Source organism: Myxine glutinosa, chromosome 1 (assembly GCF_964187855.1).
Source record: "Myxine glutinosa chromosome 1, kmMyxGlut1.1, whole genome shotgun sequence".
NCBI lineage: Eukaryota > Metazoa > Chordata > Myxini > Myxiniformes > Myxinidae > Myxine > Myxine glutinosa.
Window position 1 is genome coordinate 297,344,742 of NC_136261.1, and position 72,089 is coordinate 297,416,830.

Here is a 72,089-nt window from a genome sequence, read left to right on the forward strand (position 1 = left end):
GTATTTAACGCAGTGTGTTATAATCTCACAAAAAGAAACTCAATTCGACAACAACTCAGGTAATCAAATCTAGAGATGCGGTGCATGCACCGTAAAAGTGAATTAAAAACTCAGTGGGATGGCTGAAATTGCATTTTAGCTATCAATTGGAGTATCCGTGGTTGAGTCACAGTCAGGGCACAACAGAGGTGATCTTCCACGTGGAGCCGATTACGCTGTTTCGATTTGATATTCAACAGCGTGGAAAACTCCACTTCACAGAGATAGGTCGACGAGAATGGCAGAAGCACCCAGATAGCTATCTGGCTGATATTAGGGTAGCGACCCATTCCCACCCAAAACTCCATCAAGCTCTTCTCTTCGAATGTGTCTTTGGCAAATGAATCATTTCGGAGATCCAGGAATTCATCTTGCATTGCCTCCGGCATGCTCTCCACGCAAAGGTTGACAGAAAAAGGATTCCTCACAATTTTTGCCTCATTGTCGTCTAAATCAGGAAAATACTTATGACATTCTAGCTCCAGTGACTGCAGATGTTCAAGAATGTCATTTTACAGTACGGGATCAAGCTCTTTTCCCATGCTGTCTTGCAATTCAGACATTCTTTCGAACATAGCAATGTATCCTGTGTTCACTTTCCTGCGCCAGTTTTGGAGCTTGGCAACAAATCCTCTGAGATGATCGTGGAAAAGAATAATTTTAGTCGCTCTTCCTTGGAGCTTGAGGTTCAGCTGGTTCTGCTGCTCGAAAATGTCAGCAAGATAAGCAAGTCGTTCGTTCCACAATTCTTCGTCGTAATGGTGCAGGAGTTCATGTTTCCCTTGAAGATTCAAGAAATGTTTGACTTCCGCACGAAGTTCAAAGACGCGGTTCAGAACATTCCCTTTTGAAAGCCAGCGTACAGCAGTATAGTACACCAACGTTTCATGTTCCGCTTTCATGTCTTTGCACAGCTCTTTGAACATTTGGGTGTTGGGAGCCCCTGCCTTGATGTAGTTAACAATCTTGATTAAGACTTCAAGAACTTTCTTCATTGAGAGAGGGAGAGTCTTACAAGCCAGGGCGTAGCGATGAATCATACAGTGGGTTCCTTTCACTTGTGGTGCCAGCATCTTCGCTTTTGCTTGGAATCCGGATTTGGAACCAAGCATGGCAGGAGCACCGTCAGTACAGACGCCACATACATTCTCGCACTGAATTCCTCCCGCATCGAAGAACAACTTCATTTTTTCCATGATGTTGTTAGCTTTTGTCGTTGTTTCCAGGGCACTGCAGAACAAGAATTCTTCCTTGATATCATCTCCCTTGACATAGCGAACGAATGCCAGTAGCTGGGAGCAGGAACGAACATCGGTCGATTCATCAAGTTGAAAAGAAAACAAGCCGAAAGGCGCCGCCTTAATCTCATTGATGATCTGTTGTTTCACATCTTCCGACATGTCACGGATATGACGCTGCACTGTGTTAATAATAATAATAATACATTTATTTTATATAGCGCTTTTCAAGAAGCCCAAAGACGCTTTGACAGAGTACAAAAAAAACAAGTGCAAAAAGACAAAAATCAACAGGTAAATAATCAAAGAAAAAGGAAGGAGAAGGAGAATAGACAGTCAGGGGTTAAATGCTGTGGGTTAAATGTTGAATGCAGTGTTGAACAGGTGGGTCTTGAGTGATGTTTTGAATGTGGTGAGTGAGGAGGAGTCTCTGATGGTGTGAGGTAGTGAGTTCCAGAGGGTGGGAGCAGCGATGGAGAAGGCCCTGTCCCCCCAGGATCTGAATTTGGTCCGGATGGGGGGGGTCAGGAGGTTGGTACCAGCAGAGCGGAGATTGCGGGTGGGAGTGTGTCTGGAGAGGAGGTCAGCCAGGTAGGATGGGGCCAGGTTATGGAGGGCTTTTTAGGTCAAGAGGAGGATTTTGTACTGGATTCTCTGGGAGATGGGGAGCCAGTGAAGCTTGTAAAGGACGGGGGTGATGTGGTCACGGGTCCGGGAATGGGTGAGTAGACGGGCAGCGGAGTTCTGAATGTATTGGAGTTTATTGGTGATTGTTGAGGGTGAACCATAGAGGAGGCTATTGCAGTAGTCCAGACGAGAGGTGATGAAGGCGTGGATGAGGGTTTCTGCAGCCGTGGAGGAGAGGGATGAGCGGAGACGGGCGATGTTTTTCAGGTGAAAGAAGGCTGTCTTTGTGATCTGTTTAGTGTATTTGTCGAAGGAGAGGGTTTGGTCAAAGATGACGCCAAGATTCCGGATGAGAGGGGAGGTGGATACTGGGATACCGTCGATGTTGAGGGCAAAGTTATGGGTGGATTTTGTGAGCGTTTTTGGGCCAATGATGATTATTTCAGATTTATCACAGTTAAGTTTGAGGAAGTTGATTTGAAGCCAGGATTTTATTTCAGAGATGCAGTTTGTCAGGATAGAGTGGGTGTCGGTGGAGACAGACTTGGTGGAGATGAAAAGCTGGATGTCATCGGCGAAGCAGTGGAATTGGAGACCATGACGGCGGATCAAGTGACCGAGGGGGGACAGGTAAAGGATGAAGAGGAGGGGGCCAAGAACTGAACCTTGGGGGACACCTTGGGGGAGGGCAGCAGTGGAGGATTTGCAGTTATTGATGGAGATGAACTGGCATCTGTCAGAGAGGTATGATTTAATCCAAGAGACGTTAAAGGTGGATTCAAGTCGGGTGAGGAGGATGGTGTGATCGATGGTGTCAAAGGCAGCGCTGAGGTCGAGGAGGACGAGAATGTTGAGGTTGCCAGCGTCAGAGGAGAGGAGAAGGTCGTTGGTGATTTTGAGGAGAGCAGTTTCAGTACTGTGGTTGGAGCGGAATCCGGATTGGAATGTTTCATACAGGTTATTGGCAGAGAGGTGATGTTTGAGTTGAGTGGCTACAGCGCGTTCCAAAACTTTCGACAGAAAGGGTAGGTTGGAGATGGGTCTGAAGTTGTTTAGGGTGTCAGGGTTTAGACCAGGTTTTTTTAGAATGGGGGTAACAGCAGCAATTTTGAGGGATGGTGGGACGATGCCTGTAGACAGGGAGGAGTTTATTGTTGCAATGATAAGTGGAGAGAGAGCAGGAAGGGAGGCCTTGACAAAGCTGGAGGGGATGGGGTCAAGAGTGCAGGTGGCAGTTTTCATTCCTATGAGGAATTCAGAGAGGTCAGTAGGGGAGACTGGGGAGAATTGAGACAGGGGAAGGCAGGATAAGGGGGGGCAGGTGGTTGGAGGGGGAGCGGGTGCGGCGGTGGTCAAGCTGTTGTAGATGTTGTCAATTTTGCGTTGGAAGAAAGAAAGGAAGGAGATGCAGTTGTCTACTGTGAATGACTGGGTGGTGGTGTCCAGGGGGCGGAGGAGTTTGTTTATTGTCGAGAAGAGTGCTTTTGGGTTTCCGGAGCCAGAGTAGATAATTTGAGAGTAGTAGGCGGAGCGGGCGCGGGAGAGGGCATCTTTGTAGTGTTGTAGGTGGTCCTTGTAGGCTTGGGAGTGAATTGTGAGACCTGTTTTATTGCGGAGTCTTTCAAGTTGGCGAGCATGAGTTTTCATCAGGCGGTTATTTTCATTTTTCATCTTTTTATCATCTTTCATCTTTCATCTTTCATTTCATCATTTCATCATCTTTCATTTCATCATCATCATCTTTCATCTTTCATTTCATCATTTCATCATTTTCATCATTTCATTTCATCATATCCTGACCTTTCATCAGGTGTTATTCGATAAAGACACCTGTTCAACTTTGCGAGCCTTTGCCTTGCCGAGAACCCGTTCGACAATGAGGAGGGTACAAGGCTTGATGAGTGTCTCCCCAATCGAGTGGGGTTTTTTCTTCTTTGCAATTTCAAGAGAAACTTCATAAGAAGCCTGGACAGCTGCTACATTTTGTTGTTGAAAAGCTCCTCCCTCATCCAACTTCTGTCGCTTTAAATTTCTTCATGCCGCTTGAAAAATTCGGGATCCTGCTTTGCATGTTGTGTGTGATTCGTCTCGAGGTGCAACTTCAACTTGGATGGCCTCATGGATTCAGTACTCAAAACCTTGTGACACAGCACACATTGTGGTTTCTCTTGGCCAGACATGGTAATGGACGTGAATCCAAGCTTTATGTATTTGTCAAGATACTTTCTTTTTTTTACTCCCAGAAGCCATAACGTCAAATCTGCAATAGGAAAAATATATATATATATAAAAGTGTTACGTGCTCCTCCCCAAACCCCGGTCACAGTGTACCTCCAAGCCCCGAAAGGAGTCACGGCAGAAAGATGTGTTATTCTGTGTGTCAATGACCAATGGTGAAACCACACCAATTGTTACCAAAAAACAAGTATTGTATTAAGGTCACACAAGAATAACAGCACAAGAACAATATTAATCAATTGTACAACAAATATTATATCATTCCTATGATGGTACCATCAGTTTCTTACAATATAACTCACTGTGCTCCAAGTGAGCGAAAAGAACATTCCCACAGTCTCTGTCCCGGCACTAAGCCAAAGTCGATCCACGCTCCGGTGATCGCAAGAAAAATGTCGTATCGAGACCAGAATCCAGTTCGGCTGACAGTCACGCTGCCAAAGAGGCGCAAAGGTGCCCTCAAAAGGCGACTGGGAAATCACACCTACGGGTATGAACGTTCAACGGCTCCCAAACGGAGAACCACAAATTCCCAATCGAAATCCACGTTACACATGCAAACCAGGCCAACGGCTGGGTGCGGTGAAATGGCTGGAGCAAGGTGAAAAGGCTGGAGCGATGCGAAATGGCGGGAGCGAGGCAAAATGGCCGACGGGCCCCTACTGGAGGCGTACCTGCACTCCAACAACGATTCTCTTCGGAATCAACCGCAAAACCTGTCACACAGGTTTATCTGTCACAACGATCACAACTCTGTCGCAGGAAGCCCTTTCCCAGGAAACCCAAAGTTCGCTCGTGACCCCCGTTCGCCAGCGTCTCCTCGAGACCTCAAAGCAGCTCGGCTTTTCTTCCCGACCTCACTTGCTGCACTTTTTTCTTGCTCTTCTTCTTCTTCTTCCAGTTCCTCCCGATCCGGTTTCCGGTTTCTTTTAAAACACTAATTTTTTTTTACCTTTTGAAAACCGTTATCTCCATTTCACTTAAACGATAACAATAATAGTACATGGAACAGAAAATGCTTACAGTGGGTGAAAACCACAACGACGGAAGTGACAAATCCATAACAAAAGTAAAAACAATATCAAAAAAAACAAAAAACAATATTTAATTTTTAGTATGGTTCAAATTACCCCATGGCCCCCTGAGAAATACACCATGCCCCCCCGCCCCCCAGGGGGCCATAGCCCCCAGGTTGGGAACCCCGGTGTGAGAGTAAGATTGCAAAAGTGCTTAAGTGCTGAGGTGGATAAGTGTTTTTGACTGTGTGGTTTCTTTGATTATGATTGTTTGACTGTTCCTTTTCCTTGTATTGATTATTGTTTTGTAAATGTGTTTCTCTTTGAGTTCATTGGTGAACAGTTGTTTCCAACCTGCACGTTTTGTCCTTTTTTCATATTGACTTGATTAAGTTGTAATAGTGGATAGCTGGGAGGTTTCACCCCAACAATTGGCTCCATGATTTAGCCAATATGTATTTGACAGTTCCGCTCGACTGTACCTGATTAAGTAGATAGACAAATACGTATTGAAGGTGTGAGCCAATTGACATTGCCAAACCATCGGAAAGATAACAGGTTATTTTTGACGGGCGCCAGGACGGGCGCCCCCCCGGGGGCCCCATATTGGCGAAATACTAAATGTCCACCACCCGTTGCGAGGCGAGGACCCTGCCAGGTGTGACAGTATCAATCGGCGTTCATGGTTAACTAGCTACGAGCTGGGCACGGAGTTATTCCTGGCCAGTGGCCTCAGGACCGGGAGTTCAGGAGGAATCTTGAGACGTTCCCATCATGGTCAACCCCAAACCCTGGATCCGAAACATTTGGTGTCAGGAGTGGGATATTGGAATCCTCCAGACACTGTAACATCTGGTGTCTGGGGTGAGATTGGATCTGGGCGAGATTGGATCTAGCGTGTCTCAAAATTGTGAGGAGTGAGAGAGGGAGAATTTTTAAGTGATATCTCTTTTTGGTTGTACAACATTGTCGAGCCAAGCCAGGCAGGACCAGATGGATTTGGATATGGTAGAAGAACCCATGATCCATGAACGTAACATAGAAGAGGAAGGACGAATAGGGGGCACAGTGGAGGCCTTGCTGTAGGCCTTACTCTGTGAAAGTGTTACTTAAAAAAAAAACAGTAAATTAATGTTCCAAGGCTTTGGTGGAGTAATGGTGATGGCATCTGCTCTGAGTCTGAGAAGTTAGCGTGAACCCTGGCTGAGTCATACCAAAAACTTTGAAAATGGTACATGCTGCTTCTTGCTTGATGCTCAGCATTTAAAACGGATAGAGCGCACACTTTGATGACCCGCCTGTTTGTGAAACACCGGGATGACATTTGTAGCTGGTCCAAGATTCGTACCCAGGCTAGATAGCTTATGGGCGAATGTGCGTACCTCTAGGTCCTCCTGCCACCCCTCTTCATCAAATTTCATTTCTGTTAATATCTGGTGCTAGAAAAAAATCACTTGTACTTGGCTGTGAAGCTCCATGTTGGATTCTTTCGTTTGAACCTCTGCTTAAAATGAATGAAATGAAACATTTTGAAAACCTCGAATTATTCCCACTCATATTTCATCACTGCCTTAGCGGTTAGGGTGCCGGCTTGGGATTCCTAGGATGCCTAGGATCCTGGGTTCGAATCCCGGTCGATCGCTGAAATTAACACCAGGGGGGTCGACTCAGCCTGTTCATCCTTCCGAGGTCGGCAAATTGAGTACCAGCTTGCTGGGATGAATGATCCCGGTGTGTACCCCGATTTCGAATAGGTACACAGTATCCCTGCGCATCGTAAGAGGCGACTAAGGGTTGGCGCTCAGGAAGGGCATCCGGCCATAAAAACGTTGCCTCAAACATGGAACCATGATTGTCATGGGGCCCGCAAGGCTAACCCCTGCTCTAGTGGGGAAATGGCCTTAAAACGATCATTCATTCATTCATTCATTCATTCATCGATTTCATCACCGCAATGCATATTGTTAAGTTGTTTGTACTTTCTTCATCGGTTTTTCTTCAGTCACATTGACTATAATGAGAATAAAGTCAGAATGATTTGTTACACTGTAGTAGTAGCTATAACATTGCCTTTGGATTCGTAATGCTGTATGTGCATCGGATTTAACTTTGGTTGGATGGGGTTTCCCAGCAGGGGTTTTGAGAGCTTTTACCATTGCAGTTTCATGAAGAATTGACTCGGTATCCAAACGTCTCAGACGTCTTTTCTTCCATGCTAAAACATTACTTATTTGCACATCTGCTGTTTAAATTAAAAACACACCATGAAATACATATATCTGACCTTTGAATTGCCATTGAAATTGATATAGCCAGCATCACCTTCGTCAACCATTCTTCAACCATCCTGACCCATCAACCAACAATCCTTGCCACATCAACCAACCATCTGTATATGACATAAGCAAAAATCACTTCCGCTTTGCTGCGAAGATCAGTGTTGGATTCTTTGGTTTAAAATGAGTCAAATATGTAACGTATTAAGGGAAGACACAACACAAGTCGGAGCTCCACTTTTCACCCCTCAGCCCAAATTGGGCTAAGGGGTATTGTCGTCGACGCCGTCCGGGCATCCGTCAACTTTTGGTTTCCGTCAATTTCAAGGAGAACGGCATGTCAGATTAAATCCATTTTTGCAGTGTGTGTTGGCGTTGGGTAGAGGAAGGTTCCTTTCGAAAATGGGCGTGCTGCGATTTTCAATATGGCCGCCACGGTAGCCATCTTGAAATTGGTTTCCATCAATTTCGAGCAGAACTGCTTGTCCGATTAAATTCATTTTTGCAGTGTGTGTTGGGGTTGAGTAGAGGAAGGTTCCTTTCGAAAATGGACGCGCTGCGATTTTCAATATGGCCGCCACGGCAGCCATCTTGAAAGTGGTTTCCATCAATTTTGAGCAGAATGGCTTGTCCCAATAAATTCATTTTTGCAGTGTGTGTTGGGGTTGAGTAGAGGAAGGTGCCTTTCTAAAATGGGTGCGCTGTGATTTTCAATATGGCCGCCACGGCAGCCATCTTGAAATTGGTTTCCGTCAATTTCGAGCAGAATGGCTTGTCCAATTAAATCCATTTTTGCAATGTGTGTTGGGGTTGGGTAGAGAAAGGTTCCTTTCGAAAATGAGCGCGCTGCGATTTTCACTCTGGCGCCACGGCAGCCATCTTGAAATTGGTTTCCATCAATTTCGAGCAGAATGGCTTGTCCGATTAAATCCATTTTTGCAGTGTGTGTTGGGGTTGGGTAGAGGAAGGTTCCTTTCAAAAATGGGCGCGCTGCGATTTTCGATATGGCCACCACGGTAGCCATCTTGAAATTGGTTTCCGTCAATTTTGAGGAGAACGGCTTGTCCGATTAAATCCATGTTTGCAGTGTGTGTTGGGGTTGAGTAGAGGAAGGTGCCTTTCGAAAATGGGTGCGCTGTGATTTTCAATATGGCCGCCACGGCAGCCATCTTGAAATTGGTTTCCGTCAATTTTGAGCAGAACAGCTTGTCCGATTAAATCCATTTTTGCAGTGTGTGTTGGGGTTGAGTTGAGGAAGGTTCATGGGCGCGCTCCGATTTTCAATATGGCCGCCACGGCAGCCATCTTGAAATTGGTTTTCGTCAATTTCAAGCAGAATGGCTTGTCCGATTAAATCCATTTTTGCAGTGTGTGTTGGGGTTGAGTAGAGGAAGGTTCCTTTCGAAAATGGGCGCGCTGCGATTTTCAATAGGGCCGCCATGGCAGCCATCTTGAAATTGGTTTCCGTCAATTTTGAGCAGAATGGCTTGTCCGATTAAATCCATTTTTGCAGTGTGTGCTGGGGTTGATTAGAGGAAGGTTCCTTTCGAAAATGGACGCGCTGCGATTTTCAATATGGTCGCCACGGCAGCCATCTTGAAATTGGTTTCCACCATGCATGAGCTGAGGGGTTACGCCCGCTTTGCGGTGCTATTTATTATTCCAAGGGGTCCTATTTTGCATATGCGCATCACGGTAACTTTCACAGAACATGTCAACATTCCCCCAAAAACGATACAACAATTCAAGGTGAAGTACAATCATTACCAGTTCAACCACTCAGGTGCCTTACACATGTGAGCACAGCATCACCAAAGGGGTGACTGTTCTTGTGGAGTGCTGATAGCAAGAGACTCAGGAGGAGCTGAAGAAGGGGATTGAGGAGGAGAATGAGGAAGACAAACAGGTTACACAACTCTACGATTGGGTTAAGACACATTGAGTTCTGGCACTTGGATCACAACTGGAATACATACCAGGGGTTCACTTTCAATGGGGTCCCAGCTAACACAACACCGTTGGGCCAACGTTAGAGCAACGTCAGCACTTTCGTTGGTTCAACATGGTTTGGAGGATTGCGGTCACTACGCCTTAGGTGGAGCTGATAAATATGTTTACGTATTGTATGTCTATTGGTCAGTTCCACAACAAATAAAGAGTTGCCAATTCGATTGATTACATGACGAGTGAGCCATTTAGATCCATGGTCGGGATTCAGCAAGAAAACCCGTGGAACTGAGGTCCTGTCATGGTACCACTTTTGTTTAACTGTGGTCAGTAACTCTGGACAAATCATGAGGATGGATCAGATCTAAGCATTGTTTTAGCACTCGACCAAACATCATTTCTGTGGGTGTGTCCAGTGGTTGTGTGTCCTATATGTAAATAAAATGCGTGACAACCTGGTCTGCAGAGAAGGGCTGTCATTTGCCTTTTTGAGACCCTCTTTATCACCTGGACAGCTCTCTCAGCCTCACCATTCACAGCAGGTTTGAAGGGAGCACTGTGATAGGGCTTGATATCATTCTGTTTCAAGAAATCCTGAAACACAGCGATGGTGAAACATGAGCCATTATCACTAACTACACAATCAGGTAAACCATGAACTGTCAACCATGATTTCGCCAGTACAGGATATTCGATCCACTTTGAATGAGCTTCATTTACAATCAAAAACATCTTGCCGAAGAATGGACCAGCATAATCGATGTGAAGTCGAGACTATGCTCTAGATCTAGAAGGCCAGGACCACATATGAAGCGGTTTCTCGGGTTGGTTTCGGGCAATATCCTGACACATTAAACAATGAAAAACGTGGCTCTCGAGGTTTTCATCTGTACTCAGCCACCAAACGTGATCCTGGATTTAGTTAGTTGCCTAGTTTCACCAGAAGGGCATTGAGGGTGGACCATGTGAGCCCTGCAGAAACGGGGGGTGGGGAGGAGTAGGGGGGACGGGGGGAACAAAGCATGGATAGGGAAGAAGGTGCAAGACCAGAACGGAGACGGTAGAAGACAGAGGGACCACCGACCTCTCTGCGATGGCGAAGTGATAGACCCATAGATTCAGCTTCACCATGGGAGGTTCCAATAATCGTAAAAGCCTTGGTTGATATTGAGGGCCTCCATCCATTGTTGGGTGAGTCTAAATAGCATATCCAAGGTGGAATGACCTGGTCTGAAACCAACTTGTTGATCTGAGATGGGGTTGTTGGAGAAAAGGAAGGATTTCATATCAACTGCGATGATGGATTCCATGACCTTGCTAATGATTGGAAGTAAACTGATAGGTCTGTAGTTAAGGGGATCAGTTTTTGCACCTTTTTACCTCCGCCACCGGATGGCTATGTTTTCACCCCTGTCTGTTGTCTGTCTGTTACTTGTGAAAATCGAAGATTGTTCAAGTGTATTGGTTGGTCTTATGTGTTATTAGCCACCGTTGGACTTAGTCTGAAACAGGGGCTTATGGATTGTGTCTCGTCCGTCCGTCCGTCCGTCTGCAACCATATATCAGAGATGTATGGACTGATTTTGTTCATACTTAGCAAAAAGACAATACATGATGGTATACATATGTACATCATTTTGTTTCATGATGCGATCAAAGATGGTCGACTGGCCGCCATTTTAATTCTAAAAAACCCGATGTTTAACAGGTCCTCAACCATTTCTCGGACATGCATTTACCGAAGTTGTTCAAACTTCGATGGTCTCGCGAGATCTCGGAGACGGTGGGAGGGATTTTCGAAGCTCCACACGGTCTCCACGTTTTTCGAAGTTAAGTCTGTTCACAATTGTATTTTGTCGAAACTGTATTTATCTTTCGGGGTGTGAAGTTATTGTGTGCAACTTTGGTTGTTTCTCGGTGTTTATCTTTCATAAATTGATCGTCTGTTTGCCGTGTCGTGTCTTGAGGCCTTGTACAGTGTGCACTGTACAACCTTGAGGCTTTGTTTTTCTCTCAGCGGTCCGTCGTTTGTGATCCAATAACTTTCGTTCTCTGTATTCCCAGGCTTTTCACCCATAGCCTACTTCCTTGTGTAAATCTCAACTCAAAAAAAAAAAAATAAAAAAAAAAAATATATATTTCCTTCTCTGTTCTCATTCGTTTATTCATTCTTATTCGTTCGTTCGTTCTTCGACCACGTGTTTCTACCCCATTTCCCCAGATAGTTTTCACTCATTAACCTTCAATGTTTACACTTTCCCCTCAAGTTATGTATTCCGTCATATTTTATAACACCTTTTTCTTCTTCTTCTTTAAAAGGCTGCTTTCGACTTGCTCACCAAATCAATTCATCCCAAAAAAAATATCCATCTCCTATAGTGCCTTTTTTCTACATTCCCTAAACTCTCCTGCACTCCATCCTCCATCCAGCGTCCTTAAACGTATTTTTAACTCGAAGGTCACAAGAAACTCATTTTGCAATAAATGTTCGTTTCCCATAAATCGTACACTTTCAAAAATCCAATCTCACCCCTCCCCTCCAAATCTTCCCCATAACCCCTCCCCTCCAAATCTTCCCCATCACCCCTCCCCTCCAAATCTTCCCCATCACCCATCCCTTTCAAATCTCCCCCCTTGCCCCCTCCCTCCTAAACTACCCCCTCACCCCTCCCCGCCAAGACGCCCCCTCGCCCCTCCCCTCCTAGACTCCTGCCTCACCCCTCCCCTCCAAATCTCCCCCATATCCCATCCCTTTCAAATCCCTCCTCTTGTCCCTTCCCTCCCAAACTCCCCCCTCACCCCTCCCCTTCAAATCTCCCCACCCTCATTGCTTCTCAATTTCCCCCCTCTCACTCCCCCTCCTCAAAGCGTCCTCCCCGTTTCTTCCCCCTTCAAACTCTCACCTCCATCTCCCCCAACCTTCTGCCTCGCTCTTCCCCCTCCTCAAATAACACCTCATTGTGGCTCACCCAATCACCATCAAACCTTTTGTCCGCCCCATCCTTCCCTTTCTCCGAGCTATTCTGAAATCTCTGACACACCTTCAACAGCTCTCCCTACCTCTTCCACCTCTTCCACATCTTACCCTACCCCTCCTCCCCCCTGTTCTGTATCTGATGCTCCCCCTTCCTCTTCATTAACGGTATGGACCTCAAACATCCGGGGCCTTCGTTCAAACTTAACTGATCTCTCCATACAGGTTGCTTCTGTCAAACCAGACGTGATCTGCTTAACAGAAACTTTCCTCCTTTATGATGTCTCTGATTCCATAGTATCTCTCCCGGGCTACTCCCTCCTCCGGTATGATAGACCTGAGCCTCGTCCTGGAGGCGGGGTTGCTATCTTTATCAAAAACTCTCTTCCTCACTCGCCCTGCACTGCACTCTCTCCACCTCACCCCCAGGAATACCTCTGGCTACGGCTTCCCCTTCGCTCCCACCTCTTGTTCATATGTGTGTTGTACCGTCCACCAAACAGTGATGACTCCATCTACATCTCGCTGTCTGATGATATGGACCAACTTCTATCTACTCATCCCAACTCTCTCTTCCTCATATGTGGTGATTTCAACTGTCATCATGCCAGTTGGCTGGGTGTGGGTACCTCTCTCACCAGCCATGGCTCCTCAGCAAAGGACTTCTGCGACTCACTGGGACTGACACAATCTGTCAATTTCCCGACCCGGATCTCAGTCAACGGAACATCTTCTCTTCTGGACTTGGTTATGACTAACTTCCCTGAAAATGTCTGCTGCTCTTCTTCTGCTCCGATCGGATCATCTGATCATGTCCTTGTTAAAGTGGACATCTCTCTGACCATCCTCAGGGAGCCTGCTCAGCGTCGACGAGTCTGGCATTTCACTCAGGCCAACTGGCACGGTCTTCAAGCAGCCATCAATCATCTGGACTGGTCTCCCATCTCTACCACCTCTGACATCAACTCATCCTGGGAATTCTTCCAAAGTAAATTGCTCTCTCTCATGCACAGATTTATCCCATCTCGTCTTCAGTTGTCATACCCTTCCTCCCGTCCATGGTACACGGAATCTTGTGGTGAGGCTGTTGCCCAGAAACAACTTGCCTTCGTCTCCTGGAAAGCAAATCCAACGGAAGGAAATCTCATTTCCTTTCACAAAGCCCGAAACAAGTGTGTGTCCACCCTCAGGAGAGCCAGGAAACAATATCTCTCCGTTCTCAAGACCGAACTCTCTTATCTGTCTCCCTCTTCCAAATCCTGGTGGCGTCTGGTCAAATCCGTTTCTGGTGTTTGTTCCCCGTCCATCCCCTCCCTTACCTCAAACGGCTACACAGCTGACTCCGCACGTGAAAAAGCTGAATGCCTCAACTCTGTGTTTGCCTCTAAATCTTGTGTCCCAAACCCATCCCTCTCTGTACCCACCATACCCAGTCGTACCCTGCTGCTCCTGGACTCCGTGTCCTTTCCTCCTGACAAGGTGGAAAAGTTTCTGTCAACCCTCGACTCTGATTCTGCAACTGGACCCGACGGCATCAGCCCACGGGTCCTAAAATCCTGCTCTGCTGCGCTATCTCACCCTCTCTCTGTTCTCTTCACCCTCTCTTTTGCTCAAGGTCAACTGCCATCTGCTTGGAAATCAGCCAACATCACCGCTTTGCACAAAAAAGGTGCAAAAACAGATCCTAGCAACTACAGACCAATCAGCCTTCTCCCAATTATCAGCAAAGTCATGGAATCCATCATTGCTTCGGATATGAAATCTTTCCTCTTCTCCAATGGCTTGATCTCTGATCATCAATTTGGTTTCAGACCAGGTCACTCTACTCTGGACATGCTGCTTCTGCTGTCTCAACAATGGATGGAGGTCCTCAATGCCAAACAGGAAATTAGAGCTGTCTCCCTCGACATATCACGTGCCTTCGACACGGTCTGGCACCCCGCTCTGCTCACCAAACTCTCCTCCTTTGGTATCCATGGAAATCTCCACGCATGGCTGGCGGACTTCCTCTCTAGTCGTCGTCAACGTGTGGCCCTGAATGGGTTTCTCTCATCTCCTCTTCCTGTTCAGGCTGGAGTTCCCCAAGGCAGTGTTCTGGGCCCCGTGCTTTTTCTGGTCTTCATCAACGATCTCTCTGACTCTCTCGAAAATCCTCTCTATCTCTTTGCTGATGACTCCACTCTCTGCCGCTCCATTCCTCTTCCCTCAGATCGGCAGTCTGCTGCCTCCTCACTCTCTGAAGACCTGGACAAAATCACAGACTGGTCAAACAAGTGGAACATGTCTTTCAATCCTGACAAATCTCACACTCTTACTATGTCTCTCCGAAAAGATCGACTGGACAACCCTCCCATCTACTTTCTCAACAATCCTCTCCAAGAAGTTCTGTCGCTCAAGATTTTGGGTCTCACTATTTGCCATGATCTTTCTTGGGAAAACCACATTTCCAAGCTGGCCTCCAAAGCCAGTCGCCGACTGGGCATCCTCCGTCGTGCGAAGTCCTTCCTCGGCACACCTGAGCTCCTCACCACATACAAGGCTTTCATCCGCAGCTCAATGGAATACTGTTCTCCCCTATGGGCCGGTGCTCCTGCCTCACACCTAGCTCGGCTTCACGCTGTTGAAACCAAAGCTTTCAGAATTATTGGAATCTCCCGCGATGAAGCTATCTCTGAGGGCCTTTCACTCACTCACCGCAGGCAGGTAGGTGGTCTTTCTGTCTTCTACCGACTCCTCTCCGGCCTTGCACCCCCAGCTCTCTCTGTGCTCTGTCCCCCAAATATTCCTACAGGTCGCACAAGATCTGCCAGCAACCCTCTGATGGTTAAACTGCCGAAATCTCGGCTCTCTGCTCACCTTCACTCTTTCATTCCTCTTTTCTCCCGCCTCTGGAACAAACTCCCTCACTCCCTTCAATCCCACTCCTCCCTCCAGGTCTTTAAAACAGCTGTTCACCACCATCTCTTATCTTCCCCCATCCAAAACCTTGATCTTTTCTACCCCCGCTAATTCACCCCAGATCCACCTTGTTTGAAATTCCAACTTCTTTCCTGGAAGTCCTGGCAGCGTCCATATGTTTTATACCTCTCCCACCGTCCCCTTCCCATGCCCCCCCCCCCCAAAGCCCTCGTCCTCTCTCAGATCTCTCGATGTCTCCATGTCTCTCGGTCCCTGCTCTCAAATGTTGTGTTTGTGTCCTTCCCCCTCTCTCCCCATCTTGTCTACCGCTCCCGATGTTATATGTTTTATGTGTCGGTTTGTCTTTCTGTGTGATTAATGTTCGCTCTTTCACGAGCCTCGATCTTGTATACAAAAAAAAACAAAAAAAACAAACAAAAAAAAACTTGGCACACAAATAAGGAATGATGGCCTACATATGCACTTCATTTTATTTTGAGATCAGATCCAAGATGGCCGACTGATGGACATTTTGTTACATAAACGTGTCCCCAAACATTTCTCGGACATGCATGGACCAATTCTGTTCAAACGTGGCACAAAGACAATACATGAGAGTATACATAAGCAAAAGATTTTGTTTTGTAATTCGACTAAAGATGACCGACTGGCAGCTTTTAACTCCGTGCAGCAAAATTACTAAAACCATGTTGGGGGCTATGACATTTTATGTCTTTTTCTGCTTGTTTTGCAAAAATGGCAGATGAGGCCAGATCATTTAAGAAAGAGAAGCTTTCTTTTTGTTTTTTGGCATATAGACTACCGCAAGATCAGAGAAACGTTCCTGTGATTCATCAACTGCTCATCTTCCAAAAAGGCATTTAGGCAGAAGGCATTGATACTACCATTAAGAAAGCTTTGGAGACAAATGGATGGCAGAATGTGCCGATAGCTGCCCAAGTTATGATGGTGCTGTATTCAGGACAGTTTATAGCTGGGCTGAGATTCAAACCGAGGCAAGACAGTTAGAGGCGAGTGTGCATACCTCTAGGTCATCCTGTCAGCCAACATTAATAAATGAACAGTATTTATATTAAGACAGCGATGGTGAAAAAGCAAAAAGGGTTGGCGTCAGGAAGGGCATCCGGCCGTAAAACATTGCTTCAAAAAGGGGACCGAAAAACAACAACAACCACGGTCCCCGAAAAAGGCCAACCCCCGCTTTGCAGGGAAAAATGGCCTCTAAAGGTGGTTTTATTTATATTAAGACAATGTTTATGTATGAGTAACATCTGGACGGCATCATTTATTTATTTATTTTTTGTATACAAGATCGAAGCTCGTGTAAGAGGTAAAATAACATTCATAAAGTTCTAATCATTCATAAAGTGCTTGATTTTGTTTACTGTCTTTTTAATTTTGCTTACTTTGACCTTCTCGGCCTAACTTCGGTGGGCAAAGTGCTGCTACACAGTCTTGGAATTGCAAATAAATTTTATTGATTACAACATCATACACCATATCATAAGATAAAGGATGATGTTTTGTAATTCCGGCTATCACCAAAGGTGGCGATATTTCCGCAACATGTCAATTTTGGAATTTCGTTGACATTCACGTTTGTTCCATTAGAGTAAAACTCAATAACATTTTGTTATGCCAATGGTTGCACCTATTAAACATGTCAAATAATCAAGTGTAAACAGAAAACAAGGGTAATTAAATAATGAACATAAACTGCATTTGTCATTTCAAGTACACTAACACTGTAACTATGCTAACAAGCAGCAAATTCGGAAGTCAGACCAAGTTCTTAACTTATTAATATTAAGCCCCTGCCCCTCTCCCACAAATAGAGAAGTCAAACTACGCCCATGCTCTGCACCACGGGTACACCGGGTGTGTGTGTATGATGTCATATGAAAAAGGAATCAAACCCTATCTGTTGTGGAAGATAAAGAATCCAAATATCACTTCCTTTTCCAATTGTCATGCTTCTCTTTTTTTTCTTTATATTCTTTTTGTTGATGGGTTTACAGCAAAAACTTTAGTCATCTGAAGTATATAGATGAAAAGTTTGTTGTTTTGAAAACAAGAAATAAATTCGCCGCTTTATAGATTATATTGTCATATACAGATGGATGGGCCGTCGATAGAAATCTTTCATGACAGGCAGTTAAATGACGTCACAATGGTAAGTCGTTTGTTCTAGCAGCCAAAAGCTTGTTGCTAGAGGGCAAGTGCTTTTTCACCCGGTGGAGAAAGCCAAAAATTTGCGAACATTGACTACTTGTTTGTGAAGGTCTGCCCGACCTCAGGCATAATTTGATGAACGATACTAACCGACATTGTGCTGTGCAGGAAAATAATATGCCTCACTCATTACATAGATTGATGAAGTAGGTAGACGGCGCAATAATCCCATCTGACTTGCAATGCAGACTGGAAAGGACATCGGCTAAGCACCAAATACGCACACTGTCCTGCAAGGATGGCTTACTGAGCAGTGTTGCTCCTTATTTGTAACATTCCCAAAACAAGTGGACAGCCCAAGATATATGACATATGAATAGCCAGAGCTGAACACCATTGCCCTGGGATATCAAGAACAGGCCAATTTATTTACTACTAGCCGGAGTACCCGGCATTGCCCTGTGATGTTCTAATCGTGTTGACATTTTGAAGAAATCAATTTCGGGGTTTTTTTCTATTTATTTTGTAGATGCCTAAAACACTCCCTTACCTACACGCAATAAGGAAGATTCCCCAAAAAGTTTTTAATTTTTGTAAATGCGTCTTCACCATTGAGTGATACCATGGTATTTCAGAAAGTTGTGGATGAGTTATGACAAAACTCGGTGGATGAGTTGGTTATATGACAAGAACAAGCCGATTACATTTTGTTTCCGGTCTGGATCCAGATCTGGTCTATCAGTGGGATACCAAACGTAAACGTTTGTGATACCTTCTGCATGGCCGGGTAGTCGGCGACTAAACCGACTACCCTCACTGGCTGCCAGTGGGGAGGGTGACTGTGACACCCTGCAGGACTAAAAACGATACCTGTTAAAGGGCGGATGAGCTCCCTTCGGGAGTCAACGGCCATCCAGTAAGAGGATGGTGTCTCCTAAAAAATACCCAGCTGGTTAGACCAGTTTTTTAAGTAGTAGTTTGTAGAGAGCAACCGCCCAGGGTAGTACTACCGTTCGGACTTAGGAGAGTCAAAGTGATGCCCGGAACCGTCTTACACTCTCCGTGTCAGGATTGCTGGTCTTACTTTCTGTCTCACTCAAACTACAGCTACCTAGCTTCAATCTCTCTTTCTTGCAAAAACCCATCACACACTTTTCTTCATACACTTTTTCTTCTCTTTTATTTAAGGCCTGGCCTCAATGAGGATTTAAGGCCTGGCCTATTTCATGACTGGAGCCTTCAACATAAAATAAAACTGTTCAGCCTGGTGAGGTATGCTCTCTACTGACTGCCGTTCTAGTTTATTTGATGTGTGTTAAAAATACTGGGACTGCACTGGATTGGCAAATGAGAAAGTTAGCAAGCATAAAATTATGTTAGTGAGAATAAGTAACAAAAAGAAAAATTCACAAGGATCCACACCCTATTCTCCTTCTCTGCCTTTTCGACATTTCCCATCCTGCCCTTTCCCATTTAACCCTTCCCCATGCAGTCTCATCTTCCATTTAGCCCCGTAAGGATGCAAGCTCTCATCCAACAACCCATATGCTGTTACCCTCCCGAGTGATGTTATTGTTCACCTTCAACCTTTTTGTCTTCAAAGTGAAACAGAAAACCAAATACGACATTGGAGTCATCAGAAGGAACCAAAAAAATAATAAAATAAAAGGTAGAGAGCAAAGATGGAATCATCAGGAAGAACCAGAAGAAGTAAAGAGCAAAGATGAAGGAACCATCATCAGGAGGTTCATCAGGAGGAACCTGGATAGGATTCGTGTTTCAGCCGCTACTCCTCTACCATCAAACCCATCCAGGGGCAGCCAAGTGAGCCTTCCATAAAAAAAACAATTATGCATGAATTAACTTCTCCGAAGACAGATAGATAAAGAAAGAGAAATAAAGAAGAAGCAAGAATTAGAATGAATAAAGACAAATATGAAAAAGTATAAAACATGTGAAAGAAACAGAGATCCCTAACTCCTAGCCTTAGCTCCTTCCCTTAACTCCTAGCCCTAACTCCTAGCACCAACTCCTAGCACCAACTCCTAGCCCTAACTCCTAGCCTTAACTCCTAGCCCTAACTCCTAACCCTAACTCCTAGCCCTAACTCCTAGCTGCTAGACCAAACTCCTGACCCTAACTCCTAGCCCTAACTCGTAGCCCTAACTCCTAGCTGCTAGACCAAACTCCTGACCCTAACTCCTAGCCCTAACTCGTAGCCCTAACTCCTAGCCTTAACTCCTAGCCCTAACTCCTAACCCTAACTCCTAGCCCTAACTCCTAGCTGCTAGACCAAACTCCTCACCCTAACTCCTAGCCCTAGAAAGATGTTGGAAAAAACCCAGATGGATAGATTTCAGCAGTTCTTCCTCAGGCAAAAACGCAACAACAGTTACAAGCTACCAGAGGTCCATCAGCGGGGAAGCAGAATCCACACAGCATCAGGATATGGTACAGTCATAATGAAACAGAAAACCAAATACTACATTGGAGGAAAACCATCATACGGAACCCAAAAAAAAATTAAGTAGTATTATAGCTTGCCTTTGAGCAGTCTAATATGGGTTATATTCCAAGGATGGGTTCAAGCAGTCCAGTATGGGTGCTTTGCAGACCCGGTGTTGCACCAATGAGCGTGCTGTCTTTCACATGGAACATCAATCTACCTTCACATTGTCATGCCCTATAGTATATCTTCACATCTTCATGTCTTCACGTTGTCATGCCCTATAGTATTTGCTGGTGGATAGTTGAAGATCCCAAGGCATCATTCACAAAAAGCAGGTGATTGGTGCTGGCACCATGGACGAATTTTCTAATTCCTGCCCTAAAGTGCAGGTCATGCATCAGCAATACAGCCAATATGCCTCAATAATGATGCTCATGAGAGAACAACAAACAACAACAGGCATTTTAAGGCCATTTTCCCTGCTAGAGTGGGGGTTAGCCTTGCGGTCCCCATGACAATCTTCTCCATTTTGCCCTATTTTCTGCATCTCCCCTTGTTAACCCCCTTGCCCGCATTTCTTCTTCCACCACCTTTAGCCAAGTCTTTCTTGGTCTTCCCCGTCTTCTACTTCCTTCTACATTCATTTCCATCACTCTTCTCAAACAGTCACTTTCATCCTTCCTCAACACATGACCAAACCATCTCAACCTGTTCCTCTTCAAAGCATCAATCACAGGCTCTATTCCCATCATCTTTCGCAATTCATCTTCCCAATTTTTTTTTTTTTTTGTATACTGAATCGAGGCTCGTGAAAGAGCTAACATTTACTTCACAAACAAATCAACCAGACAAACAAAACACACAAAAAGCGGGAGCGGAAAACAAGATGGGGAGAGATGGTGAAGCACACAAACACAACATTTGAGAGCAGGGAGATGTGTGGAAGGGAGAGGGCTTGGGGGGAGGAGGCATGGGAAAGGGGGGGGGGGGGGGTGCTGGGAGAAGTATAAAACACAAGGACACCAATGACTTCCAGGACAGAAGTTGGTATTTCAAAAAAGTGGAATTGGGGTGAAATTAGCGGGGGTAGAAAAGATCAAGGTTTTGGATGGGGGAAGATAAGAGATGGTGGTGAACAGCTGTTTTAAAGACCTGGAGGGTGGAGTGGGATTGAAGAGAGTGAGGGAGTTTGTTCCAGAGGCGGGAGAAAAGAGGAATGAAGGAGTGAAGGTGAGCAGAGAGTCTTGATTTTGGCAGTTTGACCATAAGAGGGTTGCAGGCAGATCTTGTGCAACCTGTAGGAATATTTGCGGGACAGAGCCCAGAGAGAGCTGGGGGGGTAAGGCCAGAGAGGAGTCGGTAGAAGATGGAAAGACCACCAACCTGCCTGCGGTGAGTGAGTGAGAGGCCCTTGGAGTTAGCTTCATCGCGGGAGATTCCAATGATTCTGAATGCTTTGGTTTCAACAGCGTGAAGACGAGCTAGGTGTGAGGCAGGAGCACCAGCCCAGAGGGGAGAGCAGTATTCCATTGAGCTGCGGATGAAAGCCTTGTATGTCGTGAGGAGCTCAGGTGTGCCAAGGAAGGACTTCGCACGACGGAGGATGCCCAGTCGGCGACTGGCTTTGGAGGCCAGATTTGAAATGTGGTTTTCCCAGGAAAGATCATGGCAGATAGAGAGACCCAAAAGCTTGAGTGACAGAACTTCTTGGAGAGGATTATTCAGAAAGTGGATGGGAGGGTTGTCCAGTCGGCCTTTTCGGAAAGACATCGTAAGAGTGTGAGATTTGTCAGGATTGAAAGACATGTTCCACTTGTTTGCCCAGTCTGTGATTTTGTCCAGGTCTGCAGAGAGTGAGGAGGCAGCAGACTGCCGATCTGAGGGATGAAGAATGGAGCGACAGAGAGTAGAGTCATCAGCAAAGAGATACAGAGGATTTTCAAGAGAGTCAGAGAGATCATTGATGAAGACCAGAAAAAGCACAGGGCCTAGAACACTGCCTTGTGGAACTCCAGCCTGAACAGGAAGAGGAGATGAGAGAAACCCATTCAGGGCCACACGTTGACTACGACTAGAGAGGAAGTCCGCCAGCCATGCGTGGAGATTTCCATGGATACCAAAAGAGGAGAGTTTGGTGAGCAGAGCGGCGTGCCAGACCGTATCGAAGGCACGTGATATGTCAAGGGAGAATGCTCTAATTTCCTGTTTGGCATTGAGGACCTCCATCCATTGTTGAGAAAGCAGAAGCAGCATGTCCAGAGTAGAGTGTCCAGGTCTGAAACCAAATTGATGATCAGAGATCAAGCCATTGGAGAAGAGGAAAGATTTCATATCTGAAGCAATGATGGATTCCATGACTTTGCTGATAATTGGGAGAAGGCTGATTGGTCTGTAGTTGCTGGGATCTGTTTTTGCACCTTTTTTGTGCAAAGCGGTGATGTTGGCAGATTTCCAAGTAGATGGAAGATGACCTTGAGCAAAAGAGAGGGTGAAGAGAACAGAGAGAGGGAGTGAAACAGCGGAAGAACAGGATTTTAGGACCCGTGGGCTGATGCCGTCAGGTCCAGTTGCAGAAACCGAGTCGAGGGTTGACAGAAACTTTTCCACCTTGTCAGGAGGAAAGGACACAGAGTCCAGGAGCAGCTGGGTACGACTGGGTACGGTGGGTACAGAGAGGGATGGGTTTGGGACACAAGATTTAGAGGCAAACACAGAGTTGAGGCATTCAGCTTTTTCACGTTCGGAGTCAGCCGTGTGGCCATTTGAGGTGAGGGAGGGGATGGAGGGGGAACAAACACCAGAAACAGATTTGACCAGACGCCACCAGGATTTGGAAGAGGGAGACAGATAAGAGAGTTCGGTCCTGAGAACGGAGAGATATTTTTTCCTGGCTCTCCTGAGGGTGGACACACACTTGTTTCGGGCTTTGTGAAATGAAATGAGATTTCCTTCCGTTGGATTTGCTTTCCAGGAGACGAAAGCAAGTTGTTTCTGGGCAATAGCCTCACCACAAGATTCTGTGTACCATGGACGGGAGGAAGGGTATGACAACAGAAGACGAGATGGGATAAATCTGTGCATGAGAGAGAGCAGTTTGCTTTGGAAGAATTCCCAGGAAGAATTTATGTCAGAGGCAGTAGAGATGGGAGACCAGTCCAGATGATTGATGGCTGCTTGAAGACCGTGCCAGTTGGCCTGAGTGAAATGCCAGACTCGTCGACGCTGAGGAGGCTCTCTGAGAATGGTCAGAGAGATGTCCACTTTAACAAGCACATGATCAGAAGAGCCGATTGGAGCAGAAGAAGAGCAGCAGACATTTTCAGGGAAGTTAGTCATAACCAAGTCCAGAAGAGAAGATGCTCCGTTGACTGAAATCCGGGTCGGGAAATTGACAGTTTGTGTCAGTCCCAGTGAGTCACAGAAGTCCTTTGCTGAAGAGCCATGGCTGGTGAGAGAGGTACCCACACCCAGCCAACTGGCATGGTGACAGTTGAAATCACCACATATGAGGAAGAGAGAGTTGGGATGGGTAGATAGAAGTTGGTCCATATTCTCAGACAGCGAGATGTAGATGGAGTCATCACTGTTTGGTGGACGGTACAACACACATATGAACAAAAGGTGGGAGCGAAGGGGAAGCCGTAGCCAAAGGTATTCCTGGGGGTGAGGTGGACAGAGGGCAGTGCAGGGCGAGTGAGGAAGAGAGTTTTTTATAAAGATAGCAACCCCACCTCCAGGACGAGGCTCAGGTCTATCATACCGGAGGAGGGAGTAACCTGGGAGAGATACCAAGGAATCAGAGACATCATGAAGGAGGAAAGTTTCTGTTAAGCAGATCACGTCTGGTTTGTCAGAAGCAACCTGTATGGAGAGATCAGACATGTTTGAGCGAAGGCCCCGGATGTTTGAGGTCCATACTGTTAAGGAAGAGGAAGGGGGAGCATCGGATACAGAACAGGGGGGGGGGGGGGAGCAGTAGGGTAAGATGTGGAAGAGGAGGAAGAGGTAGGGAGAGCTGTTGAAGGTGTGTCAGAGATTACAGAATAGCTCGGAGAAAGGGAAGGATGGGGCAGACAAAAGGTTTGATGGTGATTGGGAGAGGCGCAGTGAGGTGTTATTTGACGAGGGGGAAGAGCGAGGCAGAAGGTTGAGGGAGATGAAGGTGAAAGTTGGAAGGGGGAAGAAGCGGGGAGGACGCTTTGAGGGGGAGGGGTGAGAGGGGAGTCTAGGAGGGGAGGAGCGAGGGAGAGTCTCGGAGGGGAGGGGTGTGGGGGGAGATTTGAAAGGAATGGGTGATTGGGAAGATTTGGAGGGGAGGGGCAAGGGGGAAGATTTGAAAGAGATGGGTGATGGGGATGATTTGGAGGGCATGGGCAAGGGGGTAGATTTAGAGGGGAGGGGTGATGGGAAATGGAATTTTGGGGTGATGGGATTTTGAAAAATGTACGATTAATGGGAAACGAACATTTATTGCAAAATGAGTTTCTTGAATCATTCGAGTCAAAAATACGTTTGAGGACGCTGGAGGGAGGATGGAGTGCTGGAGAGTTTAGGGAATGAATGAAAGATGCACTATAAGAGATGGAATTTTTTTTTTGGAATGAATGGATTTGGTGAGCAAGTCGAAAGCATCCTTTTATAGAAGAAGAAGAAAAAGGTGTTATAGAATATGACAGAATACAGGTCTTCAGGGTTCAGATGAGACATTTTTTAACAACGTGATCACAAACAGCGTGGTCGAAGAATGAACGAACGAACAACTAAGAACGAATAAACGAATAAAAACGGAAGGAAATGTTTTTGGGTTTTTTTTTTTTTTTTTTTAGATTTTAAAACAAGGAAGTATGGGATGAAAAGACCGTGAAAAACAGAGACCGGAAAAAAATTGCAGCGCGATCGGAGAACCGCTGAGACAAAAACAAAGCCTAAAGCCAAGGTTGGACACAGTAGCCTAGTTCTACACTTAGGCCTCAGAATACGCGATGAGAAAGACCGACGATTCTGTACACAGGTATGAAAAACCAACGCCAAGAATACTATTAAAGACACCCCAATAGGTACATACAAGATCAGTTTCGACAAAAACACAATTGTGAAAAGTTACTTAACTTCGAAAGCGAGCGTGCATGGACAGCTTTGAAGAGACGAGACCTCCAATCTTGCGCATCCGCAGAAAAGCCCATTTTCGTGTGGAACCCTATTGAATGCTCTCTCCAGATCAACAAACCCAAGAAACAACTTCTTCCTCTTCTCCATGTACTTCTCCTGCAACTGCCTTACAATAAAAAGCACGTCTGTCGTTCCTCTTCCTGGCATAAATCCAAACTGCATTTCGTCGATCTTAACTTTCTTCCTTATCCTCCTCCAATAATTTTATCGCTCGATACGAGCCACAGTCCAGAGGGTCACCTTTCCCCTTGTATAGAGGGATGAGGGTACTCAGTTCCCAATCCACTGGAATGCGGCCTTCTTTCACCACCAGATTACAGATCTCTGTCATTCTCTTCACATCCCAACTTCCCGCTGCCTTAAACATATCTCCCACAACTCCCGTCGGCCCCCCACTTTTCTACTCTTCATTGCTTTTATCGCTTCCTCAACTTCCTTCTCAGTTATCTTCTCTGCCGATCCTAAAACTGGGTTACTCTCTATGTTGCCATCCCATTCATTCTCTGCATTCAACAGCATTTCCATATATCTTTCCATCTTCCCTTAATTCCATCTGGGTCCACAACGATTTGTCCCACTTCATCCTTCAAGCAACTCACCCCCATCACATCACAGTGATCACACCTCTCTTTCGCTATCTGCTTTGCAATCCTGAATACCGCTCTCTGACCCTCTTCCGAATCCAAGCGTTCACCGAACATTTTCCTACATGCCTCTTGCGCCTTTGCTACCTCTTTCTTTGCAGCCTTCTTGGCTGCCTTATAACTTTCATGTTCTGCCTTTTCTGCCCCCGTACCCTTCGTCTTCTGCCACTCCTTGAACTTCTTCCACTTCTCGTCAATCCTCTTTCCAACTGCGTCATCCCACCACCATAATGAAACGCGTGATTATGGGATGTTCATGAGAGAATGGAATAAAATTCAGTTCCATCCTCCTTGTTATATCACTTGGTGGCTGTTGCTGTCATCTTGATTTATTTTCAGCTCATGCATTGAAGCAAGAAACACGTGATTATGGGATTTCATGACAAACACTACAACGATAAATTCCCCCAAAAACTCATAATAATCTGCATATTTACTTTGGCAAGCGCTCTACAACAAACTTGGTAACTAACTGAACCACTGATCTCTATACTAACTGGACAGGAGGGAAGCTCTTTTATTTTGAAGCCATTTGACCGCCATCTTTGCTCTCCCATGAGCTCCCGCATGCTGGATCGCTGGACGCTAATAGCTTACCAATGAAAGGTGATTCCTCTTCTCCTTTGACCATGACCGTCGGCGTGGTTTTTGCAACCATAAGCAGCACACTATGGTATTTCATAAATAATATAACAATGCTTTTTTCAACCTGGGAATGGACTAAAACCAAGTGGAAGTGGATTAAAATCAAGTAGAAAAGGAGAAAAATCAAGTAGGAAGGTGGAATTTTCATAGGAAATATGCACCTTGAAGAAAGTAGGGCCTATTTGTATTGACGCAAACTGGATTTTCTGTGTTGTGGAAGAAGCAATATGGCGGATGCTGCGCTTCCAGTGGTTTCAGGACCGCCTAACCAATTAGCGCTCGGCATCCTATCCAGTTGGTATAGAGATCAGTGAACTGAGCACCCTGGGTGTGTTCCATTACCAAGCAGCTTTCAGGTCACTCGCCAAGTGGCTTAAGTAATTTTAAGATACAATATAGGTGAGTCTGGTGAGACTCATTTTATTGACATACCTAAAGGTAATTGTGCATATAAAATCTATTCCCGAATCTATATTATAAAAGGAGTGGTGTCTGTCTGTCTGTCTGTCTGTCATGTTATAACTTGAGAACGGATTAACGGATTTCAATAAATCCAACTACGGTGGATTCAGGGAACTCGCGGGAAGGTTTGTGATGCAAAATAAATTCCAAATGAATACATGGGCACACGTGTCGAAACTGCAAATGCCAAGTCGCCAACTTCGACGCTGGCAATCCCCGCACAGAGGGCAGGATCTCCCAGAAGTCCTTTTTTGTTCTTGCCCCATAGATTAGCCATCGCAGTTATGTCGAGGAAATGGAAGGCCCCGTTTTTTAAAGCATTTACGCTAAGGCAGAGACGTGGAGACCTCAGAGTGTGTTTTCTGCATGACCCGTGCCTCCTATGTACCCCAGACGGTTTGATAAAAAGAAAGGAGAGCCTTTCCCATCCCCCTCCAATGCCCAGTATCTATATCCATAGCTAGGCCAGTATCTATACACAATAGCTAGGCCAGTATCTATACATTCCCCCATTAGCAAAATCTCTTTTTTTTTTTTGCAATTATATGAAGATTGATATTGATACTTGATTGATACTTGAGGTTAAGATGTTCACAGATCACAAAATATACCACCATCCCTTATTCAACTCAATATATTTGTCTTTTATTTTTCACCTGACTATTTAGCTAAAAGGGAGATATTGTCCTCAATAGTGATGAATGTAAGCTTGTGACATTCTACCGAGTGAAGTGACAGTTTCCTATTTATACACCGTGTTAGCTCTTGTAGTCCACTTCCTGTACTTGAGGATGTGCAGAATCTCCATTCTCCATGGCTTTCACCTTGCAAAGTCATCAATGACACCATTCATATCTAAGTCCACACCATAGTGAATGTGCGTTTGTAGCAGTCCATTCGTCCGATCTTCACACATTGTTGTGCACATGTAAGTCTTAAGATGTCTCAGTTCGCTAATGGACCGCTCACACTCGCATGATGTTCTGGGCATCGTGCAGAAGAGGCGCATGCATCAGGCGGTGGATGTTGGGGGAAAATGATCTGTCTGTTTGAGGGTTTTTGGTCCTGTATTTGGGACCTCTGATTGTCTTGCCTTTCCACTTTATCTGCCAGCTATGCATCTTTGTATCAACTTATTGGTGATGGCAGGTCATATTGGTAGAGATCCACCAGTTCACTGTGTCTACTGTCCCAAACAAGCAGATCACAGCCGGGATGATGTACAGTGGCTTCGTAGCCCGTCTTGTGTGCTGATCTTAAGTCAGTGGGTCTGTAGTTTGAGCAGATCCTAAGTCATTGGCCAGAGCCAGCAGCGGCAGATGCATCATTGGAGAAGAGGCACCAGATGTGGAGTCGCACGATGGTGCCGGGGGCAACTCAGTTTCCAGGGCCGGGAAAGATGATAGTTGGAACTCTGAAGAAAAAGAAAAGGTGAGGATTTCAGAATGCTTGGGACAGATCTTCATAACAACGATGTAAATAAACAAAATATTTCCGATACAGATCAACAAAAATATTGAACAGATATGCACAAAATGTGGTGAAAATAACCCGAGCACTAAACCTAAACTTGCCATTACGGATCATCAGATTGTCATAATAACGGACAATGTACTCATCAACCTACTTTTTTCACAATTTGTCCACAACTTTTTGAGATATCATGCTATTATATATCGGTTTTAGCCCTGTCATTCAATGGTGAAGAATCACTTTCAAATTCTCTGATCTGGATTCAAATCTTCACAAAGATTGAATCAATTCTTCCTTGTCACACACCAACCTGCCCACCAAGTTTTGTCCGAATCCGTCCACCACTTTTTGAGCTATTCTGCACACAAACTGACAGGGCTGAAAACAACCTACATCCATCGCAGAGGTAACTAGAACGGCACTCAGTAGAGAGCATACCTGCGCCTGGTTGGCCATATCACTCAATGGTGAAGATTCACTTAAAAAATATTCTATTAGCTGGATCCGGATCTGGATTTTCACCAAAATTGAATCGATTCTTCCTTGTCACACACACAACCTGTACTGTCCAACAGGTTTCGTCCAAATCCATCCATAACTTTTTGAGATATCCTGTTCACAAACAAACGGACAAACAAGTACACATACATTCAAAGTACACCGCCCCATGCCAAATAATTAAATATGCTGCAGCGCGGCATTGCCGGGGCGCCTCCGGCGCCCGGCAATACCGCAGTGCAGCTCATTGAGGCTGCATTGGGAGGGAGAGGTGTACACTAATTGATTGATTAATTGTATAATTAAAATCAATAAAAGATTATCACAAAATATTTTCATAATCAATTGGCTAATCGCATAACTAAACCAGTAGTGCTTCATCCGAAGATGTATCTTTTAGAAATTTAATTAAATAAGTCATTTATAAAAAATTAAATAATTAATTGATTACTCAATAAATAATTAATCGATTAATCAATAAATACTTAATAGATGAAATGATTAATCAATAAATCAAAAATATCCTTGATAGCCACATCACTTGGTCACTCATGTCCAAATATTAGCTTCCCAGCTCAAAAGGTGCCTGAGATATTGGCCAAATGAGAAAGAAAATAAATAAATGATTAATAATGAAAATAAATAAATAATAATCATAAAAAAATTAAATTATTAATCAATTTGGTCAGAGAACACATAAACTACCACTATTTCATCAGAATCTGTAACTTAAAAAAAAAAAATTTTTTTGTCATTAATCGAATAATTAAATAATTAATCGATTAATTGATTAATTAATAAATCAAAAATATCCTTTGCAGCCAAATCACCTGGTCATTGGCATGTCCAAATATCAGCTTCCTAACTCAAAAGGTGCCTGAGTTAATAATGGTCAGAAGATAAATGAAATTTAATTAATTAAATAAGTACTTAATTAAACGCTAATAATTAAATAACTCCTCAATTAATTGATTATTCAAAAAACAAAAAATACCGTATTTGACAAAGGACTTGCTCACTACTGTGCCGAAATTTCAGCTTCCTAGCTCAAAGGATGGCTGAGATATCGTCCGGACAACCAAGAAAACAAACAAACAACCAGAGTGAAAACTGAGTACTCTCTTTCAGCGTGCGTCACTGCCGAGCCCCCTTTGGTGCCCGGCAATGACGATTTGCAATGCCTGGAGATGGCATAGGAAAGGAGCGGTGTACAACAAATGGACAACAGACAGGGGTGAAAACATAACCTCCATCCACCTTTGCGTTGGTAACGGAGGTAAAAATGGTGGGGAAGGAGTTGGTTACAAACAATTTTAAATGAAAAAACTTAACACAACACGATTATAATAAAGGTTACAAATTACAAATAAATAAATTATAATAGATTATGTTGATTTAATGCAAAAGGAATAAATTATGTTGTACAGTATATGTTAGCCACGATAGCTTAGTACGCCGCAGTATGAGAATTGTTTATTGTTGGTTTCGCCGTAAAGACTATTAGAACAAGCCTTCTCTGTTTTATAGTGTTCGTTATTTCTTTACATATATGATTATCACATGAAAACGACTGTAAATCTAAAATTGGAGTAAACACGGGAGCACCAATAACATCAGACGATATTTCGCCGACACGTTGTACACCCAGCCAGTAGCGCGTGACGTCATATCGTAAACAAATTCATCTATTGCGAGGGGAGTTGTGGAGGTTTGTCCAAGATAGGCCAGACGAGGTGTTTGTGAGATTAACGAGGCCTTGGCGGCATATAGTTATTCAAGATGTTAGCTCTTATCAACAGGCTCTTAGATTGGTTCAGGTCACTCTTCTGGAAGGAAGAGATGGAGTTGACGCTCGTGGGGTTGCAGTTCTCCGGGAAAACGACATTTGTAAACGTCATAGCGGTGAGTACAACTACAAGGTGCTCGCAATGACCAAGCTCAAATCCAGTGTATCGCGTCTCTGAAGGATTTCTTATGTTGCCTAAGATTGGGATGAGAAGGGTTTGGCAGGGCCTGGATTTGGGTCGGGAAGGGATCTGTTGGAATTGGAATTGGGTTGGGAAGGGTTCCGTTGACCTGGAATTGCGGAAATGGTTTGGCTGGACCCGGAATTGGATCGGGCAGGGTTCGCCTTGACCTGGAATTGAGTCGAAAAGGATTCGTCTTGACCTGGAATTGGGTTGGGAAGGGTTTTGCTGGAATTGGGTTTGGAAGGGTTTTGCTGGAATTGGGTTGGGAAGGGTTTTGCTGGAATTGGGTTGGGAAGGGTTTTGCTTTTGCTGGGCCTGGAATTGGGATGGGAAGGGTTTTGCTGGACCTGGAATTGGGTTGGGAAGGGTTTTGCTGGGCCTGGAATTTGGATGGGAAGGGTTTTGCTGGACCTGGAATTGGGTTGGACACAAATGCCTCTCTCTATCACTAGTATCAGTACATAGCACTTGTCTGATCGGCTGTTTGTAGAAAACATCATTACTTTAAGTTCAATAGGACATTTAATTCGAACAAGTTGCATCATCAGGATGGAAGGTTGACAGGATTGCCAAGACCTAGAGGTACACACACTCACCTATAAGCTGTCTAGCCTGGGTTTGAATCCTCACCCAACTATAAACTGCCATCCTGGTGTTTCACAGGCGGGGTGATTCATCAGTGTGTGTGTCGTCCTTCGGATGGACGTTAAAATGGGGGTTCCGTCTGCCAGCAAGGGTTGGTGGACATTAATGATCCCATGGTGTCCTTTGCAAAGAGTAGGTGAGTATCGCTGGCTCAATTCCAAATTCCTGCCCTAACTAGTCAAATGTCAAGCCTGGCCAGCCGGTTCATGATTCGGGCCAAGTTTTCCTCGGCCGACCCCACAAGGTGGGATAATAATGGCTGTTAAAGAGCAACAAATACAAGGGCCACCACTGTGCAACGGTGAGGTTGTTCAACGTGATGATATCACACATGATGCAATAGCCCAGTTTCTCGAAGGCAAGACATGTCAGCCCTCTTGAAGCATTTTGGGTCTTTCAGAATACCCTCTTCATGGTCACGACACACCGTGAAGGTCCATAACGCGGGTGATGTATTGTCAAACTTCGGACATGAAGTTAATTGGCAAGCATGTGACCGATTTCCTCTGGTGTGACATCAGCATCCCAAACTGTGGGAATAATCCGTGCAGCTGCTTGGACCAAACGTGTAGCTCTGAGTAAACTACTTCCCATTAAGTAAAGTGTTGATGATTGTTATTACAACCCACCTTTGTCCACATTAATTACAGCTAGTCGTTTTACTCATTGCAGGGTCTATAACATGAAGTTAACAGGGCAGAGCCTGGCTGGACCATTGCACTTCAGCCTGACTGTCACCCTACAAAAACATCCATCTTCCAGCTGGAGTGAAGTACTGGATGTATTGCAATGGATGAGGTTTTTCTTTTACTTGGCAATTGATTTGTTTTCTCTCCCCCACCCCATCCACCACCCCTTTGTCTCTCCCAGTCTGGTCAATTCAATGAAGACATGATTCCCACCGTTGGTTTCAACATGAGGAAGGTTACGAAAGGACACGTAACCATCAAGGTCAGTCTGGTGTAAATTTCTGTAGTTATAGCACTTCTTTTAATTATTTTTGCCCCATTCCCTCGAGTCTAAGGATCACGGAGGAGCTTGCACGTGTATCACATTTTTGACAAGGTCACCAGAAGATATAATTGTACGTTTTTCATTAATAACAAGGTCGTTAAGAGACAATGGGCATTAACCTGGTGATGTATGGATTTAAACCTGAGATCTCGGAGTCATAATCAAAGTGTCGAGATGGGGATACCAAAGCTCAGACAACTCAAAACCCCCTTTGCTTTGTACAATGATAAAGCCATGGAAAAAAGTTCTTTGTTTTTTATTTACCTGAGAAATCCTCTTTTGCGTATTATTTACTGAGCAGTCTCTTTCAACAAAGTTGGTTGTCAGAAAATAGCAAAATCCCCTTGAGTGTATACAGTATCATTCAAATATCGTGTGCATTACTAACTTGCTTTCTATAGTGACTACACTGGACAAATTTCCATCGGATGAAGCAACTGATGTGGGTGGGGAGAGATGTCAGAAGAACTGAAAGGCAAAAGAAGATTGCGACTATTCACAGAGCAACTCTGGCTAATCTCAGAGAGCTGCCTCAACACCGGCGAGTCCAGCAGATTGGCAGGGACTGCAAGCAGCCATCTCTCTTCTGGACTGGCTGCTCTCCCATATCTACTGCCCTTGATGTTAACTCAGCCTGGGAATTCTTCCACAGAATCCTGCTCGTTCTCGTGTACACGGTCATCCCATCTCGCCTTCAATTACCCGACACTTCTTTCCCACCCATGGTACACTGAATCTTGTGGTGTGCGACTTGCTCTGAAACAACTTGCCTTTTCTTCCTGGAAGGCAAATTCGACCAAAGACGATCTCAGTGCATTATAAAAAGTCCGCAACAAGTGTGTGTCCGCTCTCAAGATAGCCAGAAAACAGCATCTGCCCAACCTCAAAAATGAACTTTCAAACTTGTCTCCCTCCTCTAAAACCTGGTGGCACCTTGTTAACTCTGTCTCTGGTGTATGCTCCCCTCCACCCCTTCCCTTTCTTCAAATGGCACCACAGCTGATTCAAGGCTGGCTGAATACCTCAATTCTGGGTTTTCCTCCAAATATTTTGTCCCCAACCCTTCACTCTCTGTACCCACCCTACCCAGTCGTACCGAACTGCTCTTGCTCTCTTTTTCACCTGAGAAGGTGGGGAGGTTTCTGACAACTGATTCTGCAACTCAACCTGACAGCATCAGATCACATGTCCTGAAATTCTGTCTGCTGCTCTTCTTACATATCTTCTCTCTGCTATTTTCACCCAATCATTTGCTTAGGTCATCTTCCATCTGCTTGGAAATCAGCCAACATCACAGCATTACATAAACAAGGTGAAAAAACCGATAAGCTTAACTACAAATTCATCGGCTTACTTCCAATTATCAGGAATGTCATGGAATACTTTTCTGTCTCATCTCAGATCACCAATTTGGATCCAGAAAGGGTCACTCTACGTTGGACATGCTGTTTCTACTCTGTCAACAATGGATGGAGGTCCTCAATGTCAGACATGATATCGAGACTGTCTCTAGACACATCTCGAGCTTTCGATAGTCTGGCATCCTGCATAACACCTTGCTCGCCATACTCTCTGCATGTACATATCAGAGGCGAACTCCACTCTTGGGTTACCGACTGCTCTACTCTTGGAGCCAATGTGTGGGTCTCAAAGGAATCCTTTCATCTCCTCTCTCTCAGTCAAGACTAGAGTGCCCAAGGCTGTTTTGAGCCCAGTCCTATTCCTGATCTTCATCAATGATCTTACTGACTTTCTGAAAAGTCCTCTTTATAATATATTTGCTGATGATTCCACCCTCTGCCATGACATCCTTCAGACAAGCAGGCTGCATCCTGTTCCCTCTCTTCAGACCTTGCCAAAATCACAAGCTGGTCAAACACTTGGAATATGTCTTTCAATCCTGACAGATCTCACTCTCTCTCTCCCTCTCTCCCTCTCTCCCACTCTCCCACTCCATCCGAAAGGACTGTATGGCAAACCTTCCTATCTACTTTCTTAACAATTCTCCTCGAGGAAGCTCAGTCGCTCAAACTCCTGTGTCTTACTATCAGCAATGGCCTTTCTTGGGCAAAACATTTCAAAGTTGGCCTCCAAAGCCAGGCACTGACTGGGCATCCTCCAACGTGCAAAGTCCTTGGCACACCTGAACTCTTATCCACCTACAAAACCTTCATCCGTAGCTTGATGGAGTACTGCTCTCCCCTCTGGCGCCCAGCCTTAAACCTTGATCAGCTTGATGCCTGGAAAGGTTATTGGAATCTCTTGCGATGAAACTGAGTATATATGAGCCTATCACTTTCACATTTATGACAGGCCAGTAGTCTCTGTCTTCTCCCGCCTCCTTTCTGGTCTTGCACTCTCTGCTCATTCTGTGTTTTGTCCCCGCCAGGTTTCTGCAGGGCACGCATGACGGTCCACCAGCAACCCCCCTTCTGGTAAAATTCACAAAAGCACTCTTTCCCCAACCCCCCCCCCCCCTTCCCCCCACCTGTGGAACTAACTTTCACAATCTCTTCAATGTCATTTTTCCCTCCAGATCTTCGACAGCTGTTCACCACCACCTCAGATCATTCTTCATCCAAAACTACAGAATGGCCACAAAGTCCCTGCATGCAGTTAGAATTTAGTTAGAATTTATCTGTATGCTCCCTTCCATTGAATGAATGAATTTGAATTCATTTGAATGAATGAATTTTTGAATTTTTTTGAATGAATTTTGAATGAAATAACCCTAACCCTAAATTTTGAATTTTGAATGAATTTTTGAAAATTTTGAATTTGAACATTTGAATGAATGAAAACGAATTCATTCATTCATTCTCCTCTTCCATTCTCCGCACAAATTTGAAATTTTCTCCATGTTCTTTCTCCATGTTCTTCACATGATTGGTTGGATGTAAGCCCTCTCGAAGCTGATTACAGCGATACATGTTTACAGGTCATGTTTTTACAGGTTACTGGTCATGTTTTTGGCTGAGGGCATGGCTGTGCTGCTGAAGCAACGCCCCCTGTAGATTAGGGCAATAATTTTTAACGGTTTAGGCCTGATTTCAACCCGTTAATGAACGCATATTTTGATGCATCCAATACACCTTCGTTAGGCATCAGATATGAAGATTGTGGTCATGTTTCATCAAAATCGTGTGTTTGGTTCAAGTGATAATAATTGAAGTGTTCAGACTCTTACCTACACATACTGCTGACTGACACCTACGGACACTGCTCAATCGCATAAGCTCACCGGACTAAGGTCCAGGTGATCTAATAATTCATGAAACTGCACAGATGGGTGGATAAGAGTGAGAGGTGTAAGACCTGTAAACATGAGATAAAAGATCAAGACAACTATACCCTTATAGTGGTGAGAATGCAACAAGCCCCTTTCCTCACATTTCTGTTCATTGCTTTGCATATGCCATATGTGGGTGCTGATTGCATCGATGCTGGGTGTGTGCTTGTGTCAGTGCCCTCAGCTCCCCACCCCCCCCCTCCCCTACCCCCATAGGTTAAAGCAGGAATTTGGAATTTGTTTAGAGTGCTGGTGATAGTTTTCCTACTCTTCACGAAAGACACTATGGGATATTTAACATCCATCAACTAATATCAGCAGACAGGATTCCCAGTTTAACATCCATCCGAGGGATGGCACATGCACTGATATCTCGTCATGCCTGTGCAACACCAGGATGACGGTTTATAGCTGGGTGGATATTCGAACCCAGGCTATACGACTCGTATAGCCTAGATTTCTGTTGATCGATGCTGTTTATGCCTCGGACCGTAGACTTGACTGCATCCATGAGTGAGACATTGAGTGCAAGAGCCCCGGCCCACAATATAGAGCCATATTTGATGGCACTGTACACGTTTTGAATATCGTGATGACTTTTGAGCTACTCGGTAAAAATGACTTTTCTCAACAGTTGACCTGCATAGCATCTGCATTATGAGCTCATCTTGGGAGCATTATAACAGAATTAGTTAAGGTCACCTAAGGCAATGCAACAATTGCCAGAACATTATTAACAGCTCATTGTTTCTCTTATCACAAGGTTTGGCCCAGTATGTATTTAATGTGAATGTGCACCTCTCGATAAACCTGCTAAATCCCTCAAAGACTAGTGTACGATGCCATGCAATATCTGCTTTTATCGTTCCTATCTGTTTGGTCTCGTTCCTTTTTCTGTTTATTATACACAAGTATTCATTCATTCATTCATTCATTCATTCATACACTGAACAGTAACGTTCTTATCTTGCTCTGCTGTCATTTATTATTATGATATAATATCCATGTATTTTGTATGTAAGAAAATTATTTGATTTGAATGAGTGTTCCAGATTGAGAGGACGGTGAGGAAGCTTTCCGAGAGGCTTGTCAATCTTGAGGCTTTTCATGCACATGTTTGTATGGGAACTTGTAGATTTTTCCACTCCTGCTTTCCTCTGACATTCCTGCATTTCTATGAGCGAAAGATACGTTTGTACTCATGATTTGGCATTGAGACATATGATTACCTCCACCACCTTGTGTTTTTACCCCTGTCTGTTTGTTTGTTTGTCTGTTTGTTTGTGAACAGGATATCTCAAAAAGTTATGGACGGATTCGAAATACATTTTTTGGACCGGTTGCATGTTTGACAAGGACTAATCAATTTTATTTTGGTGAGGATCCGAATCCTGATATGAACGTTTTAATTTTTTTTAATGATTCTTCAACATTAAGAGTTGGGGCCAACAATGATATATAGCACGATATTTCAAAAAGTTGTGGAGGAGTTGTGACAAAAATCGGTGGATGAGTTGGTTTGGTGACAACAAGCCGATTCGATTTTGGTTCAGTTCCAGATGCAGATCCGGCTGATCAATGGTATAGAAAACGTAAACTGTTCAGCATGGAGGAGGTATGCGCACTCTACCGAATGCCCGTTCTAGTTTATTTTCAAGTCTTGAGCTGTTGCCTAACTCGACAGATCCATGTTGTTTACAAAGCTTTTCAAATGAGTATCGAGGCTCGTGGAGGAGTGGAATATCAGGGGTAAAGCGTTTCAACTGGTACAAAACTGGGCGAAGGGGAAACACAAGGAAAGGACAGAGGCAGCACAGAAGTGAGCTATATTCCATGGCACTTTGGGTAAGACCCTTAAGTGTTTTCTGTGGAGGTGTAGATAACGAAATCAGTCTTGATATGAGCAGTGTGCATCATAACTCCATCTTTCAAGAGTCGAGGAGTGGATAAGATGCATGTACCAGATACAGACCTGATCATCTGCCATCAAGTGTTTGTGGATGGTGAGAAACCTGTGAATTCAGACTGGAGGTTATTCTGATGTTAAGCTCCAAAATGTCTGTGGACAAACAAAATGGTTGAGCCTTGTGGAGAGAGAGAGAGAGAGAGAGAGAGAGAGAGAGAGAGAGAGAGAGAGAGACCACAAGTTTCCATTGGTGGGGTTGGCTTTGTAGGAAGAAAAAGCAAACTGATTTTTGGTGATTACTTGACCGCATGAATCATTGTACCAGGAACAAGATGTTGGGCAGGATAGCTGGAGATTGTGTAAGTATCAACTGATGAGAGAGTCTTGTTATGCCCAATTGAAACTGTCTGACATGGCCATGCAATGCTGGTTTCCTGAAAGACTTCCAGAGGGAGGCACTTTCAAGAGGACATTATCTGATGACCTAAGGGAGCTGAGTATTGCCAAAAAGGTTGGGAGGAGAAGTACAGGATGAAAAGTGGGAACCAATAGGGAAAATTGTGAGTTGGGAATCCATCAGCTTGGGTAAGACCTGATAGCTGTAATACACAGAGTGGTATGAGGGCAGATGCCAAGACATTGTAAACGGTAGCAGTTGTGTTTATCGCATACAATGAAAGATAGTTGAGATGCGATTGCGATAATTGAAGGGAGACTTGATTGGCTGATAGACCCTCAAACACAGTCATCACTGTTGGTAGGGTGGTAGACCATGCATAAAAGAAAGACATTGCTGTGGAGAGGGACAATAATTTAAAGATGTTCCATAGGCATTTGGGTGGAGGGAAGAGGGGGAGTGATAACAGGGTGGTGCGGGTGAGGGGAAAAGGGGGCAGGGGAGGGAGGGAGAGTGACAAAGCGAGCTGCTGATGTAGCTGATAACACCACCACCTGCACAAGCTCTCGAAGTGGGACAGGGAATACAGTATGCAGGAAGGGAGACGGGTGAGTCTAGAATATCCCATCGATTAGACAGATGAGGATGAGTTGATGACCTTGCTTTGCTTTTGCTGTTCTTAAAAAAAAAAACACCTTTAGAGGCCATTTTTCCCCGCAAAGCGGGGGTTGGCCTTTTTCGGGAACCGTGGTTGTTGTTGTTTTTCGGTCCCCTTTTTGAAGCAATGTTTTACGGCCGGATGCCCTTCCTGACGCCAACCCTTTTTGCCGCCTTTAACGACAAACAGGGAATTACCAGTGAACTGGTACTCAATTAGCCGACCTCGGAAGGATGACAGGCTGAGTCAACCCCCCTGGCGTTAATTCAGCAATCGACCGGGATTCGAACCCAGGATCCTAGGATCCTAAGCCGGCACCCTAGCCACTAGCCCAACACCAGGGCTGTTCTTAATTATGCAAATATCATCAATGCAGTTTGAATTATGACTTCTGAAACTCTATTGATATAATTATTTATACTATTGCCTCCCACCCAAATTACACTATGCTCCACAGATCTGGGACATTGGTGGGCAGCCTCGCTTCCGCAGCATGTGGGAACGTTATTGCAGAGGAGTGAACGCTATAGTGTAAGTGCTGTTCTGACACTAATTTTATTTGTAAAATAGGTGTTGATTACCAGATCTGCCGCCACCGTTGCTGTGTTTTCAGTTTTCCTTGTGTTGTTCTCAGTAGGGTCCGCTTAACCATGCCATTGTAATGCACGTCGGAGACGGGAGGTGTCATTGAGCAGAATAGAGAGGCCAAGTGATGATGAGATCTTGGCCAACAATGTTGAGATCTTAACCTTCATAAATTTCCTCACGGCAGCTACATGGTGGACGCCGCCGACTTTGAAAAGGTAGAAGCTTCACGAAATGAGCTTCACAACCTTCTGGAGAAACCTCAACTACATGGCATCCCCGTAAGTTTGTTGGTCTTGGGGCTAGCATTTACACCTGTCTTTCTTTGCACCACAAGAAAAAGCAAACGTTCAAACTGCATCTTCTAATTTACCATACTGTACCACAAAGTGGCATTTGGAGAAACGTTCAATGTAGTTTGTTATGTTAACTTTGTTACTCTGCCATTTCCAGATTCATTCTCCCTTTTAATTGTTTTTATTTTTTGGTGAAATGCCTCGTATTGTTGTTGTTGTTGCTGCTGTTGGTTTGCCCTTTGTAGCCGAAGATGACCATTCACACATGAGCACCTGGTTGTGTGAATTGGTTTATAGTGTAGGAGCTACATCCCAGGCAACTACACTCTTAACATCACAAGCATAGAGTCAGTGATTTTCTGCGATCATGGAAAACATGGGATTCACGGATCAGCGACTTGAAACTGTAAACTGTATCTGAATATGGAATGTAGTGAATTGCAGAAAAAAGGGCAAGGTTACGTTTAAAAACAAATATATTATTCACTATATTTTGTGTGTGCGATTCTCCACAGACTTGATTCCCACAGCGTAATTACAAAAAGTAGTAAAAATAAATAAATACTGCAATTTGATGCACAAGGAACACCGTCTACACCCGGAGCCCAAGCCCAGCCAATGAATGCTCTGCTCACGTCGGTCACAGCTGCTTCGGACGAGTGTCGATGTGAATCTGAATCACGATTGCTGGCATTAAATACTGAATGAAATTCCATCCAACAATGGAGAGCCCAGTCAAGGTGACATTTGATTTGAAAGTCAACCCACTTTGCTGAAAATTTGGTAAAAATATTTCCTGAAAATATGATCGCCGGCTAAAACAAAATGTCTGTCATTCCAAGCGCATCTGTGCAACTTTGGAGAAACTTTGTGTGTTTTTTTTGTTTTTTTTTTACGATGGAAAAATTGTCGAAATACAGATGAGATTGGCAAAATTTTGTTTTTTCGAAAATGACAAAAGAAACATCTGAAACACAAAATGAAGACTCTTATGATGAAGCCCCTTCGTAAAAAAAAAAAAAAAAAGATCTGTGGCAATTACTTGAAAAGTGTTTACTTGACCAATCAAAGGTGATTGTCTTCAACCACTCATGATAGAAAACGTATTGAAACGTGCATGGGAAGCTATGGAAACCCCTCCTCCCCTTGGTGTATTTACCTTGATGTAATACTACCAGGTCTGCATACGTCATTTGTAGAGAAGCATCCATGGATATTGTAATCAAGATTCATGAAGTTTAGATTTCCACGTTTTCCCCCCACCAGCCATTTATAATTTTATTTCAACTTTATTATTCACTGCATTGGTGGTGGAGAAAATGTTTCTGCAAAAATATCCATTTGAAACGCTTGATACAACTGCTGAACATTCACCACATTGCTTGTTGTTATTTAAGTTGCCTTTTCTGGCATTTCAGTAACAAGTTGTTAAATATATATATATATATATATATACAGTGGGGAGAACAAGTATTTGATACACTGCCGATTTTGCAGGTTTTCCCACTTACAAAGCACGTAAAGGTCTGTAATTTTTATCATAGGTACACTTCAACTGTGGAAGACGGAATCTAAAACAAAAATCCTGAAAATCACATTGTATGATTTTTAAGTAATTAATTTGCATTTTATTGCATGAAATAAGTATTTGATCACCTACCAACCAGTAAGAATTCCGGCTCTCACAGACCTGTTAGTTTTTTCTTTAAGAAGCCCTCCCATTCTCCACTCATTACCTGTATTAACTGCACCTGTTTGAACTCGTTATCTGCATAAAAGACGTCTCCAGACCGTCTCCGACCACAAAGACCGCAAAGACCGACCGCAAAGCCGTCTCCAGACCTGTCCACACTCAATCAGACTCCAACCTCTCCACAATGGGCAAGACCAGAGAGCTGTCTAAGGACATCAGGGACAAATTTGTAGACTTGCACAAGGCTGGGATGGGCTACAGGACAATAGGCAAGCAGCTTGGTGAGAAGGCAACAACTGTTGGCGCAATTATTAGAAAATGGAAGAAGTTCAAGATGACAGTCAATCTCCCTCGGTCTGGGGCTCCATGCAAGATCTCACCTCGTGGAGCCTCAATGATCATGAGAAAGGTGAGGGATCAGCCCAGAACTACACGGCAGGACCTGGTCAATGACCTGAAGAGAGCTGGGACCACAGTATCAAAGAAAACCATAAGTAACACACTACGCCGTCATGGATTAAAATCCTGCAGCGCACGCAAGGTCCCTCTGCTCAAGCCAGCGCATGTCCAGGCCCGTCTGAAGTTTGCCAATGACCATCTGGATGATCCAGAGGAGGAATGGGAGAAGGTCATGTGGTCTGATGAGACCAAAATAGAGCTTTTTGGTTTAAACTCCACTCGCCGTGTTTGGAGGAAGAAGAAGGATGAGTACAACCCCAAGAACACCATCCCAACCGTGAAGCACGGAGGTGGAAACATCATTCTTTGGGGATGCTTTTCTGCAAAGGCGACAGGACGACTGCACCGTATTGAGGGGAGGATGGATGGGGCCATGTATCGCGAGATCTTGGCCAACAATCTCCTTCCCTCAATAAGAGCATTGAAGATGGGGCGTGGCTGGGTCTTCCAGCATGACAACGACCCGAAACACACAGCCAGGGCAACTAAGGAGTGGCTCCGTACGAAGCATCTCAAGGTCCTGGAGTGGCCTAGCCAGTCTCCAGACCTGAACCCAATAGAAAATCTTTGGAGGGAGCTGAAAGTCTGTGTTGCGCAGCGACAGCCCCGAAACCTGAAGGATCTGGTGAAGATCTGTATGGAGGAGTGGGCCAAAATCCCTGCTGCAGTGTGTGCAAACCTGGTTAAGAACTACAGGAACCGTCTGATCTCTGTAATTGCAAACAAAGGTTTCGGTACCAAATATTAAGTTCTGTTTTTCTGATGTATCAAATACTTATTTCATGCAATAAAATGCAAATTAATTACTTAAAAATCATACAATGTGATTTTCAGGATTTTTGTTTTAGATTCCGTCTTCCACAGTTGAAGTGTACCTATGATAAAAATTACAGACCTTGTCGTGCTTTGTAAGTGGGAAAACCTGCAAAATCGGCAGTGTATCAAATACTTGTTCTCCCCACTGTATATATATATAATTCGGGGGATTATCAGCTTCTGTTTTGCCTTTGGATTGTCGGTGAGATTAAGGTAATGCAGCTCGATGAATTAATATTTTATCGAAAGATGTCATCAGCCTGCCGAGGTAAGATTGTAATTGAATGGTTTTTATGAGCTTTGTCATGCCTGTGGTAAATCTGTGGTTTAAACCTCAAATGTAGGTTTCTGGCATGATAGTGACACCCGATGGGTGTAACTTGTTTATTGCAAACCTTACCTCTCCCTCCACAGGTGTTGGTGTTGGGAAATAAAAGAGACCTTCCGAATGCTCTGGATGAGAAACAGCTCATTGAGAAGATGTAAGATGCATGGCCATGATGCCCTGGAATCGATTGTTTGCTTCATTATGGCCTGAATTAAGGGCCCTGTGCCTTTCTATATCGGGCTAACAGCCATTAACCTTCCCTACCAAAATGGTGGAGTTCGTTCATTGGGGAGCAATTTGCTTATTGGAGCTAGAACGGTATTCAGTAGAGCGCATACCTCCGCCAGGCGAAACAGATTATGTTTTTCATCCCATTGATAAGCCGGATCATCGTTTTGCGATATTATACTATGTATCGTTTTTGGCCGTTTCTCTCAATGGTGAAGATTCACTTTAAAAATCCTAGCAGCCAGATCTGGATCTGGATCTTCACCAAAATCTAATCAATTCATCCTTATCACCACCCAACCTGTCCACCAAATTTTGTCCAAGCAGACAGACAGGGGTGAAAACATAACCTCCACTAGCGAACTCATTTTGATGACATCACTCCTACGTTCCCTCCCCCTTTCCTTCCTTTTTTATTTCCTCCATTTTATTTCTTAATTTGGGTGTGTGAATGTGAAATGTTCAAAATAGCACAAGCATTGACTTTGTATCATTTATTAGTCCCCTACCGGTGTACACCGGCGGGGACTATAGGTTTGCACTCCGTCCCTCCGTCTGTCAGTCTCCGTCTGTCAGTCCGTCTGTCAGTCCGTCACGCAAAGAACAGTTTTCCGGACTTTTTTTCTAAACTTTTAATGCTAATGATTTCAAACTTGGTACATGGTTTCCTCATGATAAGTTACAGATCAAGTTCGAACTTCACGACGTTTCGATCATTTTTGACAAAGTTATGGCACTTTGAACTTTGGTAATTTCCCCAACAGTTTTCCGGACGACAGACTGCCGATAGTGGACATGTATTGCAGCGCATTACTCAGAATGGTTGTTATATTTATATAATTGTCTCGTTATACCTTTTGGCGTTTCTTTGACTGCCGTGAGTATCTTGTTCGTGGAACGTTTTGAACGCAGGTGCTTACACTGTGGGTTTATTCTGATTGGGAATTCCCGAGGTTGTTGTACTAATTTTCCAACATTTCAAGCTGTTTGTTTCTCTCTTCTCCACCTCCACCCCTTCCTATTAATGGACAGGAACTTATCTGCAATTCAGGATAGAGAGATCTGCTGCTATTCCATCTCTTGCAAAGAAAAGGATAACATCGGTAAGAATTTGCTGGCTACACATTTCGGCCTTTGAATGAGAGTTACAAATCTCCCTCCATCATTCTCCCTACTGCCCACTTAATGCTATGTATTCAATATTGTTGAAAAGTTGCATATTCCACTAAACAGTTGTATCTTTTGTATAAATAGCTATGTATTAGTCCTTCCATTAAGATACAATGTCTTCAAAAGGTATTCACACCCCTTGACTTTTTCACATTTTGTTGTTACAGCCTGAATGTAAAAAGGATTAAATTGAGAATGTTTGTCACTGATCTACACATAATACCCCATAATGTCAGTGGAATATATTTTTTAGAAATCTTACAAATTAATTAAGACATTTCAGCTTTTAATTTTTGAGTCAATAAGTATTCAACCCCTTTGCCATGACACCTCAAATTTAGCTCAGGTGCATCTAATTTCCTTTGATCATCCTTGAGATGTCTCTACAACTTGAGTGGAGTCCACCTGTGCCCGAATAAATTGATTTGACATTATTTAGAAAGAAACACACCTTTCTATATATGGTCCTATAGTTAACGGTGCATGTCAGAGCAGAAACTCTACCATGAAGTCCAAGGAACTATCCGTATAATTCCGAGATAGAATTATGAGGAGGCATAGATCTGCAGAAAGATATATACCAAATCTCTGTGTGGAAAGTTCCAAAGAGCACAGTGAGCTCCATCATTAGGAAATGGAAAGAATATGGAACTTCCTAAAGCTGGCTGACTGAGCAACCAGGCAAGAAGGACCTTGGTCAGGGAGGTGACCAAAAACCTAATGACCACTCTGACAGAATTACAGAGTTCCTTGGCTGAGATGGAACAACCTGCTAGAAGGACAACAGTCTGCAGCACTTCACAAATCTAGGCTTTTTAGGAGAGTGGCCAGAGGGAGCCACTCCTGAGAAAAAAAGCACAAGACAGCACATGGAGTTTTCAAAAAGGCACATGAAAGACTCAGAGCATGAGGCAAAATATTCTGTGGTCTGATGAGACGAAAATTGAACTCTTCGGCCTGAATGCAAACTTCCATGTCTGGCGGAAACCAAGTACAGCTCAACACCCATCTAACACCATCCCTACCGTGAATCGTGGTATATGGCAACATCATGCTATAGGAATGCTTTTCAGCGGCAGGGACTAGGAGACTTGTAAAGATAGACAGGACAATGAATGGAGCCAACTATCGGCAAATCCTTTAGGAGAACCTGCTTCAGAGTGCAAAAGACCTCAGACTGTGGTGATTTGCGTTATAACATTACATTGACCCCAAACACACAGCCAAAGCAACACTGGAATAACTTCACAACAAGTATGTCCAAACCAAACTTAAATCCCATTGAGAATCTGTTGAAAGACTTGAAGATTGCAATTCACTGACGCTCCCCATCCAACTTGACAGAGCTTGAGCAAATCTGCAATGAAGAATGGGAGAAACTCCCCAAATCTAGATGTGCCAAGCTGATAGACATACCCAAGAAGACTCGAAGCTGTAAACGCTGCCAAAGGCACTTTTTTTTTTTAAATATTGACGGGGTTGAATACTATTACGTTTGTGGGGGTAGGGATATTTTAATCCAGGTAGATTTGTATAGGTAGGTGCTCCGAATGTCGTGTGGAAACCTTGATGTAATAAGTACTTGTTTAGACCGTGTGTTCGGATTAAGCTTGTATATTTGTCTCCATCATGGGGGGTTGGGGGGAGGGGGGGTGGGGCATGTTAATTAGCTCAGGGATTATGTTGATGGAATTAATTCCTTGTATGTTGTTCCCTCTGTGATTTATCCCGATGTCCCTTATGGCACCGCATTAGACACTAGTTAGAATCACTCATTTAATGGCACTCAATAATAAAACTTACCGGAAGCCAGGACATTGAGCCCTACCGCTGACAACCCCGACTTGGGAGGCGCACAGAGCAGGCAGGTCCGTGGGGCCATGCCCCGAGGAGCCGTGATTGGCCAGGGCTCTTGGTGAAGGGAAGGACGAGTAAGAATGGACTAGCTGATTGGTGAAGGAAGGACAAATGACATCAGAGCATGGGTGATAAAAGAACGTGCTAGTGGACATTTCGCTCTCTTCTCTTCTCTTCACTCTGTCTTCTTCGCCCGTCTTCGCTGCTCTTCGCTTCGCTGCTCTCTGCTTTGCTGCTCTTTGCTTCGCTGCTCTTCGCTTCGCTCTGCTCTGGTCTGGATCGCGGCAGTCGGCATTTGTCTCTCTCATTGTCTGGACAATAAAGCGAACGATCGTGCTTGGACCAAGGGCTCAAGGAAGCAACCGGACCAGCCGTGTTCGGAGACACCACTGGTGGACGTGCAGAGGAAAAGGGCAGGGCCACGGACCAAGGGCTGCAGCTTCCCACCGGGGACGAAGGGAACAGGCCCGGCTGGAGGAGCGAGCTGCACGCGGCCCGTTCGATTCGCGCGGAAGGCCTGTTGCGCGCCGGCAGGCACGGCCTAGTGATCGAGGGTGTACGGAGGCCTAGCAGAGCGGGTGGTTCCCGCTAAGGACCGGGCGGTTCCCGCCAATGCCCCGGACGATTCTAACGACCCCTGACGAGACCCCACCAGTGATCAGAGTGAAGTGCACCCACACACACATTATTTCCAGTTATCTTTCCCTGTGTCCGTGTTTCAAGTCTGTTTGTGGGGATGTCCCATTTCGGAAATTAGTTTATCGTGCATTATTTTGTATTACCGGCACTTGTTTTAATAAACCTGTTTCTTTTTGTACACTTTAAATCCGTTTTTGATTGAGTTTAGTTATTGCAGGGTTTGAGGACTGCCGGTGGGATCCGTGCAGGTAAGTGCTCTTTAGCATCCTCCTCCTCCTCCTTTCCTCCTCCCCCTTCCCCCCCTAACCCCCCCCAACCCTCACGTGTATTAACTCCGCCATATTTTTTAACTGAACGCTTCGGAGTAACAACTTGTTCGGCTATCTGTTCCTTGGAAAGATGTTAATCGCCAGGAATGCGACAATACTTATGTTAATTGGGTATTTCTGTATTTAATTTTAATTAAATATGTAAAAATTTCTAAAAACATGCTTTCACTTTGTCATTATGGGGCATTCTATGTAGATAGGTGACAAAAAAAATTAAATTTAATCCTTTTTAAATTCAAGCTGTAACAAAATGTGAGTTCAGGAGTGTGAATGCTTTCTGAAAGCACTGTATGTAGTAAGTTGTGGAGGTTTTATGTTCCAAATGCTCTAATTCTTGTACAACTGATGAAGTGCATCATCTGAGTTGCAGTGAGAGCCTCAGACGCATGCCTTGCAACATCGTGTGATTATTTGGGACTTGAACTATTTCGGGCTGTTTGATCATCCGTAGGAAAGCTTTTTATGTATTTGTTTTTTGCATTGTTGAACTTTCGTATCCTTGTCTAATGTTGATTTTAAAAAATTGTTTTGCCCAAGACCATAATTGTACTCGATTCCTCACTTGTGGTTTGTCGTTTGTCAGATATCACCCTGCAATGGTTGGTACAGCACTCAAAGTCTAAGCGAAACTGATCTTCCTGTTTTCCTGCCTTGGATCCACTATCGCTTGATTGCTGTCCTCTCGGTATCGAATCCATTAATCAAGCTCTGCCATTGGGGCCTGGAATCATGGACGTGTTTTTTTTCTATTTAATTTAGACATGTTTTTTTTTTTTGTTGTTCAGAAATGTTTTGCAGTTAATAATTGCACATATCTGCTGTGAAGCTGTACGTTTCAAGATCACTCACTCATGATCTTTCACCAATGTCTGTTTGGGTGTGGAGTTTCATGATGTGAGAGTAGTGTATGAAAACTTTTCTTTATCCTGCTTTTGCTTGCCTTTTTCATCACATGAATGCGAAATCATGGACATTATAATCGACTGAAGCACAGTGAGAGGTGTGTGTGTGTGTGTGTGTGTGTGTGTGTGTGTGTGTGTGTGTGTGTGTGTGTGTGTGTGTGTGTGTGTGTGTGTGTGTGTGTGTGTGTGTGTGTGTGTGTGTGTGTGTGTGTGTGTGTGTCCGTAGTTTTGTTTTACCTCCAAGCCATTGTGGCCATAAACTTGCGCTTGTACCAAGACCTAACGTTTTGCACACAATTGTACTCTACTGCATGGCAGTGTAGAAAGTTTGCTGCTGATGTTTCAACACGTGTTCATTGGGCCGTAATCTTTATAAAACCCTCAATATTTTTCTTTGAAGGGCTTCTGATTTACTTCAACGGATTAATCTGGCTGATATTATGAGAGCATCAGAAGGTTTATTTTATTTATTTATTTTTGAGCGAGAATTCCTTTTGAAATTACCAATTGACTTGCTTGTCACTGCAGAATGTCTGCTTTGCTTGTATGATTTCAAATTTCCCTCGGTGATGGCATAATGCTTTGCTTTAGTAGTACATCCTGTGCTGGAATGTCGAAACGTGCGTGTGCGTGCTTCCACTAGTTGGAAGGAGTCATATTTCTGTGTGCAGTGTGAGTGCGCTTAGTTGATGAGTTTTGTCGTGAACCCTCTGCCTTTATTTTTTTGTATGCACAAATGCATCTTGCTGTCCTGGACAAGATCCTTGAAATGTTTGTCCGCTAACCATCTAGAAGTGGACGACATACTGGTTGTGTCAACCAAGCAAGCATATGTTTGACTGCCTTATTCGACTTTCTAACCTAACTGAACCTTGCTACCCACACCCACCCACCATCCCAACCCAAGCTGAGTGATTCGTAACTTATTTCTTACTTGATGGCCGAAGCTCCACTGCAGTGCCACGACCGACGGTGTCTACATGTACATGGTGTATTGAAGCGGTGTGTAATGCTTTTTCCTCATTACTTTACTGTTATCACAACTGCTCAAGCACGCCCCCTGCTGAATTCCTGCCTCCACGAGGGTGTTTTGACTCTGGCTTGATTGCTTCTCGTGTTTGCTTATATTCTGATCCCTACCCACCCCAGAATGCTGTACTTTGCATCAAATTACTCTGCAGATTAAACATGGTCATTACCATAAAGTGACATGTGATGCTGCTTTGTGATACGTTGAAGAAATGCCAAGGCATTCCCCTACAACACACAGGCTTTCTTTGCACATTGTATTTACCTTTTCTTCTTCTTTTGTCATTCCCTCCAAGATCTGCTGTAATTTGGTCTTCCTGACTGATGACTCGTGCTGACCCTACCTGCAGGGTCGTGCACTATGCTTAAACTCGTCTCTGGTTTCAAAGAACTATTGTCATGTTTGTGGTTCATGTAACTTGAAAATAAAATATCGAATGTAAATACTTTATATGGGTGGCTGGAGGTTGTCATGTTCTTTTACTTTCCAGTACATTTGGAAACTAAGTTTACCTGTTCGCAATTTTTACAATTGTTGTGCCTATCTGGCTGGTGTTCGGTATTTTTTTTTTTTTGGTACACAGAATCGAGGCTCATGTATAGTCAGGTTCACTATGTCAATAAATTATATTTCGTTCAAAATCATGGTAGATTAGCAAACCAATACATTTTTGGAAAGGTTATAGCATAAGGAAACTAAAAATCAACGTTTACATTTGGAGAGATACCTGTATGGCGGCCATTTTGGATTTTCAAAATGGCCACTGTAAAATACATATTTTGTTCTATTTCTGCCTCTAATTACCCTAAAAACTTTTAAAAATATACTAAACCTATATTTTCAGGGACAAGGAATCCAATGAAAGTATCAAATTAGTGCTATGGGGAATGGTAAGACACGAATCAAAGGTTTTGAATTGCAAAATACTGTCTTTATATTCGCGATAAGTTGCATAATCAAATACATGTTATCATTTTGTACAGGCAGTTAATAACATCAAAATGTGTCACAATAATTCATATCACCAAACATACACAGGCAGTCAGCAAAATCATATATACACATGCAGTCAGTATAACTTCACATCTACACAGGCAGTCAATGACAAAATATACACAGGCAGTCAATGGCATCAAACATACACGATTACAGAATATGCCATTTAGAGTTCGTCATCACTGTCCTGTGTGTCGTATCCGACAATATAGTCCGCATCGTTTTCACAGTCCGTTCCACACAAGCAAAGGTCGGTCGAATGATTGGCAAATCGAATTGGTCGAATGGTCGATCGAATCGAATTCGATGAATCAAATCGAATCGATCAAATTGGTCGAATGGTCGATCGAAGCGATTGGTCGAATTGGTCGAATGGAATTGGTCGATTGGTCGAATTGGTCGAATCGAATTGGTCGGAATTGGCAAATGTAAACATTGATTTTCAGATTTTCCATGTAATAACGTTTCCAAAAATGTATAGGTTTGCTAATCTACCATGATTTTGAACGAAAAAACATAGTGAACCTGACTAGTAAGAGCTAACGCATTGAACGTGAAAAACATGCACAGACACACAAAACATGCAATGGAGAGAGGGAAGCACATAAGCACAACTAGATGGTATTCGTAGAATACTTACCCTGCGCAGTCAACTTGGTGTGAACCAACTCTTCTGTTTTTGAACGTTTCTTTTTTTCTTTGATCCAATATGGCTGCCAGACCACGTGAGCAATGACATCATGAATTTATGTTCTCTAATATTGTTGCATAGATCATGCTCAATAAATTTCAAACTGATCAGACTAAGTGTTGTCCCTGTCAAATTATGACGTCATCGTTAACAGCACCTGATACCCCATATGGAGTTATTTACAATGAGCCACGTTTCATTTTTTTCCAGAGCGGTTTTGGAGATATAGAGGTGCAATGTTTTGGGTTTTTCCAAGATGGCGTCCGTACCACGTGACCTATGACATAATTATGAATAAAAAATTTCTACAGGCGGGGAATTTTCCTATGGTTAAATTTGGTGTCAAACGGACCAACGGTTGCCGAGAAAATACATTTTTAAAATGCCAATACGGCGCACGTATGTAACCGAATGCTTAATCCAGCTTTTGCTTTGCGAGCGCAGGGTAACAACAGAAGAGAACAGGGATGCCGGTAGATCTGTGAATGGGGGAGACCTGGGGAGGAGGGAGAGGGGTACACGGTACAAAACAAATGAACACTTCTAGGAACCCCAGGAAAGAGGCTGGGGATTCAAAGAGGTGGATTTGGAGCGTTTTAATGGGGGAATAAAAGATCAAGGTTTTGGATGGGGGAAGATAAGAGATGGTGGTGAACAGCCGTTTTAAAGACCTGGAGGGAGGAGTGGGATTGAAGGGAGTGAGGGAGTTTGTTCCAGAGGCAGGGGAATGAAAGAGTGAACATGAGCAGAGTGTCATGTATGCAGTGCAAATATTCACTGTTGTATCCCTACACCGGGACCGGGTTGTATCCCTACGCCAGAGCTCGGATGGCACGGCTGTGAATCGGGCCTTGATCGGCAGAGTGAATAAACGCGTACGACAATTGATCGTAGTTTGTCGAGATACCTTACATGGCGACGAGGATAAACATCTAGACCATGACATCTTTCGGCCATATCGATGAATTCGACCCTCATGAGGGGGATTTTGACACGTATTCTGCGCGGTTGTCTTTCTACTTCGAGGCGAACGACATCGCGACCGAAGCCCGGATGAAGGCCGTCTTCCTGTCCGTTTGCAGAGGTGAGACGTTCACACGTTAAAAACCTGATTCGGCCTCGGACAATCCAGGAGCTCACGTATGCAGAGCTCAAGGCCGCTTTGAAAAGGAACATTGCAACCCATCTCCTTCAGTCATCCTGTGTCGGTTTAATTTTTACATGTGCAGACAGCAGCAAGGTCAGTCGATCGCAGACTTCATTGCACACCTCAAAAAACTGTCACATCTGTGTGAGTTTGGGGACACGGTTGATGACATGCTCCGTGATTTGCTGGTGGTTGGCATGTCCGATGACCGCACTCGTAGACGCCTGCTTGCTGAGAGAAGACTGATGTTCCAAAATGCCAGAGACACCGCCATTTCCATGGAAAGTGCTGAACGCAACGCTACAAGCATCGGTGCCACTCGCTCGTCTGGTACCAGCCCTGCTGTGAATCGGTTGGATCATGTCCAGCCAAAACGTTGGAACAAGGCTCCTCGTCAGAAGCCAGTGCAGTCTCAAACCCACAACAACTGTTTTCGGTGCAACGGAAAGCACCCTCCGGAGACGTGTCGGTTCAAAGATGCCACCTGCCATTTCTGTTCGAAAACTGGCCATATTGCTCCAGCTTGCATCACTCGCAAATCGGGAAAAGGAAAAGCTGCTGACAAGATTCATCAGTTTATCGGTTCGGAGGAACCCGAGCTTGACCAGGTGAGCTCTGTTTCCGACAACTCAGAATCGTATGACCTGCTTCATATTGATTCTCACCATAGGCGGGACCCTTTTCTTGCCAATGTTGTCGTCAACAATCGACCATTGCAAATGGAGGTCGACACTGGTGCAGCCATCTCGTTCATCAGCCATGCTGTTTTCACAAACCTGTGGAGTGATGCTGAACGACCCCATCTGAAACCTACTACCTATGGACTCTCCACCTATACAGGTGAGAAGATTGTTCCCTGCGGTACATGTGACGTCACGGTGGGCTACGATAACCGTGAGTTTCACCTACCCCTGATCGTCATTCCTGGAAAGGGCCCTTCCTTACTCGGCAGGAACTGGTTGAGCATAATTCGACTGAAGTGGGAAAGCATTCATCAACTCCGGGCAGCCAACGTTTCTCCTACCGCAGCATACACACTCAAAAATGTGCTGGATACGTACCCGGATGTCTTCAAGGATGAGCTTGGAACCTTGAAAGGACATACGGCTAAACTCAGGGTTGACCGGGATGCCAATCCTATATTTTGCAGGGCTCGCCCAGTCCCTTTCGCCCTGCATGAGCGGATTGACAAGGAACTGGATCATCTTGAAAATCTGGGGATCATCAAGCAAATCCAGTATGCCGAATGGGCGGCGCCCATCGTTCCGGTCATAAAATCGGACCAGTCCATCCGCATATGTGGAGATTATAAAATGACCGTGAACAGGTGTTCTTCATTGGATAAATATCCAATCCCGAGGATCGAAGACCTCTATGCTCGTCTCACGGGAGGCAAGACTTTTACGAAACTCGATCTCAAATCCGCCTATCTACAGCTCTGCTTGGACGAGAATTCGAAACAGTATCTTACCATCAACACGCATCGTGGGTTGTGCAGGTACCACCGACTTAGTTTTGGAGTGAAATCTGCACCTGGAATTTATCAGCGTGTCATGGACAGTTTGTTTGCCGCCGAACGCAACGTCGTTTGTTACCAGGATGATATTCTGGTTACTGGTCGTACGGACGCGGAACATCTACAGAACCTGGAGAGAGTTCTGAAGAAGATTTCGGACTCCGGCCTACGTTTGCGTCGAGACAAGTGCAAGTTTATGGTGCCATCAGTCACGTACCTGGGTCATACGATTGATGCCGAGGGTCTACACCCGACAGATGAGAAAGTCCGAGCTATCAAGGATGCTCCTGCTCCACGAGATGTGACCGAATTGAAGTCATACCTCGGTTTGCTTCAGTTCTATGGTCGTTACATCCCGAATGTGACCGACGTTTTGGGCCCCCTTTATCGGCTTTTGAGGAAAGGAGGCTCCTGGAGCTGGGGGTCTACTGAACAATCAGCATTCCAGACCTCTAAGGATCTGCTCAAATCGTCCAATGTTCTCGTTCATTTTGATCCAGAGAAGGATCTTGTGCTGACATGCGATGCCTGTCGGTATGGAGTGGGGAGTGTATTATCACACGTGATGCCTGATGGTACGGAAAGACCGGTTGCATTTGCATCCAGAACGTTGTCCCCTGCAGAGAAAAACTATTCCCAACTTGACAAGGAAGGATTGGGAATCGTTTTCGGCGTCAGCAAATTTCGCCAGTACCTTCTTGGACATCATTTCACGATTCGCACTGATCACAAGCCGCTGATCAGTCTGTTTGGTCCAACTAAGGCGACATCTGACACACTACCGCCCAGGATCATCCGCTGGTCCCTGTTTCTCGCTGCTTATGACTACACCATATGTTATAAGCCCGGTTCGTCTATCACAAATGCAGATGCCATGAGTCGGTTACCCCTTCCAGAATCCGTTGATGATTTGCCTACACCAGGATCCATTATCGCACTGATGGATCATCTGGAAGATTGTGCTGTCGATTCCGGCCAGATCCGCACTCATATTCGATGAGACCCCATTCTGTCCAGAACTGTCCAGGCTGTACAGCTTGGATGGCATTTGCTACCTGAGGGTGACCCAGATTTTGCGGCTTTTAAAGCACGTATAAACGAACTCAGCGTGGAAAATGGTTGCCTACTCTGGGGATGTCGTGTCGTGATCCCGAAAAATCTGCGTTCCAGGGTCATGGATGAAATCCATGACTGTCACCCCGGGATTGTGAAGATGAAGTCACTCGCCAGAAACTATGTGTGGTGGCCGAATCTTGATGCTGATATCGAACATCATGTTCGACATTGTTACCCCTGCCAGAGCACCCGGAATACACCTGCGAAAGCGCCACTGCATCCCTGGGAATGGCCCAGCGAACCGTGGCATCGCCTACATCTCGATTATGCCGGGCCTATTAACGGCAGCATGATTCTAATAATTACGGACGCGCACACAAAATGGATTGATGCCTATGTGACGCGTGGTACTACGTCAGCCATTGTCATCGAAAGACTCAGACGCTGTTTCGCCACTCATGGTCTGCCCAGGATGATCGTGAGTGATAACGGTTCGTGTTTTTCCAGTACCGAGTTTGCCAAGTTCACACGTCGGAACGGCATCAAACATAAGTTTGTCAGCCCACATCACCAGGCTTCAAATGGCTTGGCCGAACGATCCGTGGGAATCATCAAATCCGGATTGCAGAAACTTCAGGAGGGAACTCTGGAAACAAAGCTGTCTCGTCTCCTGTTCAAATACCGCATCACGCCACAATCGACAACCGGTGCAGCTCCGTCTGAGTTATTGATGAAACGACACTTGAGATCGACACTTGACAATCTCAAACCAGACATATCATCAAATGTTTATCACAGCCAGCTTAATCAAAAGTTGGTGCACGATAAGACGTCCAACAGTCGATGTATCAACATTGGAGATCCAGTGTTTGCCCGAAATTTTGGTACAGGTGCGACGTGGCTACCGGGGGACATCATCGAGAAGCCAGGTCCACTGTCCAGTGTGATTCACCTGCAGGACGGCCGCGAAATTCGTCGACATCAGGACCACATAACCTACCGTCCCTGTGAGTCGATGGAGCCTGTAGCATCGTCAGTCAGGACAACAGTTCGACCCGCCACTGCCGGAGATCGTCGTGGCCGCTCCAGCCGGCTCGGATGCCCCGAAAACCTCTGCAAACGCTACACCCTTCGTGGAGACCAAAGGAATCACCTCGGACTCTGTATCCACTGGTACACCGCGACCCAAAGGAATCACCTCGGACTCTGTATCCACTGGTACACCGCGACGCTCAATGCGTGAGAGAAAAGCACCCGACCGGTTGAATCTTTGAAGTTGTTTTTTTTTTCACGTTGACACATGTTCTATTTTCATGTATTTTCATTATTCTCATAACCGTTTGCACACATATTTTCACATGTTTTGGAAATGTTGCTTTTGAAATGTCAATTCTGGAAATCTAGCACGTATTGCTCTTGGTAATTTTGGACTTAAAGGGGAGGATGTCATGTATGCAGTGCAAATATTCACCGTTGTATCCCTTCACCGGGACCAGGTTGTATCCCTATGCCAGAGCTCGGATGGCATGGCTGTGAATCGGGCCTTGATCGGCAGAGTGAATAAACGCGTACGACAATTGATCGTAGTTTGTCGAGATACCTTACGCAGAGAGTCTTGATTTTGGCAGTTTCACCATGAAAGGGTTGCTGGCAGATCTTGTATGTCCTGCAGGAATATTTGGGGGACAGAGCACAGAGAGCTGGGGGAGCAAGGCCGGAGAGGAGTCGGTAGAAGACGGAAAGACCACCAACCTGCCTGCGGTGAGTGAGTGAAAGGCCCTCGGATTAGCTTCATTGCAGGAGATTCCAATGATTCTGAACACTTTGGTTTCAACAGCGTGAAGCCGAGCGAGGAGTGAGGCAGGAGCACCGGCCCAGAGGGGGGAACAGTAATCCATTAAGCTGCGGATGAAAGCCTTGTATGTGGTGAGGAGCTCAGGTGTGCCAAGGAAGGACTTCGCACGACGGAGGATACCCAGTCGGCGACTCGCTTTGGAGGCCAGCTTGGAAATGTGGTTTTCCCAGGAAAAATCATGGCAGATAGTGAGACCCAAAAGCTTGAGTGATTTCAAAAGTGAATTTGGATCAATGACCACTGACCAGCGTTATCTATCGCCATTCAACATGGTGCTCCATGCGCGACTGCCTGGTTTGAAGATGACCTGTGAGCAATGTGCTTTGACTCTTGTCTTCCTAACCGGTTGATTCTTAATTCTCTTGGGAGGGTATCAGCAAATATTTGCCGAATTCGGTGTGTGCATATCCAATAAAAGGCTTAAAGGAAAATGAGTCAAGTTTCAAAAACACAATTGCCGGATCTCGTTGCGATGTTCTTTTTAAACTTTACATCCTTGTGTGGGAGTAGGGGAGGAGGCACCAGTAAACGATCAATTCAACCGGAAATAGTTAGTGGTGGTGGTGAGATGAGAGGTGGAGGGGGTATAGATCTGAGAATTTCATTCTTTTCCTCCCAAATTTAATCCCTTCCTCCCCCTATAGACGACCCTCCCATTACTCCAGATTGATATAGAATTTCATTTGAAAATCATATTCTGCTTAACTAAGGTATTGCTCAATTGTGTTCTACTTTCACTTTAACAGCCCCAAGTATTCCCACCTTGGTGTGGACTTGGCTCAGAAACGTTTTTGATCAAGTTTCATGAACCAAGAGGGTTGGCCTGATGTTCGACTGAAGGTGGAAGGAATAATTTAATCATGTTGCCCACGATAACTCGCATACTCTTCGTGAAGGACACCGTGGCATCTTTAACGTCCACGACCACCAACAGTGCGAGCACATGGATACTCTGGCTTAATGTCCTGATGGACATCAAATGGGATACACCAAAGTTACCTTTTATAGCTTTTATATATAGTTATAGTTTGTTTGTTTTTTTTGTTTTTTTTTAATATATAAATATTATATATATATATATTTATATTTATATTTTATTTATATAAATATATATATATATATATATATATATTTATATATATATTATACATATATTTATATATATTATACATTATACATATATTAATATATATTTATTTATATACAGACTTGGCATTTAATATGGAATATTTTTTTTGTGGGGGTGAACTTACTTTTCAAGATGTCTTAGAACCAAAAGTTCATTGGAATTATGTTGAGATTATTCTAGATTTTCTTAATGTGACCTTTAAAAGAAACAAAAACCACATTTGACATTTCGAAACAAATAAATTGATCCTTGAAAGTGATGTAAACTGATATCAAACTCAATTCATGGACAGTACTGTGTTAAACTTCTGTACGTTTTCCAGAAGTATCTCTTTATTTTGCACATTAGCTAATTTTTTTTTAACAAAAACAAAAGTTAAATTACGACTGGGATTACAGACAGTAAAATTACAGTTCAGTACTTCGTGTAACCCGCACGAGCATTCAGGAGAGCACGTACACTTTGACGCATGCTGTTCACGAGAGTTGCCAAGGTTTGGACAGGAATCGCTTGCCATGCAGTGACAATAGCCTGCTGCAATTCACGCACAGAGGTCGGCTGCTGGTCCAAGTGGTCGATTTGATGCGTTAATTCTGCCCACAAGTTCTCTATCGGATTGATATCCGGGGACATGGCAGGCCACTCCATATGCTCTACACCACGGTCAGCAAGAAAGTGTTGGATCATGCGAGCACGATGAGGCCGTGCATTGTCATCTTGGAAGACAGTTTCCTCGAAAGGCTGCACGAGCAAATGGAAGCAATGTATCTTCCAGAATGGCCCTGTACTTGAACTGGTTCAGGTTTCCATTCAGAACAACCAGGTCAGTTTTGCCCCCTGCATGAAAAGCAGCCCAAACGGTCACCCCACCACCTCCAGCTTGGACTCTTGGCACTATACAATCTTTGTTGTAGGCTTCATGCACTTGTCTGCGCACTCGGACGCGGCCATCTTGACGATAGACCAGAAATCTAGACTCGTCACTGAAGATCACATGATTCCAGTGTCCTGGCTGCCATTGACGGTGCTCTCTGGCCCACTGCAATCGGCGCTGGCGGTGTTGTCTGGTCAGGCGTGGCTTTCTCAGGGGGCGCCTGGCACGATAGCCTGCTTGAACCAGTCGTTGGTTGACTAGCCTTCTGGATACAGGCACATTTGTCAGTTGCTGTCACTCAGCCCTAAGCCGATTAGCTGACTTGGTACGGCCATTGCGGACGAACCGGTGCATCTGGCGATCATCCCTCCTTGTGGTTCTGCGGGGACGTCCTGGCCTTGGTATTGGAGTAGGGACACCCCTCTGAGCATTTCGTTTCAGGATCTTTGACACCTGACCTTGAGTGATGCCATACTGCCGAGCAATAGCACGCTGTTTCATGCCGTAATTTCGTAAAGCCACCACTCCATGACAAACAGCATTGTCGAGTTGACGGACCATCTCCAGAGGAAGCGGCAATAACTTTTGGAGACGTGCAGTAGTTGTTTTCCACTAATACATAACGCAACAACCCTTGTATACCCGACTGTGAAGCCAATCATCAAATGCACCTGTCCGTACATTTTGCCACGACACCTGTGATATAATCCTGTTGTTGACTTCTTGCTGCGACAGACAATCAGTGACATGGTTCTTTTAACAAATAAATCACCAAAGTGTAAAAGAAATTCACCAGATTGATATACTGAGTTAAGAAAGTAAACCCAAGTCAACAAAAATATATATATTCCATATTAAATGCCAAGTCGGTATATTATACATATATTTATATAATTTTATATATACTAGGGCATGCCCGTACTATATCTATATCTAAAATTATATCCCCCCCCCTCTATTTACATGAAATGGTTTGGTCCAAAGCGAACGGCTTGCGAGTACGGTGACAATCCCCCCCCTCTATTTACATGAAATGGTTTGGTCCAAAGCGAACGGCTTGCGGAGTTTGGTAAAGAAATCGCCATAGCATGCACAAACGCGCAGGAAAGCGAAAGAACCATTTAGTGTTAATGCCCAATTATTCAATTAGCGCCAACGTATTTTGGCTGTTTGCAATTTAAGCGCAAGGAATCAATCAATTCAATGAAAAAAATGAAAAGGAAAAACACGCAACAACAACGCAACAACGTGTTCCGTGATTGGCTGCCGGAAGTGAGGTCTTTGGCTGATGGGTGATTGGCTGCCGGAGGAAGGTCGCAAATCGCAGTTACGATAAATCGCAAATTAGTTTTAATTAGTTTTAAAACATAGTTTAATGGCAACATAGTTTTCCAACGTGAAATAAATGAATACGCTCTCAAATGTGCCGTCCGAGGCAGAGTCTGTTCGCCACGTTCGGCACACGTGATAGCTCGCTGCTCTCTGATTGGTTGAATCGTTTTTTGGACATAGCTCGGTAACTACTTCTCCGATTAATATGAAACCTTGAAAAGGCACATCCTCGGGTCCCCAGCAATATACCTGGCAAGTTTAAAGTATATCGGACCCGTGGTTGTCGAGAAACAGCGGTCACAGACATACAAACATACAAACATACAAACATACAAACATACAAACATACACACAGAGATTACTGGAATTATAGATAGATATATATATATATATATATATATATATATATATATATATATATTTATATATATATATATATTTTATATTATATATATTTATATATATATATTTATATATTTTTTATTTATTTATATATATACAGTTTTATATATAGTTTTATATATATATTATACATATATTTATATATATTATACATTATACATATATTATACATATATTTATATATATTATACATTATACATATATTATACATATATTAATATATATTTATTTATATATATTATACATATATTAATATAATTATATATATATATATTATTTATATATATATATATATATATATATATGTTATATATATTTGTATTTATATATATATTGTTGCGGTTCTGAGAATGTACATATTTGATTCATAAAGGTTAAAGGTTTTGCCCCCATAGTTAGTCCACATGCAACACGTAGGTCACCTTAGAACGTTAGTTATTTCTTAGTATATGTGAGATAAGGCAATTTCCAATAGTGACATCTGCGTTGTGTAAAACAAATAAGAATAGGCTCCTTCCATTGTTCCTCCACCCTCCAAATTCCACCTCGTTGGGCAGAATCCATCCTGCGCCCCATTTGACAACTCGCAGTTTGTTACGCTTGGGATGCTCGCAGTTTGTTACGCTTTGGCTACCAGCAGCGTTTGCTGCTCATGGTTTGCTGCTTTTCTGGAACCAGCCCAGTGACACGAGGTAGGCCCAAAAAGGGGGTGGAGCGGCAGCGAGGCTGAGATCGGGATCGGCAGCAGGGGGACGGTAAGGGCCACCATCCAATCAGGGCTGAGGCGACATCGCCTGACAGGGTGTGGCTAGAGGTTACAGAGGGTTTGCTGGGCAGCGCTATATAACCGCGCTCACAAAGCCCTTCAGGAGGACTTTGACTGGCTGGCGTTGCGAATTGTAGAAGGACTCTTGTTGGACTGCGTCAAAGGTCTGGTACCAGGAGATTGATGAGCATAGAGAGAACTGCGAGGACTCTTTGGGAGAGCGCCCTGTGTTAAAGGACTTGTCGTGGTAAAAGCATTGCTGGAGCGGCGCATTGCAGAGGACTTGTGAAAGCGGCGCATTGTATTGAACTATACTGGGAATGCGTATAAAGCGCCGGTATAGCTATTACGTACACGGCCACGCCAGTGTAATCGCCCAGCTTACCGACCCCCCCCCCCCCCGATAATTGTCTGATCCGCGCCAACGACACGCGGAGAGCTTGCCTGCCGTCTACCATCTCCTTCGTGGTACGAGTCGGGGACCGGAGCCAGCTGTGGACGCGAGCCTTTGGACCATCGCCCGACCATTTACAAACCCCGTCTGAGTCTGAGTGCGAGCTGGCCCGTGTCCAGGGATAAGTTGACTGTTATTAAGGCTGCCCTGTGTATCATCTTCTTCTTCTTCACTGTACATTGCTTCTTCTTCTTCACTGTACATTGCTTCTTCTTCTTCACTGTACATTGCTTCTTCCTCTTCATTGTACAAAGTGTAATAAATTCCTTGTTATTCCTGTTTCCTCTTAATTCGACCGTCTTAGTGATTTCTCCATTGGGTAAACGTGGCACGATTCGTAACCGCTCCAATCGGGTTAGTTCCTGTTAACAGCCTGAATCGTGGCTCGCTATTGCTCGGCGTGTCCACTAAAACCGTGGTTTGGGTGGGGTTATTTCCTTGCTTCCTGGGAGGCGCTGGTAATTAGGTAATAGGACTAATTCGACCTACCACCCTATTCAGCGCTGACCGTAAGGAACGTGATGGCCCTGGATCGCGTCGGCTAGATAAAAGACAAGGGGATTAATCCCCCCTTGGTAAGGGGAAGGCCGACGTTTTGAGATCCACAACAATATATATATATTATTTATATTATATATATTTTGTTTATATACAGACTTGGCATTTAATATGGAATATTTTTTTTTTCTTGACTTGGGTTTACTTTCTTAACTCAGTATATCAATCTGGTGAGTTTCTTTTACACTTTGGTGATTTATTTGTTAAAAGAACCATGTCACTGATTGTCTGTCGCAGCAAGAAGTCAACAACAGGATTATATCACAGGTGGCGTGGCAAAATGTACGGAGAGGTGCATTTGATGATTGGCTTCACAGTCGGGTATACAAGGGTTGTTGCGTTCTGTATTAGTGGAAAACAACTGCTGCACATCTCCAAAAGTTATTGCCGCTTCCACTGGAGATGGTCCGTCAACTCGACAATGCTGTTTGTCATGGAGTGGTGGCTTTACGAAATTACGGCCTAAAACAGCGTGCTATTGCTCGGCAGTATGGCATCACTCAAGGTCAGGTGTCAAAGATCCTGAAACGAAATGCTCAGAGGGGTGTCCCTACTCCAATACTGAGGCCAGGACGTCCCCGCAGAACCACAAGGAGGGATGATCGCCAGCTGCACCGGTTAGTCCGCAATGGCCGTACCAAGTCAGCTAATCGGCTTAGGGCTGAGTGGCAGCAACTGACAAATGTGCCTGTATCCAGAAGGCTAGTCAACCAACGACTGGTTCAAGCAAGCTATTGTGCCAGGCGTCCCCTGAGAAAGCCACGCCTGACCAGACAACACCGCCAGCGCCGATTGCAGTGGGCCAGAGAGCACCGTCAATGGCAGCCAGGACACTGGAATCACGTGATCTTCAGTGACGAGTCTAGATTTCTGGTCTATCGTCAAGATGGCCACGTCCGAGTGCGCAGACAAGTGCATGAAGCCTACAACAAAGATTGTATAGTGCCGAGAGTCCAAGCTGGAGGTGGTGGGGTGACCATTTAGGCTGCTTTTCATGCAGGGGGCAAAACTGACCTGGTTGTTCTGAATGGAAACCTGAACCAGTTCAAGCACAGGGCCATTCTGGAAGAAACATTGCTTCCATTTGCTCGTGCAGCCTTTCGAGGAAACTTTGTCTTCCAAGATGACAATGCACGACCTCATCGTGCTCGCATGATCCAACACTTTCTTGCTCACCGTGGTGTAGAACATATGGAGTGGCCTGCCATGTCACCGGATATGAATCCGATAGAGAACTTGTGGGCAGAATTAACGCGTCAAATCGACACTTGGACCAACAGCCGACCTCTGTGCGTGAATTGCAGCAGGCTATTGTCACTGCATGGCAAGCGATTCCTGTCCAAACCTTGGCAAATCTCGTGAACAGCATGCCTCAACGTGTACGTGCTCTCCTGAATGCTCGTGGGGGTTACACGAAGTACTGAACTGTAATATTACTGTCCGTAATCCCAGTCGTAATTTTACTTTTGTTTTTGTTAAAAAAAATTTTGGCTAATGTGCAAAATAAAGACATACTTCTGGAAAACGCACAGAGGTTTAACACAGTACTGTCCATGAAATGAGTTCGATATCAGTTTACATCACTTTCAAGGATCAATTTATTTGCTTGGAAATGTCAAATGTGGTTTTTGTTTCTTGTAAAGGTCACATTAACAAAATCTAGAATAGTTTCAACATAATTCCAATGAACTTTTGGTTCTAAGACATCTTGAAAAGTAAGTTCACCCCCACAAAAAAAATATTCCATATTAAATGCCAAGTCTGTATATATGTATTTTTTTATATATATATATAGTTTTATAGCTCTGTCGAGATTTGACCACAGACTTGATGGCTCGAAGGTGAAATTGCCCAACTGGTAGTTATATAAGAATGCTGATTGTTGACCCAAAATTACTTGACCCAAAACATCAGGAATGTTGAAATATGTAGGTGTATTGTTTTTGTTTAGCTGTTTATTGTGAAGAAGAATATGCATTCATGTGATGTTCACACTTTCCCTCCCCCACCCCCCCCACCCCCCACCCCCCCCCCCCCCCCCGCCTTCTTTACAGGCTCCTGGAAGAGCAAGAACCTCCACACCCAAAAACAACCACTTCCTAGGCAAGCAAGAGTCAATTAAGGATTTTTAATGAAGTAGGTCAGCCCATACTCTTGGCTTAGAATCAGCCCGGGACAGCTCCCTACTGGTTCAGCTCCCTACTGGTCCAGCTCCCTACTGGTTCAGCTCCCCACTGGTTCAGCTCCCTACTGGTTCAGCTCCCCACTGGTTCAGCTCCCGACTGGTTCAGCTCCCGACTGGTTCAGCTCCCTACTGGTCCAGCTCTCTACTGCTCCAGCTCTCTGCTGGTCCAGCTCTCTACTGGTCCAGCTCCCTACTGGTCCAGCTCCCTACTGGTTCAGTTCCCTACTGGTCCAGCTCTCTACTGGTCCAGCTCTCTACTGGTCCAGCTCCCTACTGGTTCAGCTCCCTACTGGTTCAGCTCCCTACTGGTCCAGCTCCCTACTGGTCCAGCTCCCCACTGGTTCAGCTCCCCACTGGTTCAGCTCCCCACTGGTTCAGCTCCCCACTGGTTCAGCTCCCTACTGGTCCAGCTCTCTACTGGTCCAGCTCTCTACTGGTCCAGCTCCCTACTGGTTCAGCTCCCGACTGGTTCAGCTCCCTACTGGTCCAGCTCCCGACGGGTCCAGCTCCCCACTGGTTCAGCTCCCCACTGGTTCAGCTCTCTACTGCTCCAGCTCTCTGCTGGTCCAGCTCTCTTCTGGTCCAGCTCTCTTCTGGCCCAGCTCCCTACTGGTTCAGCTCTCTGCTGGTCCAGCTCCCTGCTGGTTCAGCTCCCTACTGGTCCAGCTCTCTACTGGTCCAGCTCTCTACTGGTCCAGCTCTCTACTGGTCCAGCTCTCTACTGGTCCAGCTCTCTAATGGTCCAGCTCCCTTCTGGTTCAGCTCCCTACTGGTCCAGCTCTCTACTGGTCCAGCTCTCTACTGGTCCAGCTCCCTGCTGGTTCAGCTCCCTACTGGTCCAGCTCTCTACTGGTCCAGCTCCCTACTGGTTCAGCTCTCTACTGATTCAGCTCCCTACTGGTCCAGCTCCCTTCTGGTTCAGCTCCCTACTGGTTCAGCTCCCTACTGGTTCAGCTCCCTACTGGTTCAGCTCCCTACTGGTTCAGCTCCCCACTGGTTCAGCTCCCCACTGCTCCAGCTCTCTACTGGTTCAGCTCTCTGCTGGTCCAGCTCCCTACTGTTTCAGCTCTCTACTGGTCCAGCTCCCTACTGGTCCAGCTCGCTACTGGTTCAGCTCCCGACTGGTTCAGCTCCCTAATGGTCCAGCTCTCTACTGGTCCAGCTCTCTACTGGTCCAGCTCTCTACTGGTCCAGCTCCCTACTGGTCCAGCTCTCTACTGGTTCAGCTCCCGACTGGTTCAGCTCCCTACTGGTCCAGCTCTCTACTGGTCCAGCTCTCTACTGGTCCAGCTCCCTACTGGTCCAGCTCTCTACTGGTCCAGCTCCCTACTGGTTCAGCTCTCTGCTGGTCCAGCTCCCTTCTGGTTCAGCTCCCTAATGGTCCAGCTCTCTGCTGGTCCAGCTCTCTACTGGTCCAGCTCTCTGCTGGTCCAGCTCCCTACTGGTTCAGCTCCCTACTGGTTCAGCTCCCTACTGGTCCAGCTCTCCACTGGTCCAGCTCTCTACTGGTCCAGCTCCCTACTGGTTCAGCTCCCTACTGGTTCAGCTCCCTACTGGTCCAGCTCCCTACTGGTCCAGCTCTCTACTTGTTCAGCTCCCTACTGGTTCAGCTCCCTACTGGTCCAGCTCCCCACTGGTTCAGCTCCCCGCTGGTTCAGCTCCCCGCTGGTCCAGCTCTCTACTGGTCCAGCTCTCTACTGGTCCAGCTCCCTACTGGTTCAGCTCCCTACTGGTTCAGCTCTCTACTGGTCCAGCTCTCTACTGGTTCAGCTCCCTACTGGTTCAGCTCCCTACTGGTCCAGCTCCCTACTGGTTCAGCTCCCTACTGGTTCAGCTCCCTACTGGTTCAGCTCTCTACTGGTCCAGCTCCCTACTGGTCCAGCTCTCTACTGGTCCAGCTCTCTGCTGGTCCAGCTCCCTTCTGGTTCAGCTCCCTTCTGGTCCAGCTCTCTGCTGGTCCAGCTCTCTACTGGTCCAGCTCTCTGCTGGTCCAGCTCCCTACTGGTTCAGCTCCCTACTGGTCCAGCTCTCCACTGGTCCAGCTCCCTACTGGTTCAGCTCTCTGCTGGTCCAGGTCCCTACTGGTTCAGCTCTCTACTGGTCCAGCTCCCTACTGGTCCAGCTCTCTACTGGTTCAGCTCTCTACTGGTTCAGCTCCCTCCTGGTTCAGCTCCCTACTGGTTCAGCTCCCTACTGGTCCAGCTCCCTACTGGTTCAGCTCCCCACTGGTTCAGCTCCCCGATGGTTCAGCTCCCCACTGGTTCAGCTCCCTACTGCTCCAGCTCTCTACTGGTCCAGCTCCCTACTGGTTCAGCTCTCTGCTGGTCCAGCTCCCTGCTGGTTCAGCTCCCTACTGGTCCAGCTCTCTACTGGTCCAGCTCTCTACTGGTCCAGCTCTCTACTGGTCCAGCTCTCTACTGGTCCAGCTCCCTACTGGTTCAGCTCCCTACTGGTTCAGCTCCCCACTGGTTCAGCTCCCTACTGGTCCAGCTCCCTACTGGTCCAGCTCCCTACTGGTTCAGCTCCCTACTGGTTCAGCTCCCCACTGGTTCAGCTCCCTACTGGTACAGCTCCCTACTGGTTCAGCTCCCTACTGGTTCAGCTCCCCACTTGTTCAGCTCTCTACTGGTCCAGCTCTCTACTGGTTCAGCTCTCTCCTGGTCCAGCTCTCTACTGGCCCAGCTCTCTACTGGTCCAGCTCTCTACTGGTCCAGCTCTCTACTGGTCCAGCTCTCTACTGGTTCAGCTCCCTACGGGTTCAGCTCCCTACTGGTCCAGCTCCCCACTGGTTCAGCTCCCCACTGGTTCAGCTCCCTACTGGTCCAGCTCTCGACTGGTCCAGCTCCCTACTGGGACCAGCTCTCTACTGGTCCAGCTCTCTACTGGTTCAGCTCCCTACTGGTTCAGCTCCCTCCTGGTTCAGCTCCCTACTGGTCCAGCTCCCTACTGGTCCAGCTCCCCACTGGTTCAGCTCTCTGCTGGTGCAGCTCCCCACTGGTTCAGCTCTCTGCTGGTCCAGCTCCCTACTGGTTCAGCTCCCTACTGGTCCAGCTCTCTACTGGTCCAGCTCTCTACTGGTTCAGCTCCCCACTGGTTCAGCTCCCTACTGGTTCAGCTCCCTGCTGGTTCAGCTCTCTACTGGTTCAGCTCCCTACTGGTTCAGCTCCCTACTGGTTCAGCTCTCTACTGGTTCAGCTCCCTACTGGTCCAGCTCCCTACTGGTTCAGCTCCCTACTGGTTCAGCTCCCTACTGGTTCAGCTCCCCACTGGTTCAGCTCCCCACTGCTCCAGCTCTCTACTGGTCCAGCTCTCTACTGGTCCAGCTCCCTACTGGTTCAGCTCTCTGCTGGTCCAGCTCCCTACTGGTTCAACTCCCTACTGGTCCAGCTCTCTACTGGTCCAGCTCTCTACTGGTCCAGCTCCCTACTGGTTCAGCTCTCTGCTGGTCCAGTTCCCTACTGGTTCAGCTCTCTACTGGTCCAGCTCTCTACTGGTTCAGCTCTCTACTGGTCCAGCTCTCTGCTGGTCCAGCTCTCTACTGGTCCAGCTCCCTACTGGTTCAGCTCTCAACTGGTCCAGCTCTCTGCTGGTCCAGCTCTCTACTGGTCCAGCTCCCTACTGGTTCAGCTCTCTGCTGGTCCAGCTCTCTACTGGTTCAGCTCCATACTGATTCAGCTCTCTACTGGTTCAGCTCCCTACTGGTTCAGCTCCCTACTGGTTCAGCTCCCTGCTGGTCCAGCTCTCTACTGGTTCAGCTCTCTACTGGTCCAGCTCTCTGCTGGTTCAGCTCTCTCCTGGTTCAGCTCCCTGCTGGTCCAGCTCTTTGCTGGTCCAGCTCTCTGCTGGTCCAGCTCTCTACTGGTCCAGCTCCCTACTGGTTCAGCTCTCTACTGGTCCAGCTCTCTGCTGGTCCAGCTCTCTACTGGTCCAGCTCCCTGCTGGTTCAGCTCTCTGCTGGTCCAGCTCTCTACTGGTTCAGCTCTCTCCTGGTCCAGCTCTCTGCTGGTCCAGCTCCCTACTGGTTCAGCTACATACTGATTCAGCTCTCTACTGGTTCAGCTCCCTACTGGTTCAGCTCCCTACTGGTTCAGCTCTCTGCTGGTCCAGCTCTCTACTGGTTCAGCTCTCTACTGGTCCAGCTCTCTGCTGGTCCAGCTCTCTACTGGTTCAGCTCTCTACTGGTCCAGCTCTCTGCTGGTTCAGCTCTCTACTGGTCCAGCTCCCTACTGGTCCAGCTCCCTACTGGTCCAGCTCTCTGCTGGTCCAGCTCTCTACTGGTCCAGCTCCCTACTGGTTCAGCTCTCTGCTGGTCCAGCTCTCTACTGGTTCAGCTCTCTCCTGGTCCAGCTCTCTGCTGGTCCAGCTCCCTGCTGGTTCAGCTCCATACTGATTCAGCTCTCTACTGGTTCAGCTCTCTGCTGGTTCAGCTCTCTGCTGGTCCAGCTCTCTGCTGGTCCAGCTCTCTACTGGTCCAGCTCTCTGCTGGTCCAGCTCTCTGCTGGTTCAGCTCCCTACTGGTTCAGCTCCCTACTGGTCCAGCTCCCTACTGGTTTAGCTCCATACTGGTTTAGCTCCATACTGGTTCAGCTCCCTACTGGTTCAGCTCCATACTGGTTCAGCTCCATACTGATTCAGCTCTCTACTGGTTCAGCTCCCTACTGGTTCAGCTCACTACTGGTTCAGCTCCCTACTGGTTCAGCTCCATACTGGTTCAGCTCCCTACTCGTTCAGCTCCCTACTGGTTTAGCTCCATACTGGTTCAGCTCCCTACTGGTTCAGCTCCCTACTGGTTCAGCTCCCTACTGGTTCAGCTCTCTACTGGTTCAGCTCCCAACTGGTCCAGCTCCCTACTGGTCCAGCTCCCTACTGGTTCAGCTCCATACTGGTTCAGCTCCCTACTGGTTCAGCTCCCTACTGGTTCAGCTCCCTACTGGTTCAGCTCCCAACTGGTCCAGCTCCCTCCTGGTTCAGCTCCCGACTGGTCCAGCTCCCTACTGGTCCAGCTCCCTACTGGTTCAGCTCCCTACTGGTCCAGCTCCCTACTGGTCCAGCTCCCTACTGGTCCAGCTCCCAACTGGTCCAGCTCCCTACTGGTTCAGCTCCCTACTGGTTCAGCTCCATACTGGTTCAGCTCCCTACTGGTTCAGCTCCCTACTGGTTCAGCTCCCTACTGGTCCAGCTCCCTACTGATCCAGCTCCCTACTGGTCCAGCTCCCTACTGGTTCAGCTCCCTACTGGTCCAGCTCCCTACTGGTCCAGCTCCCTACTGGTCCAGCTCCCTACTGGTTCAGCTCCCTACTGGTTCAGCTCCCTACTGGTCCAGCTCTCTACTGGTCCAGCTCCCTACTGGTTCAGCTCCCTACTGGTCCAGCTCCCTACTGGTCCAGCTCCCTCCTGGTCCAGCTCCCTACTGGTCCAGCTCCCTACTGGTTCAGCTCCCTACTGGTTCAGCTCCCTACTGGTTCAGCTCCCTACTGGTCCAGCTCCCTACTGGTCCAGCTCCCTACTGGTCCAGCTCCCTACTGGTCCAGCTCTCTACTGGTCCAGCTCCCTACTGGTTCAGCTCCCTACTGGTTCAGCTCCCTACTGGTTCAGCTCCCTACTGGTTCAGCTCCCTACTGGTTCAGCTCCCTACTGGTCCAGCTCCCTCCTGGTCCAGCTCTCTACTGGTCCAGCTCTCTACTGGTTCAGCTCCTTACTGGTTCAGCTCCCTACTGGTTCAGCTCTCTACTGGTTCAGCTCCCTACTGGTTCAGCTCTCTACTGGTTCAGCTCCCTACTGGTTCAGCTCTCTACTGGTTCAGCTCCCTACTGGTTCAGCTCCCTACTGGTTCAGCTCCCTACAAAATGCTAATGATTTTTTCCACTTTACAATGTACTGACTTGAATGAAATAATTGTACTTTATTATCTTGACTAGCAGAAGTACCCGGCATTGCCGGGCGGGGGAGGGGGAAGGGGGGGGGGAGGGGAACGGGGAGGGGAGGGGAACGGGGGGGGAGGGGAACGGGGAGGGGAGGGGAACGGGGTGAGAGCGAGCCCCTTGGTAAAGCGAGCGATTCTTTTTTTTCATAGCGTCATAGCGTTCATAGCGTCATATCGTTCATAGCGTCATAGCGATTTTTTTTTTCATAGCGTCATAGCGTCATAGCGTCATATCGTTCATATCGTTCATAGCGTCATAACGTTCATAGCGTTTCAAAGCGTCATAGCGATTTTTTTTTTTCATAGCGTCATTGCGTTTCATAGCGATTTTTTTTTTCATAGCGTCATAGCGTCATAGCGTTTCAAAGCGTCATAGCGATTTTTTTTTCATAGCGTCATATCGTCATATCGTTCATAGCGTTCATATCGTTCATCGCGTTCATAGCGTCATAGCGTTTCATAGCGTCGTAGCGATTTTTTTTTTCATAGCGTCATAGTAAAGCGCGGCGTTACGCGCACTGCTTGCGAGCAAGGGGGAAGCGGACAAGCGGTAACTTATAAGCGTCTTTATTTCAGGAGCTCACTGTAACACTAGCCCGCTCTGGGCTGCGCGCCCCGTGTATATCCTCAGGCCACGCCTACCCCTCGGGCGTGGCCCTCGCCCACTTGGTGCGCGGAATGATGTCACCACGCCAGTGGGCTTTTGTGTCCGCCACACGCGCCCCCCCAGAATTCCCGCGCACCTGGAGGGCCAGTTTGCGGGGCTGACGAATGACCCGGCCGAAGCGCCGCCTGGCGATCGGCGGCGTCCGGGGTGCAGGGATGCCAGGTGGGATGCCCCTGGCTGCCCCTGGGATGGGTGCAGGACCGGGGGGCGGTGTGGCGGCAGGGCTGGGCGGTGCCGGGGGTCCGCCCGCAGGGGGGCGGCCCCGACGTGGGGGTCGGGTCACTGGCGGTGGATGGTCCACGTCGAGGTGCGCCGGCTTGAGGCGGTCTACCGAAACGCGGTCGGGAGTACCGCCGATGTCCAGGGTGAAGTGCTTCGACCCGGTCTCCAGCACACGGAAAGGCCCGTCGTACGGGGGCTGCAGTGGTGTCCGGTGGGCATCGTGGCGGACGAAGACGTACTCCGCCATGCGAAGCTCCGGGGCGACGTGCGTCGGTGGGTGCCCGTGGCATGCCGTTGGCACCGGGGCGAACCTCTGGGCGGTCTCTTGCAGAGCGGAGCGCTGCTGTGCCGCGGACCATGGTGCCGTGGAGTCGGGGAGGAACTCGCCCGGCACCCGCAGCGGTTGCCCGAAGACCAACTCCGCCGCGGATGCGCGCAGGTCCTCCTTGGGCACCGTCCGGAGGCCCAGCAGGACCCAGGGGAGCCTGTCGACCCAGCCACCGTCGCGGAGGGTGGCCCGGAGCGCGGCCTTCAATGAGCGGTGAAATCGCTCACACAGGCCGTTAGCCTGGGGGTGGTAGGCCGTGGTTCGGTGCAGCCAGACCCCGAGCCCCTGCGCGACCGCCCCCCAGAGCTCCGAGGTGAACTGGGGGCCGCGGTCGGACGAGATGTCTGAGGGGGCGCCGAACCGGGCGACCCAGGTGGCGATGAAAGCCTGCGTGACATCGGCCGCCGTTGTTGACGCCAAGGGCACGGCCTCCGGCCACCGGGTGGTGCGGTCCACCATGGTGAGGACGTGGGTGAAACCCCGTGAGGGGGGCAGAGGTCCCACCAGGTCTACGTGGACGTGGTCAAACCGGCGTTCCGGCACCGTGAACGGGGCCAACGGGGCCTGGGTGTGCCGGTGCACCTTGGCGCGCTGGCACGCGAGGCACGTCCTGGCCCAGCCGCGGACGGCCTTCCGGAGGCCATGCCAGACGAACTTGTCGGCGATCAGCCTTTGGGAGGCCCTCGCGCCCGGGTGGGACAGGCCGTGGATGGCGTCAAACACCTGGCGCTGCCAGCCTGCGGGCACGATGGGGCGAGGACGCCCGAGGGAGACGTCGCACAAGAGGGCCGCGCCCGCGCCGTCGAACGGCACCTCGGTGACGCGGAGGCCCGTGACGGCGGTCCGCAAGGCCTGGACGTTGGGGTCAGCGGCCTGGTCCGCTGCCATCCGGGCATAGTCGATGCCGAGGTGGACTGCATGGGCGACGGCCCGGGAAAGGCAATCCGCCACCGGGTTGTCCTTCCCCGCGACGTGCTGGATGTCCGTCGTG

The 72,089-nt window shown here is 46.1% G+C and overlaps 1 protein-coding gene and 1 long non-coding RNA gene across 4 annotated transcripts; one reads left to right on the top strand and one right to left on the bottom strand.

The window, feature by feature from the left end:
• Positions 1 to 26,021: 26,021 nt before the first annotated feature.
• Positions 26,022 to 28,920, bottom strand: LOC137419456 (uncharacterized). The gene is made up of 2 exons (XR_013622083.1): positions 28,727 to 28,920; positions 26,022 to 28,229 (listed from the first exon to the last, which is right to left on the bottom strand). It is a non-coding gene; the product is annotated as an uncharacterized LOC137419456 (long non-coding RNA).
• A 1,501-nt stretch (positions 28,921 to 30,421) lies between these two features.
• On the top strand, positions 30,422 to 49,447 carry LOC137439051 (ADP-ribosylation factor-like protein 8B). Of its 3 annotated transcripts, none has more exons than XR_010986848.2 (8): positions 30,425 to 30,688; positions 32,272 to 32,352; positions 39,123 to 39,196; positions 39,438 to 39,531; positions 42,929 to 42,996; positions 44,103 to 44,173; positions 47,649 to 48,969; positions 49,117 to 49,447. XR_010986848.2 is itself a non-coding variant. In XM_068134691.2 (7 exons), the coding sequence occupies exons 1-7, from the start codon at positions 30,566 to 30,568 to the stop codon at positions 47,696 to 47,698; spliced, it is 561 nt and encodes a 186-aa protein (XP_067990792.1). In that variant the 5' UTR covers positions 30,422 to 30,565; the 3' UTR covers positions 47,699 to 49,447. The 3 variants fall into 3 exon arrangements, 1 of the variants encoding a protein (XP_067990792.1); XR_010986849.2 differs by having other exon boundaries at positions 30,448 to 30,688; positions 48,875 to 48,969; positions 49,117 to 49,176; XM_068134691.2 differs by having other exon boundaries at positions 30,422 to 30,688; positions 47,649 to 49,447.
• The last annotated feature ends 22,642 nt before the right edge of the window (positions 49,448 to 72,089 follow it).

Bases quoted from the DNA above. Each gene is read 5' to 3' on its own strand.
- LOC137439051 (XM_068134691.2), top strand. From the start codon at position 30,566: ATGTTAGCTCTTATCAACAGGCTCTTAGATTGGTTCAGGTCACTCTTC. The intron at 32,353-39,122 runs GTCAGTCTGGTG...TATGCTCCACAG, and splicing joins AAGGACACGTAACCATCAAG to ATCTGGGACATTGGTGGGCA. The intron at 44,174-47,648 runs GTAAGAATTTGC...GTCGTTTGTCAG, and splicing joins CAAAGAAAAGGATAACATCG to ATATCACCCTGCAATGGTTG.